Genomic DNA, 72,089 nt, shown 5'->3' with positions numbered 1-72,089 from the left:
GCGTAAACTCCACTCGCTCATTTCCGCATGAAGCGCCCATAGGTAGATGTGCCCCTATCTATACGTTAATACTCATGCACCTCCAGAAAATGGGAGACCCTAATCTAGCGTCGACGTAGCCACTGCAGCTAGGCCTTAGTTATGGACACCTTAGTACTCAGCGCGGGAAGCTGTGCAGATAAGCTGTCATATGTACACATACCACAATAACTACTCGCAAAAAAATGTTAGCTTTGAACACTAATCGAGACTGTCCTCGCTGGTGTCCATGAAATAGGTAAACTAATAAACATTTTCAGGGGTGCATAATTCAACCAACTTCACTTTTTCTTCAAGTGTAGAAAATTTGGAGGGAGAGAGAGAGGGGAAGGTTAAACATATATTAAGAGCATACATACTGGATGGGTTCAGTATGGGAACCCTTTGATCGCCATCATAATCCGGCTCCTCTCAACCGATTCCTGGTCGAGGGGACTGGCTATGAAGGGTTGCCTCCCAGCGCTCATACGCCCAATCGGGACTGCTGTCGAAGTGTAGATTTTCTTGACATTCCCAAACTGTGTGTACGAGTGTGTAAACTGCTCCACAGAAGGGTCAGGACGAATCGTACTTATGTGCCTGGATACCATTTACTCATAGAGTAGGGATTAGAAACTGAAATTGGTTGTTGGAGAAAGGAAATGGCGCAATATATGTCACAACTCGGCGGACACCTCAACCGCGCCGTAAAAGAAGAGATAAAGGAGAGACGGAGAGAAGAAAAGAACAAAGAGGTGTCGTAGCGGTGGGCTGCGGAATAATTTCGACCAACTGGGGGCCTTTAACGTGAACTGACATCGCACAGCACACGGGCGCGATTTGCGTTTCGCCTCCATCGAAACGCGGCCGCCGCGGTTCCACAAATAGGCACAAAAGGGCCACAAATGAGCTTCTACCGAACGAGGCGGATTTAGGGTTGCTTGGCAGCGGAACTTTTCTGTGATCTGTCAAGGCAACTGTAGTCAAGACCCTTTTCCGAAGCATCTCACCCCATGCAGAAGAGCCGAGCACCAGACCGGGAGAAATCTTGTACACATTAAAAAGCCGGTGGGTACCCGGCGGCACTGTGGATCGAACCCAGCACCTTTCGAATTCGAGGCGGATGCTCTATCACAAGGCCACGCTCCGGATCAGCATCCGAGTGTCCTAGCCACTCTACCACTGCAGCGGGTTACGTTAATAAATTCCAAATCAAATTTTAGAATTTCATAACCGTGAATACCCTCTCAGCTGTGGTTCAAGGAATTGTGACCTTCGAGCGGGCGTTTCAAACATCACGTCTGTTTGGCAGGCGCGCTGGTGCGCCCACCAGTTGACGTCGTTCGGTGGCACGCGTGTCACGTGACCTTCACTTCCCGTCGGCTCTGAGGAAGCGAGTCGCGGTGAGCAACACCGCGCTTTCGGAAGGCGAGCCAGATTTCAATCCAAAATATGTCTAAGCGCGAGTTAAAATTCATGGTTCACAAAAAAAAGTCACCCACGACTTTTTTTATGCCTGCATGAGGAATTAGCTTTTGGATAATACAGTATGCTATTACTACTTCAATCTCTTGCGCTTGTTGTGGTTGTTACCCTCACACATTGCACTTTGTGAGAACTCCGGTATTTTTTCTCTTCATATAGTGTTATCCAAGAGCCCGACGACTTGACAGTTGTGGTGCAGGCTGCTTCTGCGGCGGCAATTGGAACAACATTATTGCACCTCAACTTCGATGCACCACGGTCGCTAGACGCGGGTAGGAACTTGAAGACGAACATCATGATAATAGACATTTTTAGCTGTGCGTACGCAAGTGCTTGCGTACGCAAAGTGCTACGGCGCTGCGTGCGTTACGCTGTCCGCTCCGAAGTATAGCTTTAGCTGGCCATGCCGTAGCGTCCCACAAGCACACGCGTGAACAGTAGGGCCATCTAGTGACAAGACGTCAAAGTACATCAACGCTCGGTTGAAGAAAATTTAATCCGTGATTACTGATAACTAGGGTGAGTGCTTTGGGAGCCTTTTTTGTTCCAAGAAGAAAATCCACCCAAACCAAAGAAGATGTAAGAACTGACTTAAAGCTAGAAAACTGCTTCGCCGGGTGTTGTTGCTACGAGGAAAACATACTGCATTTAGTAAGGCCTAGGAGCTTAAAAATCGCCAAATTTCCTGGAAAACAGGGGCTAGTTATCGCTTATACCGCTACGTGTGGGCAACAGTAAGCGAAATGAAAGCGAACCGCTACCATTTGAGCGAGCTATTCTGTCGGAGAATCCAGCAGCGTCATGTATTTATCCCGAAGCGGGCGAGCAGGGCGCCGCCTTCTTGTCAAAGTTAGCGTACGCAAGCCACTTAAGCGCCGTAACGCAGTCCGCTGGCTAGCGTACGCACGCAAGACGCAGGGCTTGCGCTTGCGTTCTGCGCATGCGGACTACCGTCCCCGCAAACTCCTTGCGTACGCTAAGCCGTTGCGTACGCACAGCTAAAACTATCTAATGATCATGGTACAAATCTATTCCACCATTTGTAATAAATTCCTCATTGACAATTGAGTGTTACAAATCTACCCTACCTTGGGGGTTCCACTAACATTTGACCAACACAGCTCCTACTTGCCATTATTGATCAATTCTCCCTCGCCCTACCATAATCTTTCTGTAACTATTATGTCATTCGGTAGAGCGACTGTTCCGGTGAACCGGTGTTGCCGGGTTCGAATCCGGGACCAGGTCGAATTTTTCCGTAACTACGAAGTTTCTGAGAAAGCTACATAGCTTTCCTTTGTAACCGTATCGCTGCATTCGTGTGTATGTCAATGAGTAATTTCTCCCTTATTACAAATATACTCCAAATTGGCGTTTTCCCTAAAAATTTGACCAACATCTTCATGATTTGTCAACGAAGGTAATAAACCCGCAATGCCGCCTTGAGACCTGCTGCTACCATGGACTGAAGCGGAGAGAGAGATCACTAACACTTCTTTGGAAAAAAAAAGAATTGGTACAACAGTGCACGTTTGTAAGCTTTAGCGCTTACTTGTTACTGATGAGAGTTTCATGTCACATGCAACTCTATTACTCTAATCATGAACGGAGACATTAAAACACTCTCCTCTAGCAGTACTCTTCCGAGATGCTGTTAATCAGGAATAAAATATTTTAGCAAGTCGCTTATCGTCTCAGATTTAACTGCCACGTGCCAAGGCGGGCAGTTTGCTCACCATCCTGTTGGCAGGTTGGGATGACGCCGCGAGGTGACGTGACCCAGGTGGTCCACCTGCCTCCTATGTGGCTCTCTCGCCACCACCTGCCAGAAATATATTCATGATTTTTCGCTCACAACGCCGGCGACGGATTTTCTGGGTAACGGAGAATTTAACGCCATCGCGTTTCGGAGCACGGCTCATTTGTTAAAATTGTAGTGTGTTTAGGAGAAATTATTTCCATAATTACGAAAGTAGATAATTCATTCATTGCCAAGGAGCTAAAACCGCGCATGTACTTTTTATGTATTTCAAACGTGCTTGAATCGTGGTTTTAGGCAACGTATTTTCTGCATATTGAGACTATAGATTTCGTACACCAAGCAACAAATTTGACGACCCTATTTCGTGCCTATTTTGACAGCGCTCATTATTCAGAACATACTTCAAATGTAACATCAATATCCCGCCCTACGCTGCAAACGTAGCCGAAATTCAAGAGTACCGTGTACTGTGCGATGTCAGTGCACATAAAAGAACCCCAGGTGGCCGAAATTTACGGAGCCCTTCACTACGGCGTCCCTCATTGCCTGAGCTGCTTGGAACGTTAAAAAAAACAATAATAATAATAATTGGTTTTGGGGGAAAGGAAATGGCGCAGTATCGGTCTCATATATCGTTGGACACCTGAACCGCGCCGCAAGGGAAGGGATAAAGGAGGGACTTAAAGAAGAAAGAGGTGCCGTTGTGGGGAGCTCCGGAATAATTTCGAACACCTGGGTATCTTTAACGTGTACTGACATCGCATAGCACACGGGCGCCTTAGTGTTTTGCCTCCACAAAAACGCAGCCACAGCGGTCGGGTTCGAACCCGGACGTTAAACCCCCAAAAACCATCAAACGTATAATATTCGCTAAGAAAATAATACGTATTAATTTTCGCTAAAAAAAATTGGTATGTATAATATGTTAATTAATTAATCGAAAATTAATACACTTTAGATCGTTCCTTCAAAAATGAAGGGCCATATCTAATTGCGACAAAAATATTTCACTCGTTTCTAGCGCCCTTTCTGTATCTTTTAGATCCGCCGGCCCTCTCCGCGTATCGAACAAGGTTCAGAGTAACTATCAAGATTCAAGAATCTGGTCTAGACGTAGGTGACTGGCTAAGGAAGTGTCTGACATGGATGCTAGTCTCATGTTCTTGAATGATATAGACAAAAAAGTTCAGAGCAGTCAAGCGGATCTTTTGGCCGAAAACAAAGCGCTCAAAGTCGAGAAAGAAATGCTAAAATATGAAACCACCAATCAGGATCAATATTCCAGAATCAATAATGTTGAAATCGAATGTGTCCCTTGCAGACAGGGCGAGGACTGTGTTGCTATTGTGGCGTCGAGTGGAGAGAAAATAAGCTGCCCTATTGACACTGCCGTTCTTGACATTGTTCATCGGGTGCCCGCTGAGTCAGGGCAGAACATCATTGCTCGCTTCATTTCCCGCGCTAAAAGAAACATCTTCTTGGAAAAAGCTCGTAAGTCACGGCTTGACACCGGTACGTTAGGTTTCCCAGCTGAAGTAAAGGAGCCAGTTTATGTAAATGACCACCTTACTGTGAAAAACAAGAAACTTCTCAGTAAGGCACGAACACTTAAGAAAGAAAAGGGGTGGCTGTTTCTCTGGACGAAAAACTGCCAAATTTTGGTACGTAAGACAGAGAGCAGCCATGTTTTCCGCATTAAATCTGAATCCGACCTTTGCATTTTTACTTGAGAGTCTGCATTTTTCTTCCAATCTCTTCCATCAATATGGCCTCATACTTCACGCCTTCCAATCTAAAATCTCATCTTTCCCCTTCTTGCAGAAATTTTATTCATTTCAATGCGCGAAGTCTACGAAAACGTTCGGACGACTTTACTAACCTATTATAAGCCACTCAACACCAGTTCTCCGTAATCTGCGTGAGCGAAACTTTGCTGTCGGATGCCGACAAGAACCTGTACACGTTGCCTTCATATAGCGCAGAATACTGTCATCGTAGCGATAGCGCGCACAGTGGCACAGCGATCTTTATTTCCTCTTGCTATCACTATCGTCGCCGACTTGATCTATCGCTAAATGTGTGAAATGGTGAATCTGTATGGATCGAACCAGACGAACCTTTCTTTCTTTTCACGAGATAGAAAAAATATAGTCATTGGCTGCATATACCGGTCACCCTCGTCCCATGTCAAAGATTTTTGCTCAGCTCTGCACTCAGTCTTAGGGGCACTGTCAATGGAACGCAAAAATGTTATAATAATGGGTGACATCAATATTAACACACTAGATACCGACTGCTCCTCATATGTAGATTATATGGAAGTTTTAAACACTCATGGCTTCGAAAATCTTAACATTCCCACACGCATTTCCGCTACTGGTTCAAGCTCCCTCATAGATCACGCTTTATAAAACCTAATGTCCGCCCCTGATGCAGGTGTCATAGAAGCCGATATAACAGATCACTACCCTATTTTTATTCAGTTGGATAACTGTGTTAACAATGTTAGGCATACTCAGTTCATTAAAAAAACATTGAACTCTGCATTATTCCTTGAACGGGTTGCTATTATTGACTGGTCAGTGGTTAAAGGGGCTGCGAAACACCGCTTGAACAGATGCCGGTTACGCTTCAGATGGATTCTTTATGTCACACAGATGCTGACTCAAAAAGAATTACGAGAATCGATGCATAGGAACGGAATTACTTAATGAAGAAATTTCAAAATACAAGCAAACAAAATGCTGCCCTCAACTCAATTTTCGCGCAGCTTCCCATTCCCATTTCACTCTCCCAATTACGACACGCAGGGCGACCAACCAAAACAGCCTATCTTAGCACGTGGAGGAAGTTTGCATTCAATGGTTGCCTGTTCTCTGTAACTCGTTTATGCCAAGGCTGGCAGCGCCGTTTGCATGGTTACAACAACCATGTGAACGCCCAGCTAACCCAGCGATGCTTCACCGTCACGTCGACGGCGCAGAAGGGAACACTGATAAGTGACGTTCCCTTACTTATGGACCCGAACTCGAGCGCGAGATACTGCGACGGTGTGACAGCCTGCGCAGGATATCAGACACATTTAGCATAGCGCGTACCGCTACTGCTTACCACCAACCATCGCCCGTGGCTCCTAGCGCGCTAGTTGGTCACGGCGAGCAAGGAGCGCGCGCTGTTGACGGGAACGTGGCGCCACCTGGAGCTGCCTCCCGGTGATCCTCCACAAGCTGACGATGCGCACTGCCTGCTAAATGTGAAACGAACGGATCCTTCCTTGGGAGAGAAACGAACGCTTATAGAGTGCAATGGCTCGATTGGATCGATTCCGCAAAGCCGCACTCAGATACATAGAGAGTAGCCATCAGTGTTTACTGCTAGGTCGTAGGATGTTTACAGAGAGGTGCAAAGTCTTTCGATGCAAAAAGTAGCCAGTGCCTCTGGTGGCGTGTTTTTGTTTTACTTTATTTACAGTGCTTTTATCTAGGGCAAAGAAGCTGGTTTTTATGATGTAATATAAAACACAAAAACTTTACAAAGCGTATCTCTAGTTATTAACCCAATTTGCAGTATATTTACTCTTTGCACCATCATCACGCTCGCACAAATTGATGTCATATCCGCTGCTAAATAGTGCCACTGTATAGTGACACCGTCAGCGCCACGAATTTGTTTTTGCGAGCTAATTAAAATATTAAAAACCACAGTATACACGGTACGACCGATGCTAAGAGTATCACTATAACTCATTCTATGCAACGAATAGACAAAACAATGCACTAGAAATGTGTTTCGGGGCCCCTTTAAGGCTCTTGATGACGCCTATATTGCATTCAATCAGTTCTTCTTTATTATCTCTAATACTATCGATGAGTGTTGCACAATATATAATTGCAATAAGAAAGTTTCGACTCCGAATAATCCCTGGATTACATCTGGCCTTTTAAGCAGTTTCAGAAAGGAAGATAACCTCTATATAAAATGCAAAAAGCAACCATTCAACTTAAGCCTTTTAGCGCGTTATAAGAAATATTCTAATGTATTAGGCTTGCTATGAAAGAGAAATAAATCACGCCGGAAATAACGTTCATAAGCAAACGAAAGTTATTAACTCCTTCCTAAACAGAAATAACTCGAAAGCTCCCATATCAACAATTACTTCCGGTAAGGAAACATACACCAATCCCTCGGACATCGCTGTAGCCTTTAGTGATTCGTTTGCTATAGCCGCAGGAGTATTAAATGCTGCCGCTAATCAAACATTACAACGATCTCCCCGTAGCATTTTCCTTTTCCCTGTCTCTCCTGATGAAATCGGTAAAATAATACGCAATCTGAAAGACGCCAGTCCAGGTCTCGATAATATTCAATCATACCATATTAAGTTAATTGCGCATCTCATTTGAGATGTCCTCGCCCATATTGTCAATCTGGTGTTGAAATCAGCCACTTTCCCTACTGCATTGAAAAAGGCAAAGCTAATTCCAGTCTTCAAAAAGGGAGATAAATAAATCATTTCTAATTACCGCCCAATCGCCATTTTATCATTTTTCAGCAAAATTATTGAAAAAGCCACTGTTATCCGAATAAACAATCATTTAACAAAATTTGACATTCTCTCACCTAACCAGTTCGGTTTCAGAATGGAATTCTCCACCGAATTAGCTGTTATCGCTCTCACCGATAAAATTAAATCCTACATCGACGCAGGTAACTTTGCTGGTGCATTATTTATTGACCTTTCCAAAGCTTCTGATTCCCTCAACCATGCTATTTTATTCAATAAGCTTGACGCTGTCGGCATAACTGGGCCTGCACTTTCGCTAATCAGAAGCTATTTATTCAATAGAAAACAAGCCGTGTTCACCTCGGGAACATAATAAAAATTCACGACTACTAACGTTGGAGTTCTGCAAGGTTCCCTTTTTGGCCTTCTTCTAGTCTTATTATATATCAATGACCTCCCTAGGTGTATTTATAATTCCAACTGTTTTCTTTATGCTGACGACACAACAATCTTAACCTCAGATTCACATATAAATAAAGTGGTCGATAAACTTAACATTGATGCACAGAATGTATTCGATTGGTGCAGAAATAATTTGCTGTTCATTAATGCATCCAAATCTAGCTTTATAGTTTTTAGGTCACCTCATAAAATTCTTTGCGAAAACCCGTCTGTTAGCACAGGCTGAAACTCAATCCTTTCAGCTGATCACGTTTCCTTTCTAGGCGTAGTACTGGACAAACATCTTGAATTTCATACCCACATCACATTCATTTCCCGAAAAATGGCGTATGGTATTAGAGTATTAATTACAGTTCGCCCCTATTTCCATTTTCACATTCTCATTTCTCTCTATTACTCGCTCATCCACTCCCATATTCAGTATTGCATTTCATCCTGGGGAAACACGTGTCATTCGCATTTGTCTTCTCTGCAAACTATCCAAAATCAAGCAATTCTAATTATCACTTATAGTCACTACTCTGTTAATGCCCCTCGTCTGCTCCTATCATACAATATTTTATTGGTGCCCCAAATAATCGACTACAAATTATCTACCCTTATGTACAAATCTGTTAGAGATCTCCTTACTTTTTCATTAACTAGCAGTGACCAAAATCCGCGTCGCAACGACACGCGTTTTGCTAATCACAGTAACTTTTTACTCCCTAAATTTAACACTAATTATGGGAAGCAAACAGTTCGTTTCTCTGCCACCACATTATGGAACTCATAACCAGTTAGCATTAAGCACTCATCAAATATCTGTGCCTTTAAATCCGCTCTCTGTCAGTATTTACAATCCCCCTAATAGTATTTTACACGGTAAATGGTACTAGTTTTGTCATTTATATCATTCTATGATTTGTGTTTTGTATTGGTCTGTACACTATTAGGTGTGTAATCATTTTTCATTCAAATAAGGGTTTGCATTATTTCTCCTATTTCACTCACTGCTCCTTAAGGATGCCAACAACTTAATTTTTTTTGCATCTGCTGTCTGTAATTCTTCTTTACGATTGTTCTTACAGGAGGTCCCATCCGCAGTCTCTGAGTTTGGGACCTCCTTCTGTATTCCAGTGTTTTTCTAATCTTGTACCATAAACATGCAATAAACGAACCTTGAACCTTGAACGCGTAAACCCTTTTGCGTGCGAGCAGGCAGCCGCGCCGGCCGAGCATGGCTATCGTGTTGCTTTTGGCAAGCTTGTGCGCACAACGATGGTTTGTGCCACGACGTTTTTGCATTTCCTTGTGTGGGACATGGTGAAGCTCGTCGCGACAGCAAGGCGAAGGCGTTGAGCGCATCGTGTCAAGTATAATTGCTGCTGTCTTCAGGACTATCCTGTGGATGCACACCTGCACGGCCGATATCTCCCAGCGTCGCTTTTGCATCGAACCCTGAAGGTGAGATTTTAATAACCTCAAGACACGCATTGCATTGCGTAAAACTTTCCGTCCCTTGCCATCCGTGCGCGTTTCGTGTAGTGCGTTGCATGAACGCACCAAAGCTTAGTTGAATGCCCCCCAAGAAGTTGTTGGCGGATTCTGAGGTGAACGATACCTCTTTGCAGATATATTAAATGCTGAAGTCGCTTTAAATCTGTACCGTTTGATGTGATCGTTTGTATGTGTGCATACGGAACTATATTTAGCGGTTTGCCCGTTATGCACTTGTGGTCGCCGTTCCCGATTATACAATGAACGGTGCAGTAAAACACTCATATTCATAAGGATGTCATGGGCCTTAGTAAAGCTTGTCGGCATTTCAGCTTTCGCTCTTGGACAAGCACAGGTAAGCAGTGCCACTCAAGTGTTCGTGATTTCGCCTGCACTAGCGTCTTTCAGCGTCAAATGAAACGGGGAAAAAAGCAGTTCAATCGCGCACAGCGTGAAGTGATTTTAACCGAGGAAAAGTTAAAAAAGCGCAATTGATTTTCACTTCGATGTCGTAATAAGCGCTCCTTGTAAGCGGTAACACACCCTGTTTGATTTTTATATTCAGAGGCTAATACTTTTGTGTTTTCGCACTCGTGCTTCGGTTACCCGGATTTTGACCTCGATGGCACTATCGATAACAAATGAACTGCGAAGAAAGGAACGAGTGGCCGAAGGTCCATTTTACGCCGTCCGCCTGTGGCCATCTTAAATAGGCGCCCTCATCCGGTTTGCGATAGTGTTGCTTCTGTTTGCTTTGATCATTTTCTTGCTTTGCCACCCGAGCGACGTATTCGTACATTCCAGCGATGCCAACTTCCGCAGCGCGGTTTCGCTGGCGGCAGCGGCCAGCGTGGGTGAAGCGAGAGCTCTTAGCTCCCTGGCCAGCACCGCTTTCATTTTGCTTCCATCATCGGCGTGTTATCAGTTGTCATGCTAACAGCTAGAAATACCGGTAGGGTGGCGGTCGGTTTAATTCTATACTTTTTATACTATCGATTTTATTCTTCGCTGCATAGTGGCGGAAGTAGGGGATTGAGCATACGACTCTCTTTAGAACGAAGGCCTGAAGCAGACGACAAAGATCCAGTTCCTTGACGCCCCGTCTGCGCTTGGCTATTCGTCTGATGAGACTCGTCGTCATGCTGACAGCAGATTTTAGGTTGTCAATAGTTTGGGTATTTTTGCGCTTGGTTTGCATGTATAGCCAGCCCTAGGCTGCGTATGGTGGATACCTCCTTGACGGGAAAACCTCCTACGCATACGTAAAAGGTAGGCGGGAGAACGTAGTTTTTTAGGTGTATGCCTCTGGCCTAAAATTGGTTGAGCTTAAAGGTGTCCAAAGTGCAAATATCTCTAAGAAAAGCATGCGAAGACAATCTGAAACAGCATTTCAAAAGATCACGTAAACGCCGATTAAAATTCCGATGGTCTTCAAGCTCCCACCCCGCGTGTAGTGCCAAGCAGGGGGCGGAGATGGTTATGGGGTGCATGATGACGTCTTCTACGGTACCGGTCGGTACATTTTCAAGGCATAAATGCTTGCTCTGAAGGAATTAAAAATTCGGCACAGACACTTAACACTGCTTACGTGCGGGAATGCGAAAGCAATACTGTCCCAGGGTGCATTGACACCCACCCATGCGCACACCACCTATACACAACGCGCGTATGAAGCCACCCGGAACGCTGTACGACTAACCGTTGCATAACAGTCTTCAAATATACGAAAACTGGTGTTTGAGAAAATAAATGGCGCAGTAACTGTCTCACATTTCCATGGACGCCTCAAGCACGGGGTAGAATCTAGGAAGGCATACAATTGAACGTGCATATGTCGTCGCTTCGAATCGCTGTCGCATTCTAGCCTGCAACTTGACCAGCACATGAGCTATGTACAACTAGAAATTGTTTGAAACCACCCGGAACGCTGTACGACAAACGATCGCGTCACCATTTTGTACGAGTGCTGTCGGGAAAGTTGTCACCTCATTGAGGTCGGCCAGCTGGGAGTATATATAGACGACATGTATATGATCATCTGTTTGGCGGTGCTTGGCTTGCTGTGTGCATCATGCGGTCGCTTGATGACGCAACCCTGTTTTTCTGCACCATCTGCGAGTACGCACACACCACACACACACGCACGCACGCACACACGCGCGCCGGCTTTTCTCGTAATGAAACGTTTAATGCTGTTGCATTATCAGCGCCATCGAAGGGAAATCCCGTCAGGCGTCGTTTAGCAGCATCCAACGACGCACGGCAGTGTGTGGTTGACGGCAACGTAAATTTAATACCTTACAGCCCGTCACGTCACACTGAGCTTCTCTGCACTCCTCTGGTCCTATGAGGAGAAACAGAAGTTTTAATTGTCGATTACATGACCGTGTTGAATGACAGCGCGAAAACATGTGTCATGCTTTGCGTGCAGCCTACATAGCCTTGAATATCGCGGAATTCTCGCAATGTGGGGCAGCTGGCCTATATTAGCGCCGGAAGGAAGGCACGTACGCGAAGGGATACATCGTCCGTGGTGGAAGAAACCTCGAACCGCTTCTCCTCTACCGTCAAAACTTCCCCTCCCCGGCCCCGGCAAGAAATTTTGACACCCCCATAATTTCATTTCTTTGATAAACCCTTGATCATGATCTGTTTCTTGTCAATCGCGTTTCGTTTGCAGACGCTATACGCTCCGATCATTTTACTGTCATTATCGTCCGCGGTTGAAAGTTCCAGGGCAGGTGAATGGAGTGTGGTCTCAAACCTACGGCTCCAGATTTCTTTTCTCTTTGTATGTGCCGACGTATCTAAGTATGTGATCCCGAGTTTATAGACACGGCTTTCGATGCAAGTAAATGGTCATTGGTATCGCACGTTTGTGTCTTCAGTGAAATAACTCAAGCCATGTGCGGCACTTTCATAAGCCTGTAGCATTCGCTGTAAAAGGACACGGAACAACTTGGAAGTTGGCGTCTATCGATAGGACACTGCGTTCTTATCCGAAAGAGAACAGTTCCATCGAAGACGGAGACTCTTTACAATATATAAGTCAGTGTATTGTAACGTTCTAGTGGATTGTAATGATATAAAGATTACAGGATTGCACTTAAGGCTGCTCAAGAGCAGAAATGCGAAAGCCTTTCCCTTCACTCTCTCCCATTCTTCGTTTTTCATTTTTAATATTACTATTTTTATTTTTATTTAGCTGTGTACTTTGAACTTTTTACTTTTAATCTTTATATTTCTTTTTATTCCTTTATTCTCTGTTTCAATTTTTATATTTTGTTTTTCTGTCCCATTACATATATGTTGCTTAATCAACTTCTATATTTTATTTTAATTACCATACAGCTTATGAATGACAGCTCGCGCTGACAGCTTCTGCCTACAACTTCCGTCCACGCCACTGATGAGCCAAAAAGGCTTAAGCCCTAATGTATTCTAACCAACCAAGTGATCAAAGGCGCCTTTCTTTTTCTGAAATACGTAATGTGTGTGCGGGCATTCCTTAGCTTATAGAACCTCCCTTTTCGGTGAATCTCGCGAAAGAGTTAAAAAAATAGCAAAAGCAATGCTTCTTGGGATAAAATAATATATTAAAAATGCAAAAAATTTGTTTTGAAAATCCTATTATTATTCAATGAACACTAATGCATATGCGCTGTCAACAAAAGCTGTTCGGGCAGAAAAGTAAAATATTTGACGTTGTGTAGATTTTTTAATGAGGGCAATTTCTGCACTCATCTCTGAAATTCAAAGGGCGCTCGCATGGCCGGGAAATTTGCCTCCCCAAATTTATTAATGATAACGACTTGACACGGTTCAATAAATAACAAAAAATTGATGAGAATATCGGAGGGGATCGAGCGCAAACTCTGGCTCGTTTTGGCATGGAATGACCCGTTAGATAAGGTGCCGCAAAACAGAATAGGGAGGGGTGGAAGGAGTAGTGGTATGAAATGTCTGTAACATTCACATCATCGAGAACTTTATTAAAGAACTGACGAGCTTGCAGCAGGCTCCCAGGCCCACACGGGGCCGACTCCACTAGAGCGGTTGCGTTCCTTCGGTCCGTAACGCTGGCAGCCCGGTCTGTAGCGCTGGTCTGCACGACCGGGTCCTCGGAGCGCAGCAGGGTCTCCCACTCCTCCAAGGTCTTGAGGTGCTCTAGGCCGCTCGGGGAGGATCCACCCTGCCAATGAGAAATGAGATGGAGAGCAGAAGCGAAGGTTCGGGACAGAGTGTACAGGATGAAGAGAGGAAAAGGGGGTGGTAGTGAGAGGAGAGGGCAGAGGGAATTTGTGTGGTTTGCTGAGGGACTTATGCGGTGGGGGTATAGCTGACTCGAGGCTTTGGAGTCCCGCATCAGCTCGCTGAAAGAAAGTGTACGCGCTCCATCGTGAATCTGTGATGGGAGACCACCAGAGCCCGGTGTGATGACCCCCATAATGCGCAGGTCCACACGGGACGGAGAGGCAAAGAGACACCGTATGGCTCAGTTTAAACAAACAGGTATATTCAATAATTACACATGATTAAGGTTATACATCAGAGGCTAGGGCGTCCGAGCTTACGTGCCGACGACTTCATGGGGGCGATGGAGTGGCTCCGGAGTTGGGCTCGAGCGGTTGCTGGCATAGCGTCGGCTGTGGTACGGCGCGCTCTGGCCCGCTGACAGCTCCCTTGTCCTGGAATGTAACCGGAAATTGGGGAGGATAAAGCCTGTTTCCCCGGGGCGGCGGCGGGTCCGGTTTTTCTGGTCGTCACTCAAAGAGCATGGCTGGGTAATTGATGATGCCGCTGTCACGGGTCTCCGTCTACGCCGCGCCGTCGAACGTGGATCCTCGTAGCACACACGGAATGTCACACTCGCTCACCCTCCAGAAGAATGTTCTCCGAACATTTGAGTCCACGCAGCTCCCCTTGTCTTTCTGAATCGCCTCGCACAGTGCGTCCGACAAAACACTTTTCGCTGCACTCAACACCACTGCACAACACCATATGCCTCCGCTGTCAATACTGGCGTCTCCAGGGGCAGCACTGATCTTCTTTTACAGATAAACATGAAACTCAGCACCCAAGCCTCTCTTTTCTAGTCCAAACTGGACGAAATAAATTTACCACAGTTACAAAGGAGCTCCCACTTCTAGCACGATCACGGCACAGACAAAAATATAGATAACGAAAGGAAGTAGGGCAGGTTCTGCATGCGCTCCGCATGCTCTCCTGTGCAGGTGTTACTTAATGACAGAAAGGTTTAACTACCAACTCCGATAACTTAACACATAAGCACATAGCAATGTTATGAGCTGCGGCATTACACAATTCTAACCAGTTCAAAATTCCGCTCTGTTTACGCCATTAGTCCGACTTAGCTTTCCGATTTCGCAGCGGATATCGGCCTTCATGAGTCATACTAAGTAAGTCTGTGCCCCTTTGTCTGCTTTGGGACTCGCGAGGGCTCGTGGCAGGAGCCTCTCCTGGCGTTATCTGCGCGGCAACCTCGCGCGCTTCTTCTAGCAATGCATGAAGTAAATCCGGTGGCATTCTGGCCGTCACCTCTGGCGCCTGCCGAACAGATGCAGGAGAGGGCGTTTCTTGCGAACTATCTGCGCGCTCCGCTTCACTTCTGTCCCCATCAAAATCCGCGCTTTCCCTTTCCTCATTTCGTGAATACTGAACCGGTGCCGACTTGAGGCGATTTGCGTGTATCCTTATCAAGCGCCGGTTCACGTCTCGGACTCTGAAGTTTACCGGAGAAAGCTTCTCGACAACCTCGCACGGTCCTCTCCACTTCGTCTGGAACTTACGAGCTAGCCCAATCTGCCTTTGGCAGTTTTCAATGTACACGCTGTCCCCCACATTAAACGGCGCGTCTCTAGCACTGCGATCGTGCGCCTCCTTCCTGCGCTTCGCCGCTTTCTTTAAGGCCTCCTTTGCGATGTACCTCGCCACTTGCAAGCGCGATTCTAGCTCCACCTTATAGTCGTCCAGTGAAGCGTATGGGACACGACGGGGGCCCTCTGGCACTTCACTAGGCTGGTCCGGGTCTCGGCCGTAGAGAAGAAAGAATGGGGATTCGCCCGTGCTCTCGTGTGCTGCGGAATTGTAGGCAAACATTGCATACGGGAGCCACAAGTCCCAGTCCCGCTGGTCGCGCGAAACAAAATGCGACAGGAACCCGGCCACGGTTTGGTTCAGTCGCTCCACCGCGCCGTTGCAAGCCGGATGGTACGGTGTTGTCTGCTTCTTAGCGATCTTAAGCAGCTCGCAAACTCTCCTCATTAGCTGCGACACGAAGTTCGTTCCCCGATCTGTCAAGAGTTGCCTCGGGGGTCCATGTCGGAGCACGATCTGTTCGACAAATGCTCTTGCAACCGTGTCTGCCTTCTGATCTGGGAGTGCTACCGCTTCCGCGTATTTTGAAAGGTGATCGACAAATACTAAAATGTACTTGTTTCCGGAAGTGGTCGTGGGCAATGGGCCCATTATGTCCATACCTGTCCGCTCGAAGGGAGCCGAAACCTCAGGGAACGGCTGAATTGGAGCTGGTCTTCGTCCCTTGGGTGTTTTTCTTTCGAGACAGGAATGACACTTCGCACAGTAGTCTCTAACATCCTGTCGCATGCCACTCCAAAAGTACAAACGCTCCACACGCCTGCGTGTCTTCGCTACGCCAAAATGACCGGCGCATGGCGCATCGTGAAACGCGCGAAGAACCCTTTCTGTCCACGACCGAGGTATGACGACTCTCTCCCAAGCGGTTTTCTCTGGTCTCCCTTTCCTGGTTGGCCTCGTGCGCCGACACAGGGTGCCGTCTTTGCCAATGAAATAACCTAGCTGTTCGGGGTGAGACGGTGCGTCCTCTAAGCTTTCGATTATTCGCTTCAGGTCCGGATCTTTGCACTGCTCTGTGCGTAATTCGGCGGGGTCGACTATGGGGACAAACTCATCTATAGCTGCCACGGCAGCTGTGCGGCTGAGTGCATCAGCATTCAGATGCGTCTTTCCTGACTTGTGCTCAACTTCAAAGCAGTATTCCTGCAGGTGTAGATTCCATCTAGCGAGTCGCGAGCTAGGGTCCCTGACACTCATCACCCATTTCAGAGGATGGCAGTCTGTGACTAGCTTGAATTTGCGGCCGTAAAGGTAGCATCTGAAGTGCTTTACTGCCCAGACAACGGCGAGGCACTCCCTTTCCGTAGCTCCGTACTTTTGCTCTGTGGGGCTCAGCTGTCGGCTAGCAAAAGCAACGGGATGTTCTTTGCCCTCGATAACCTGAGATAGCACGGCACCCACTGCGAACTTTGACGCATCTGTGGCCATAACGAAGGGCAAATTAAAATCCTGGTGGCGCAACAGCGGTGCACTCATTAGCTTCCTTTTCAGGGCCCCAAAAGCATTCTCCGCGTTTTCGTCCCAGCGAAAGGCGAGATTTTTGGCTGTTAAGGCGGTGAGCGGCTTAGCGAGCTTGGCGAACTCCTCTATGTGCCTTCGGTAGTAACCGATCAGGCCGAGAAACTGCCGGACCTGGCGGACGCTAGTCGGGGATGGAAAATCCGAGACACACCTTAGTTTCTCAGGGTCCGGTCGCACGCCGTCAGCTGAAACAACGTGCCCGAGGTATTTCACCTCGTTTTTGAGGAATTGGCACTTAGAGGGCTTCAGCTTGAGACCCGCTCCTCTTAGTCGCACCAAAACCTGCTCAATATCGCGCAAATGGTTCTCAAAACTGTCACTGTATATGATAATGTCATCCATATACACGAAGCACAGCCTCCCCAGAAGACCTGCCAGGATAACATCAGCGGTTCTCTGCCAGACAGCAGGGCTGTTGGCCAGACCCATCGGCATTCTTTTTCATTCATAGTGCCCTGAGGGCGTGTTGAATGCCGTTTTCTCGGCATCTGCCGGATCCATTGCTATCTGCCAGAATCCCGCCGCCATGTCCACTACCGTGAAGTACCTGGCAGAGCCCAGCTGAGAAAGCGTCTCCTGTATATTGGGGATGGGGTATGGATCGATGCGAGTTACGGCATTTAGTTTGCGGTAGTCCACTACCAATCGATACGAGCCATCTGGCTTTTCCACCAATAGTGCTGGTGCTCCCCAGGGTGACTTTGAGTGTTCGACAATGCCGCGATCAATCAGGTCCTGCACCTGCCGCTCCATCTCCTCACGTTGGGAGTAAGGAATCCTGTACGCACGCTGGTAAACGGGCGATGAAGTGCCGGTTTCTATCCTGTGCTTTATAACGCCACAGCAGCCCAAATCCAGGTTGGACGCGGCGAATACCTCCGAGTAGTCGTTCAGCAAACCAGCCAGAGCCTCCCTCTCCCTGGAATTTACGTGAGAAAGATCGAACGACACCTTTGGAGCAGCCGAAGGACTAGCATGCTCTACAGTTGCGAGTACCGTATCGGTGGGCTCACGTTGCTCTATCGCAGAGGTGAAGAAAGCCAATGTTTTGTTCTTGGGAAGGCTCAGTGGCCGCTGGCTACAGTTAACCACCCGTAGGGGCACTCTGTGGGCGTCATTAACTGTCACGAGGCACGCGGCTGCCTTCAGGCTATTGCTGAGAGAGTCGACCGGCTCAAGCACTCCCACGGCGCCGCTCTCTACATCTGAAGGCACAAACGCGTACAAAATGTGCTCCGACCAAGGAAGGACGACCGCCTCCTCGACCAGCCGGACGGCAACCCGCGAATATACCTTCTCCAATGATCCCACTGTTTGACGGGTGTCAATATCGGTAATGCGAATCTCAGCCCCTCTCCTGTTCAAAAACGGAACTTTTGAGCCGCCCGCATTAACCTCTTCCTCAGAGAATGAGACTACTACCTTCCCTTTTCTCAAAAAATCCTGCCCTAATATACCTGACACTCCGTTTGGCAGAGACACCGTGTCCGGGCATACGTAGCAGGGGTGCTCCAATGCAATTCCGCCGAGAGAGAAGTGTAACCGGTAGAGTCCACTTATGCCAAGAGGATCCCCCGTTATGCCTACAAATTTGGTTGCCATACCACCAGACGCTTCCAACACCTCGCGGTCCCCCTTCCTTCGAAGCGTGTTAAAACTGCTCTCCTTAAGCAATGTCACCTTTGACCCCGTATCTATCAACAATTCCATACAACAACCATTTAACTTGCAACGCACAACAGGGCATGCCTCGTCGGCCACACAAACTACCACCACCTCATCATCTACTGCTCCCTCCCCACGCTCCTCAGGCTGGGGAGGACTAACTAGTTTTTTGACTCGGTATCTGGAGCCCCGCTGTAGGCTTGCTTAGGGCGTGTCTCGCCTGCTTCTCTTTGTGGCTCCCCACGGCGCACGTTTTGGCAGAACCTGGCGATGTGTCCGCGACCCTGGCAAGCGAAGCATACGATTTCTTCAAAATCTCGCATACCGCGCCTGTAGCTTTGTGGCGGTCTCCGGTTTCCAGCGAATGGGCGCTGTTGAGCGCGCGCTTCAACCTGGCGTTCTACCTGCTGAGTTAGCAGCTGTTCCAAGCGATCTAACCGCTCTGTCAAGAGAGCAACCTCAGGGTTGAGCACCGCTCTCTCTATGACGCGTACTCTCGCTGCGGCTGTCGTTAACGCCTCATTTCGTTCCTCATCCAATGCGGCCTCCACGGCTTGGTCGAAATTGCTCGGCTTGCGCGAGAGCACGAACCGGCGCACGGGGTCTTGCAGACCAGCCACGAACAAAGCGGTCATTTCCTCTTTAAGTATATCCTCCGCGTATTTCTTCCTTAGCTGGTCTCCTTCCTCCTCCCTGCTTAACGTATCGCGTGCTAGGCGCTGAAGCCGCGACGCAAATGTTCGCACGTCCTCCCCTACCATCTGTCCGGCGTCACGGAACCTCTGTACCCGCACGTGACGTGGTTCAGTGCCGAAATGCTCAAACGCGAGCTTCTTAAATTCCGCAAATGATTTTGTGTATTTTACTTTTTCGTCTCGCCAGGCAAAATCATGAGCAGCTCCTGCCATCTTACACCTCGCCATTCCCAGCATTTGAGCATCGGACCATCCCCCCATTTTCCCAATCTCTTCTAGCATGGAAAAGAAATCGCAGATTGGAACCCCTGTCTTATCTCCCGTAAACGTCGGAATGACGCTTCCTAATGCCAGCATGCTTGCTCCGAGCGACGGCTGTGGAGTGGGAGCTCCCTCAGATACAGTCATTTTTTTTTTCAAGCCCTCCAGTGCCTCAAGCCTCTCAAATGGGGTTAAAAGTCCCACAATCAGTCCCGTGATTCCCTTTTGATTACAATTTTGAAGTCATGAATGTCACAGCATTCAGAGGACATTTGCTTTTGAGACCCCACTTCTGACACCAGTGTGATGACCCCCATAATGCGCAGGTCCACACGGGACGGAGAGGCAAAGAGACACCGTATGGCTCAGTTTAAACAAACAGGTATATTCAATAATTACACATGATTAAGGTTATACATCAGAGGCTAGGGCGTCCGAGCTTACGTGCCGACGACGTCATGGGGGCGATGGAGTGGCTCCGGAGTTGGGCTCGAGCGGTTGCTGGCATAGCGTCGGCTGTGGTACGGCGCGCTCTGGCCCGCTGACAGCTCCCTTGTCCTGGAATGTAACCGGAAATTGGGGAGGATAAAGCCTGTTTCCCCGGGGCGGCGGCGGGTCCGGTTTTTCTGGTCGTCACTCAAAGAGCATGGCTGGGTAATTGATGATGCCGCTGTCACGGGTCTCCGTCTACGCCGCGCCGTCGAACGTGGATCCTCGTAGCACACACGGAATGTCACACCGGTTTAAAGAACCTCGGGCTAAGAGGTCAGCGGCTTCGTTTTCAAGATTCCCAGAGTGCGCGGGTACCCAAATCAGCTCCACATGATGGGGAGTGGATGCACCACGCGAGGCCGGTATGCAAAATGCATAGACTCGGCCTCTTGCGAAATTTCGGATCGCAATTTTCGAATCTGATAAAACATACAGGGATTTTGTGCTGACAGTGGCGAGGGCAATGACAGTTTCCTCTGCAGCATCAAGGGAGGTGTCTTTAGTGTGTTTACAACGATGGGGGAGACAGTGTGATCCACCACGGCAGCGACGGCCTCATTACCCGTGCATTCTGCGTCTACCCTTACGGCGTCAAGTTCTGAGCTGTAATATCGGTGTAGTGCTTTATCACGAGCTCTACGGCATTTATCGTGGAATTCTGGTTGCAAGTTACGGGGGGGGGGGGGGGGAGTGGTTTTAATGAGCAGTTTTAGTTCAGGGGTCTGCGTGTGGAGAGTAATAACAGATCACTGGCCGGTATCCGAGTTTTAAGGGAATGCAGGATACGCCGGCTAGTGGCGGTTTGTGTGAGTCGAAGGTAATGTGCTTGTCGGTGCATGTCCACAAGTTCCCCGATTGTGTTGTGAAGGCTTAGTCGCAAGAGTCTGCGGGAGGTGTATTAATCGGAAGCAAGGTGACCTTGTATGTATGACGAATGAGGGCATCCAAGGCGTCAGTGTCATGGCAAGGGAGCTGGAGATAAGGGGTGGAGTAGAGCACGCGGCTGAGAACGAAATATTTTAGAAGGCGACATAAGTCGCTCTCCTACATGCCTCTGTGGTGGCCAGGGACACGGCGTATGAGGTGCGAGAGCGCACCTGCTACTTTCTTGAGTCTCTGGAGGGTAGTGGTGTTCATCCCGCCGCTCTGGATATGCATGCCCAACATCCGGAGGGTTTGTACCTCTGGTACCAGTCCTCCATACATTTCGATAACGATGACATTCATAATAGGCGTCGGTTAATTCTCGATTCACTCAAGAAGCAGGAAATTTCTAAATATTTTGCACTTCGCCCTACCCACCACGGTGGCTCAATGGTTAGGTCCTTCGGCTACTGAGCCGTCGTACCCCGGTGCGAACCCGGCCGCAAATCGGTGGAGGCGAAACGCAATGGCGCCCAGGTTCGGTGCGGTGCGATCTCACTGCACGTTAAAGATCCCCAGTAGAAAAATTCAAAATTGGTTTTTGAGGAGGAGGAGGAGGAAAACATTTATTAAACACGTAAATATTAGTTGGCTGCAACAGGAAAACGAATTCGTCGCCATCATAATCTGGCCTCTCTCAAGCAACGATTTCTGGTCATGGGGACTGTGGCTGTGAAGGATTGCCTCCCAGCGCTCATATGTCGGATCGGGATTGCTGTCCAAGTCTAGGTTTCTCAATATTCCCAAACTATGTGACTGCGTGAGAAAGTGTGCCCTCTGCTCCACAGAAGGGGCAGGAAAAATAGAATGTGTCTGGATATCATTTACTCTTTAAAAGGGTTCACCAGTGACAGAGTCCATAGGAAATACATAGAAAATTTCAGAAGCTGTAGCGTGTTTAAAAATGGCTCGGCTTTCATGAAGCCTTTGGCATCGTTTTCTTCTTTGGTGAGTAGAGGAAATATTGTGGACAGATATTATTTTTTGAGTTTCATTTTTTTGCAAATCAGAGGTAAATATCTAGAAAAATTGCACATTTAGATATGTGGGTCTTTCATGTCATCTCGTGAAAAAACTAAGCCAGATATCAGAGTTTCGTCCACAACATTTCCTTCCTTTTTTTTCTTGATTTTTAAGGTGCAATTTTCATACATACTGAGCTTAGTGTTTGCGTTTTACAGGCTCTGAAAGTTGTGTATGTATTTTCTGCGGGGATTTGAAATTTTCGCCAAATTTAACTAGTGGGACGTGGCTCCATCTGGTGTCAGAATATTTTGTCGCTACTACACTCTACTACCAACCTCTTGGTTGTCTGTGTTTGTGCGCGCGGGTTTTTAGAACTTGGACGGACTTGAGCTCTTTCTTTCCTTTTTTTCTTGCTCGGGGTATTCAGAAAGGAATACTGCTTTTCCTTTTTGCTCGAGCTTGTGGTGCGAAAAGGAAGTGTGATGCAAGGCCACACCTAAAAGCGCCACCCCTCCCCCCCGCCTTTCCCCTCCACGCAGCCATGCAGTAAGGCATTGTTAGTGACAAAACACGGAATGGCGGCTGCCTATTCAGGACAGTGTGGAAGAGCAGCACTGTTCCTTCCCCAGGACAGGGACGCATTGACCAGGTGACGATGCAAGTCAAGAATGCAGCTGCAAATATTCCTCACAGAGCCCCTCAAGCCAATAGCGGCGCTTACACGAGCTCAACAAGGCCTCTTTCTTTAGTAATCGCTGCCAAAACCGGTACTGGGTTCATGTAAATCCCCTCTTCCTGTCCCCTCACCTCTTTCATTTCATTTCTCCCTTCTGCCTGCTTTCCTTTACTTCCGCTGCCCCAGCTCAGGTGCTTCAGTATCGACGGCAGAGGCCGGGGCTAGCAAAAATTTTTTCCTTCTTTTTTATTATTATTTAACAAAATCATTTACTACTACTACTTCATGTAAACGCGCGCCGAGTCGGGTCGGGTGCCGTCAACTCCGCCGCAAGGGGTAGGTTGACTCAACTCGAACCTGCAGGACCCGATGTGCTTGTAAGTTGTAAACGCTTTCGAGCCGAAAAGTAGGGTTAGTAGAAAGGGAGAGGATAAATGCGAACTTTCTTTTCACGTGCGCCGCCGCGCCTCCGATACAGCGATGGCGTGCCTCAATCTTGGAGGCTGCTACTGCTTGCTCACTCGACGCTTGGTGTCCCTGCAGTTGAGCCGGTCTCGACTCGATAAAACCGAGTTCATGTGAACACGCACTGGTCGAGTTGGATTGACCATGCTCAGCTACACCCCCGAATCGACCCGACGCTATCGGGTTCATGTAAACAGGGCTAATGGTGTATACTGATTGTGATGGCGTAGCGATTAACCCACTTTCACTGAGGCACTTGCCAACCACCTGCGATTTCACGCTGTACTCGCAGACATCTATCTATGGCAGTGCAACAGCCAACATCAAGGGGAGAAAGGGCCGTCTCCTTCCCTTTCCTGCACAGCCTCTGCTGCATTGCAACTGCGACGTCATATGAGAACCGGTCGAAGCCAGCGTTCGCCTTTGGCTCCAAGCCAGTGAAACCATAATGCCTCGGATCGGCATCGAAACATCGGTTCTCTGTTGAATCTTTGGTCGCGTGTCGCACTTTTCTCTGTAATTCTCCTCCCGAACAGGCATATCTCTGCCAAAATGTTCACGTTATCAGTGCAGGTGCTGTCCACTGCACGCAGGTAAGCGTGCGTGCACCATGTCTGCAGAAAGGAGCCCACGGGTTTCCCAGCCCCCTACTCCAGAATAGACATCTCCGTTGGTGTGAACGACGTGACGTCAAAGGTTCATGGCCGTGGTGGCATAATCATCCAGTTATGCTTCTGAACCGGTTTCGCATGTGTCAAGCATTCCCCAACCGTCTTTCCCCTCCCAGTTAGAGCCGTCTCGGTATGCGCGACACCTAGTCGCGCCTCCTTCACTACACTGCCAAAAGTCGCATATCTCAATCAGAAAAACGCTCTGAAGGTGGGCTGAATAAATACGTATATAAAATATATAACATATAAAATATATAAAAACATAGCGAAGCAGGGCGTATAATGAGGCTTTCCCGGAAGCCGAAGTATGTATGGAATTTTCGCTTTCAAACCCATGACGTCATGACAATGCAGGTGTGCTGCCGTTTTTATGTACAGAAAGAGCACGCCCGGTTGGCGTGGTCAGCGCCCAACCTTTCTTCTATTAAATTGCACTTTTTATTTTTATTCTTTTAAAATACACCGCTAATAGCAACATTGTCCAGAATAGTTGGAAGTCGCTTGTGCAATGAAGAAATTTTCGTTCGAAGTCACCACGAATAGCAACAGGACAACTCAGTGGTTTCGCAAAGCACACATCTCACCCTTTTAACCATGTTTGATTTGCTCCGTTGTGAAATTATTAGCAGTGAAGGAGACATGAAATGAGGTACTTCAGCAGTAATTTAGTTGAATAGTCAGGAGGTGGTGACAATGCCATGAAAAAACAGGCGAGCTCATTAACGTGGAACAAAGTCGTTACTGAAGTGACTCGGCTATAAATAAACTGAAGAATTCGGCGACGCCGATAGCAACAAACGTGCTCGGTGGTCATCGAATAGGAACCTTCGAGATAAGGCGCTAAAAGCAACTACAACAACCCAGAATAATGTCGAAATATTTGCGCCTGGCTGCAATCCTTCCAGGTAACGTTGATCGCATCCCGCATAACAAAGTGATATAGCCGCGCGCCAAAGGTCTTCTCCCTCAAAGAAACGTCTGCCGTATGCATTAAGGAAAATAAGGTCAACAAAAACAAAAACAATGCAAAATAAATACTGCAAGCGCAAATAATGACAGCGCAGAAAGCTTTTCACAGAGACCGCGTCGTCGAGTCGGCGCCCACGCTGATACGGGGTCACCAGGCTTATATTGCGCGTGGGGACGGCGGAATACGCGGAATACGGAATAGCCGCCGGAATACGCACCGGCCTCAAGCGAGAAAACGCGGTCCTTCGTCAAGATATGAAGTGTCGAAGGGGAGGTGTGCCCAGGGTATGTCAAACGCAGAGTCACTTATCTGATCTGGCTAAGCGCTGCCAGCACTGCTCCTGTATACGTCCTGTATACCCCACTTTACCATTGCAAAGGGATTTCGCAGAAAAGATGCAAGGGAGCTAAGGGACCCGAACCGGAAAACATACTTAGCCTGATGGCAGATAGAATGGTACGTTACTGGAAAAAGGTCCATTCTCTGATCCCCACCCCTTGAGAGGGGTGAACTCTTTTGTGCTTGTCTCCCAGCTTTGGTAGCATATACACAGAAAGTTCTTGGCCCTACTTTTTGTTCGCGGAAGAACTAGTACTTTCGTGCTATGGTCAAGGTGGTGTCGCGGTGAAATTTACACATCTGGAGAGAAAATAGAAGTTACCTCCTCTCTGTGGTACATAAGTGCTGCCATTTATCGACCGAAAAAGTTCAAATCTCAGTTGCCTTGTAGCTGGTGAGCCTTCTTAAGTAGGGACTGGGCAGAGTATTAGTTTGTAGTCACCTGATTATGTGGCCTTCGAATTTTCTAAGTGTTTTGTAAGGAAGAGGATATTTCCTTCTTATGATATTATAGTACTCCGTAATTTCTTCATACTGCTTAGTAAGGGTGAGGGGTTGTTCATTGTGTCAGAAAGAGGCTGTGTTCCAAATGCTTGGAGGAGGAGAGCTCGAGGAGCTGTGTTTGCCGCCTTATTGCCCGTTGTTGAGAGGTGCCCTAGCGTGGAGAATATGGAAGTTCGGGGAATTGGACGTTTTCAAAACTTCCCAAAACGGAGCGCCCTCGCGACACCTTAGGTAATTGCTTACCGCTGCTTGTGAGTCGGACATAACCATTGTCTCGCTGTTGTTTGATATCGCTAGTGTGATGCCTGATTCTTCAGCCGATGCTTATTCAGCGATCCACCGCTTGGATAAGGCTGCTTGCAATTACATCCCCCCGGGGTGAAACTGCCCCCCCCCCCCCGGTTAACGGCTATCGGGCGGCTGAACCCCGTTAACCGGTTCAGCCGCATCGTCGTATATTGTGTCCGTTATTCCATCCCTAGTCTGCTAGTCTGCGTCCTCTGTTGTGTTCCTCATTCTTGCGAAAGGAAATGGCGCACTATCTGTCTCACGTCTTGGTGGACACCTGAACCGCGCCGAATTGTAAGGAATAAAGGGGGGAGTGAGAGAAGCAAGGGAGAAAGTAGCTGGGGACTCCGCAATAATTTCGACATCATGGGGATGTTTAACGTGCACTGGCATCGCACAGAACACGGGCGCCTTTTAAAGCGAAAGCTTTACTACGCCAGCCAGCGAGCCATTTCGGCTCGTCGCGCACATCTGCCGTATGCCGTGGCCGACGAACGACCTTCAGCCGCCGTTGCCTAGCAACGCCGCAGCCGTGCTCCAACACATGGCGCCGCCGTCGACGCCGCTGCCGTCGCCGCTCGCTCCACCAGATGTACTCCGCGGGGGTGTAGGGAGAGGGGGTGTCGCCTCCCGTGGGGTATATATATATATATGTATATGCGCTTCGCCTCAGTGTATTGTAGTCGTTGTGTAGAGCGCGAAAGAGACACAACAACGACAGAACGAAGCGAGGTTTGGACAACGCGCTCAAGAGACGCCAGAATAACGCGTCGTAACGAAGATGCGGCTAGAAGTCATGCCACTTCCCGGGGTGACTCTTCAACTGCGGTAGAGACCGGTTTGAGCTCTCCAGAGCGTCGGAATGAGACGCTGCGTAGACGACGTGCCGAGGAAACGAAGCTTTCGCAATTCAACTAGGGTTAACAAGAGCTCAACCACAGCCAATTTTTGCGTTTCGCCTCTATTGAAACGCAGCCTTCGCGGCCAGGTTCGAATCCAGGAACTCCCGCTTAGTAGGCGAGCGGCCTATAACTGAGCTACCGCGACGATCGAGTCTCCCCACGTGGTCGAAATATATTCGCCGCGGTTGCTCAGTGGTTAGGGCGCTCGGCTACCGAATCGGAGTTCCAGGTTTGTACCCAGCTGCAGCGACCGCATTTCGATGGAGGCGAAACTGAAAGACGCCCGTGTGGTGATGGGGAAAAGATTTTAATGAAATTGTTAAGGAGGTTGTAGCGGCGGTGGGAGCTCTCAGTCCGGAACCCCATTGGCGTAGGCTGCTGTCCGGGGTCTTTCGATGACCTCTTTTTGACTCGTTTCGTCCGAGCTGGTCAGAGCTGCCGCCCACCATTCCTGTGTTGGCTAGTTATTAATCCATTCCTCTTTCACTTCCTCCTTTAATCCTTCCCTCACGGCGCGATTCGAGTGTCGACCGCGATATGCATTTTTTACTGGTTTCCTTTCCTCAAAACCAATTTTCATTTGTATTTCGATGCCCTCCACTACAGCACCTCTTTCTTTCTTTCCTTCCTTCCTTCTTCTTTCACTCCCTTCTTTATCCCTTCCTTTACTGCGCGGTTCAGGTGTCCGCCGAGATGTGAGACAGATGCTTCACCATTTCCTATCCCCAAAAACAAATTAAAAATTTAATTTAGTTTTCATTTTCGCCTTCCTGAATGCGGCTTTGTGGCGCACTTTCATGTTATAAAACATTGGCAGTGGCTTAGCTCCGCTATGCCAGGATATACGTAGCGGGAGGTATATTTCCCTGGCTGAGCTTGTTAGCGCCGTATGCTTAGCAATGAGAGACATGTCCGCTTAAAATGTCCAGGTCGCAGATGCACTTTTGGAAACTCGAATGGTGTGATCAGTCACACGACGGGCCTCCACATGCTCTTCGGTTGGTTCCCGTTGAATGACGCCTTCCATGGGCTCCATCTCGGCTGCTATGCGGCGTCTATTACGCTCGGCAGTCTGGCGTCTCCGTTTGGCAAGGCGTCCCTCTCTCTGTTCGGGCGTCTCCGCTGCTCTTCGCCTTACAACACTCATTCTCTCTTTGTTGAGTAGCCAACTGCCAGGCGACAACCTCAGGATCGGAATATTTAATGTTCTCTTGTCTATACCGCCGTTTAGCAGCGCTGGGCTCTCCTTCTGTGCATCCATATCAAGCGTTGCGATACAGCCGCCAATTACACCTTCGCTTTTTATACGCAATGCTGCACATTCGACGACGCGCGGTTCGGGTGATGAACGCGGTGACGTCATACCATGCGGCGGCGGCGGCGAGCCGCGCGGTGTGACGTCATTCCAGATGGCACCGCGAGCGCGCAAAGCACAGTAACCGTCTCACATATCTCGGTGAACACCCGAACCGCGCCGTAAAGGAAAGGATAAAGGAGGGAGAGAAACGACGAAGCGCACGGTGCACCCACTCCTCCTCCCCGGTTGTCATGGTAACGGCGCATGCGCACAACTGGTCTACCGCATGTACCATGCTCACATATCTCGGTGGACACCCGAACCGCGCCGTAAAGGAAAGGATAAAGGAGGGAGGGAAACGACAATGCGCGCGGCGCACCCACTCATCCTCCCCGGTTGCCATGGGAACGGCGCATGCGCACAACAGGCGTCTCGCCTGTACCGCGAAATGCTCGACTGGTTGCCTAGTGTAGCCCCCGCTACAATACTGAATAGAAACATTTCTCTCTTTAATCGAAGTTGAACACTGAAAATGGTTTTGAAAGAAATGACACAGCAACTGTCTCACATTTCTCGGTAGAAACATGAACCGTGCTTCAAGGGAAAGGGAAACAAAGGGAGTGAAAGAAGAAACGAAAAAGTGGTGGCGTAGTGGAGGTCTGCGGCATAATTTCGGCCACCTGGGGATCTTTAACGTAGTGGTAGTAAGTGGTTTTATTAAAATAATTATAAAAGGAAGGAAAAGATTTTTGCTAGCCCCGGCATCTGCCATCGATAATGAAGCACCTGAGCTGGGGCAGTGTAAATAAAGGATAGCAGGCAGAATGCAGAAATGAATTGAAAGAGGTGAGGCGACAGGAAGAGAGGATAGGGGGAGAGGCATATGCACAATATTTACACAATAAGAAATGTGTCCAGGCTGCGCGCGTGATTAGTTCATGATGGAGCAATATAGGCCGCAAGCATATCGCGACGAGCATCGGCGTACACGGCACAATGAAGGAGCAGTGCTCTTTAACGGGCACTGAGATCGCACAGCACACGGGCACTTTCGCGGTTGGCCCTTATCGAAACGAGGCCGCAGCATTCGGGTTCGAACCCGGATACTCAGGCTCTGTAGACGTGCGCCTTCACCACTGATTTAAAATGTGAATAAACTCAGTGCGGCTCTTCGGGCGAAGCGTCGTTGATGATGCATAAACGCTTTGCACTGAGAAGTTGCAACTCTTTTAGCCAGACACGGCTACTTCAGCTATGCATGCGTCTGGCGTAAATTACCACAGCATGCGGCTGCTCAAAGTTCGCGGCCTGACTCCATCAGCAGCAATTTTCTGGGTGTTGATATTGTGTACTGTGCACTGTTCATACCCTTCCCGTTCTCTTCACTGTTCGCCTTTCGTATGTTAATGTCTAATAAACTTTTGTAGCAAGAGCTACACTGGGCTACCAGTCGAGCATTTCGCGGTGGTCGGGAGAGGAAAGTTGTGCGCATGCGCCGTTACCATGGCAACCGGAAAGGAGCAGCAGGTGCGGCGTGCGCTTCGCCGCGGCCGCGCGCCCGCTCCACCGTTGGAGCCGCGCGTGACATCACGCGGATGAGCAGTTGTGCGCAAGCGCCAATACCATGGTAATCAGAAAGACCCACAGGTGCGCTGCGCGCTTCGTCACCTCCTCGCCCCGCGCACCTATCACCCGAACTGCGCGTCGCTTGCGCATCATTGCGTATAAAAGGCGGAGATGTAATGGGCGGCTGTATCACAACGTTTGACATGGATGCAGAGGAGAGTCCAGCCGCTGCTCAACGGCGGTATAGACAAGAGAAGATTAACTCTTCCAAAATTGTGACAGCTGCATGCTACTTCACCGTTCATTGGGATCTCTTCGTCTCCGTCAAGCAAAATGAATAAAAGATGTGTATGCCCAATAGCTCTCATTGCTAAACATACAGTGACCACAAGAAGATGAGTCAGGGAAACGTACATTTCGCTACGTATATCCTGGCATTGCCGAGCTAAGCCATGGTCTGCCAATTTTTTCTCTTATCACAGGATGTCGGTTCAGAGCAACTAATATAATAAAAATTAAAGTTCCACCTCAGTGTTCGTACGTGCGGAAATGCTAAAGCATTCTGAGTTCCGTTACTTCCTCTGTTACTTAGTAATGTAATTAATCATTATGGGTTCATGAGAGAGAGAGAGGACTTATTGACGGGAAAGGCAGAGAGGTTGGCTGAAAATATATCTGAGCTGCTACTCTGCACTGGGGAACGGGAAGAGAAGAAAAAAGAGGGCCACGATGGGGGATGATGATGATGATTGGAGGAGCCAGATTAAAAAAGAAAAAAAGACAAGGAACACTTTATGACATCGCAAACGCGAATAGAGGCCCGTGTCGCTTTAAAAGCGTGTGAGCGCTCGCGTTGCCTGTACAGTTTTCGAACTATCTGGCCTAGCGTCGAGGATGAAATCCTCCGAGAGGCCTAGTGTCAAAAGACTTCAAAGCAGATGCTAGCATGAGTTTTTTTTTTTGTTCATATGCTGGGCACGCCACTAAAATATGCTCTAGAGTCTCTGGCACGCCACATGTGGTACAGTCCGGGGAGTCCCCTTGTCCAATTAAGTGGAAGTACTTGCACGTGAAGGCGACATTTAAACGTATCTTATGTATTATGCATACAATAGGGCATGGAATTTCGGGTTTGAACGCCGCCGCGGTGGCATAGTGGTTATGGCGCGGCCCGAAAGATGCGGGTTATTTGACGGGCTGAGAGATTGGTTTCTTTCCTTTTGAAAAGTTCCGACTATTCCTAAAACATAACGGAAGCGATGACTACAGAGAAACCCATGTGTTAACATTCGGTTATTTTCCACTGCACATATCACTGTCGCAGCTGTCACGTGTGTTTTGCGGTGCTAAGTGAACTTCTTTGTGCTGAATTTAGTGATATATTGTTACAATCCGTGACAATATATATTTCCTAAGTATACGGCGGAATTTCATTCGTTTTAATCTAGGCTCTAAACAGGCAGCATGGATCGATGACTTACGTAAGCGCGTTTAGCTTCCTACAGTGATTCGAATAAGCGGGTTTCATTTTTCAGTCGACCTGTATCGTTCGAAGCATTTAAACGCAAGCCAGATCACGACTTCGCATATACCAAAAGGCAATGGCAAACCATTGTGCTTCGTCTTAATTTCGCCTTCCACATTAATCTGACAAATCTGTCGTTTGCAAACTACAGACTGCCACCGCCCTCAACTGCGAACGTAACAGCAGCCAGGACCACTAATTTGGAAATTAAACGCACCCTACAAAAGTGTCATGTTCATTCAAACCACGACTGACACTTGAATGATGTATTTTAAGCCCAATGCGTGCAGGTGGTCCCAACAGACTGGCGAGGTGTGATACAAGCAATGACACTACAATCAAGCTAGGTTTCTCTTGACCAGGAAAACGTTTCTTTTTTTAGAGAAAGCTTTGCCACGTTTGTGATGAGTCCTCTGTTTACCATATTACTTCGGCCAATATCCTGAAACAGAACATCCGTCCGACTTCAACCACAAATCACCACTTAAGGTTTGAAGTAATGAACCTCCACGCTTGCCTTGCGAAGCACAAATCACTGCCAAAAACTGTCAGTGACAGTCACCAGGACAATTTAACTTTAATGACGCACTCAGTCCACGGGGTGTCTTTGGGACCTGTCACTCATTCTCTGGAGACTTGACCAGCAGGCCATCGGTCGCGACGTGAGCCCACTGACGTTGCACAAAATGTCCTTTATAGCCCTCAACACTTTAGAGTAGATGTGTTCCCCAATCATTCCCGGCGTACATGCCTCCGCAGCTCGTGATCATGATGCTGGGCAAACCGGAGGCGCTGGGCGTCGTCGCGTCGTCCAGAGACGTGGTGCACGTGACGCCGCACGAGGACCGCACGTCTTTGGCGACGATGCTGAGGCGCGACCTGCGCAGCTACGAGCTGTGGCTTACTTCTAGAGTCCGGGAGGCCGGCCCGCTGGGTGTGCTTGTGGCCACCAGCATGGACGTGACGCAGCTCCCTGGCTCACCACGTAGCTCTCGCTGCCCAGAGGAAGGCTGCGTGAAAGGAAAGAGTTGTTTGGTTACGAACGTGGCCCACAATAACGCGGTAAACAGGGAGAAAAATAGCCTCTTCTGTGTTTATGTGACAGTAGGAGGTACGACAGTACGAGGTACAGGAATGGCACTTTAGTTATTCTTTTGTGGTTTATAGGGGTTTAACGTTCCAAAGCAACTCAGGCTATGAGGGACGCCGCAGAGAAGGCCTCCGGAGATTTCGACCACCTGGGGTTCTTTAGCGTGCACTGACGTTGCACTGCGCACGGGCCTCCAGAATTCCGCCTCCATCGAAATTCGACCGCCGCGGCCGGGATCGAGCCCGCGTCTTTCGGGCCAGGAGTCGAGCGCCATAACCACTGAGCCACCGCGGCGACTTATTCCTTCTTTTCTTGCTACCCTCCTAGCGCATGTGTTTACTGAGAATATGGTTACACTCAGTTGCACTGGCCTGGGCTCTTCACTTTACAATCTTCTCAGCAGCGGCGGGAGTGTTTGGGCTAGTTGATTGTGCATTATAGGATCAAAAAAGCGCTAGAAACAGAAGACAAAGGCGGACACAAAACGCAAGGTGTGTCCGTTTTTCTCCTAGTCTCTTCAGCGCTTTGATGGTCCTAAAAGCGTTTATGTCCCCCTATACTATTTGTGTTCATGGATTATAAACATTGCAGGCCTGCAGTGTTCATAAGGCAATGCAAGGTACAGACTAGAATAGTTGATTAACTTCCACAATGTCAATGCAAACACACCCTTCGAGCTAGCAGTGGACATGTGAGTAGAATGTGGTTTTTACTTTCTTCTGTCCTGTAAACTTCATCCGCCTAGTTATTTCTATTTCTGCGCGTATGCAAATGCAAAAGATAGTCCTCCACCATGACATTCCGCCCACACATGTATGGTGATGTGATGTATATCTGATGTGAGATTTGCTAAATGTAGGGAAATATACAGCGGCCCTTCAGCAAACAAAGCTAGTCAGGCCAGCGCGTGCAAACCACCGATGCTGCAAAACATAGAGCAGAGAAAAGGAAAGGCACGTCAGGCTTTCTCGGGTTAAATGTGACGGCGAGATTTGTATCACAGGCAAAACTCTTCAGGACTCTTCATTCAGCACTGTTGAAGCCACTGTGGCCACTACGTTTTTTTCTGATAGAGTTGTTCTCGAGCATAATTAAGATGAATGTGAGCGCTCTTAGCATTGTGGTCTGGTGCAAACAGAGCGAAACTAAAAAGTAACTGCTGGCCAGGGTTTGCAAGTATGGTGCTTGTTATTGTGTAGTTCATGTGTCTCTCTCCAGCTGGCTCCTGGAGCAGAATAATTAGCTAATGATCCAGGGCTGCAGTCAGCTTTTCAACGCCCTTTTCAATGCTCGAACATACACGGCTGGCTTCCTGGGGATGTTGGAAACATGAAATGTCAAATTACACAACACGTCGTGATGGCTCAGTGGTTATGGCGCTCGGCTACTGAGCCGGAGTATCCGGGTTCGAATCCGACCGACCACGGCGGTGCAGCTTCGATCGAGGCGAAAAGCAATAGGCGCCCGTGTGCTGTTTGGTGTCAGTGCCTGTTAAAATATCCCCAGGTGGTTGAAATCAGTCCGGAGCCCTCCACTACGAAGCCTCTTTCTTCCTTTCTTTTTTCACTCCCACCTTGCTCTCTTGCCTTACGGCGCGGTTCCGGTGTCCACCGACATATGTGAGACAATTACTGCATCATTTCCTTTCCTCAAAAACCTATTTTCATTTACATTTTCATTATACATGATTCAGGCTTATTTGCACCAGATGGTATGGCGGCACGTTGCTTTCTGACATTATTAATACGATTAGGAGGTTTCCTTCTAATCGCTGTTGATCTTGTCGTGCTTTGAACAAGCAAAGAAGGTAACTGCAGTGATAAGAGCAAAGGCTGTTCATTAATTTACTTCCTTGAAGCGTGAAAGTAACTGAAAGTTCCTTGAAGCGTGCAAGTAACTGAAAGTTTAGGCGGCCCATAAAAGCATGTGCGAGCATATTCGTGAACAAAACAGCAATAACAGCCACCCACCGAACCCGCGATTTGTATGACGTATAAGCGCAAAAGACAGACCACTCCAAAACTCACTGAACAAACACATGCCTTGCACATGAACCATTCTGCCTGAAGTGTTAGCGTGTAGGTTTAGCTGTAAGACTTTTTCCCAAAATGAACTGAAATAAAACAGACAGGGGCTTGAAGGAAAGCAGGAACAAAAGGACTAACAGCGTTAATTGGTACAACGAGGTGCAAGATGTATAAAACGTATAGGCACGCAAGGCCTCAGCGTCGGCTATACGTCCCTCAAGTGAGATTAACCTGCGCAGAGCCGTCTTTCGCGGCCGGGCGTGTGAATTTCATACTCTGATACGACCACCGCGCTGTAGGTGCCTTGGAGATGTAGTGGCGCAGGAGCCTTCTTGACCTTTCTGATGAGCTAGGCTCTTTGGACCATGACAAAAAATGACTGCTGTGCAAAAGATAACCACAATAAGGACGAAAGATGTAGCAGAGACATGAACAAGCGTTTACCTTCCGACTTCAGTGTAAGCGTTTTGCTTCGGACAGGATAGTTTGTCCGATTAGAAGGAATCATATGGGCATGCTCAAAATTCTGCTCTTTATCAGATGAAACAATAAAAGCCCTGATGACACAATCCTCCCCAAACCCAGCTATCTGCTCGAATACGTGACACTCTCTTTGCTTGTATCAATGAGAACAGTAATTTGAAGGTCCGGCCAGGTTCCTTGCCTCAGGGCAGGTCAAATAGTGACTAGCAAAAAAACTGTCATAGTCTTTTCATTCACGTACCTTATTTAGAGCGAAGAACGGGCCACGCGAGAAATTCTCGAGTTTGTGGGATCACTCGACTTATTGCGTCAGCACGGCTCCTACTGCGCTAGAGACAGCCTTTTTGCGCACTTGTACATTTCTTAACCTCTGAAGGTACTTACCCATAAATATCAGTGAACCGCTAATAATAAAGCTGTCGGAAGTTCAGCTCATGCGCTTGTCTCTGCTCTGTCATTCGTCCTGATTTTGCTCTTTTTTGCACTTGAGTCATTTTCTGTTAGCGGTAATCTTGCCCTTCTAGGTGGCGTTGTGAAAAGCCTCACCTGGGCCTTTGAATCTGCAGTTCCTCCTTGTTGTTGCCAGTGTAAGAGGACCACGTGAACGTGCGTGTCCGCAGGGTCTGCTGCGCCTTCTTGCGACCCACTCTTGGATGGCCGTCGACAGGCTCGGAACGCGACCCAGAAGCAGAGCGATGGCGCCGTCCGAGTTCTGCGCGGGAGATAAATCCCTGGCTCAAAACTGAATAGTTAAAAGGCTTCAACATATTCAAAGCATTCTGACTGCTAGTCTCTAGCAAAACCACCCTCTGGTGAGAAAAGACGGTGACAAAACATTCATACTAGGGAATCTTTGGCAATAGTCATTTCGTTGTGCAGGGAGTGGTGCGAAGTTGATAGGTTTAATATGAACGTTATAGTCTTGTAATTAAGGACAACAACTCTGCTCAGAGCTCCTCATTGTACTCGTTCCTGAAAAAAAAATGTACCTTATGAGGGACAGAAAGCACCGCAGAAAACCTGGGACAAGCTTTACTAACGACGAAAGAAAGGCTAGTTGGGGCATTTTTTTCTCTCAAGCTACGAATCTTGTCGGAGGTCGTCGAAACTACCGAAAAAAGAAGCGACTCTTCGTGTTGCGGTACATGCACGGAATTTAAATTATGCAAATTTGTGTCTCTCGTTTTCTACACGCCGAATTCTAACGTCCGTGTTAAAAGTCTATTCTTCCCAGCGCGTCTTCGATGTTGATACCCGATGCTAACTATAACAGAAAGCAGCTTTCCTCTAGTTAAAAGGCAGTCACGCAGCTTACCAAAAGCCGACGTCCGGCTTCCTTTTTGAAAGATTTTTTCTCTAAAGCTCTGGGACAACTTTGTTTTAAGCCAAGCTGTGTTCTGAAGTTTCCCCCATGCGCACTTTGCATTTTCCAATCATAGTCCCCTGTGTGACTTCCGGGTACCATTCATTCCCCGTTCTCCTCGCCGTGAAGTTTGCAGGCGCTTCGTGGCGACCCCACGGCCGGCCACATAGGAGTCGAGAAAACGTATGACCGTCTCAAGCGCCGTTTCTTTTGGCCTGGCCTCTACACCTCTGTCGTCAAATATCTTACATCCCTTTCCAACGCCACAAATGATCCACGTCTCCTCCTGCGGGCCTTCTACAACCTCTTCCCTGTCCTTTCTCGCCCTTCGAAGTCGTTGGGATTGGCCTCTACGGTCCCTTAGCACTAACGCCATCGGGTAACCATTGGATCGTCACAGGCATCGACCACTTAGCTAGGTACGCTGAAACGGCCCCCGTTCTGTCCCGACCAGCCTCCTAGATTGCCCATTTCTTCCTCAACGCCATACTTCTGCTCCATGGAGCCCAACGTGTTTTTATCAGTGACCGCGGCAATTCCTTCCTCTCCAGCGTCCTTGGCGAAGTTCTTCACGCATCCAACCTTCTATAAAACAACTTCATCCTATCACCCCTATACCAATGGGCTCATCGGACGGTTTCACCGCAGCCTGTCAGATATGCTGTCCACGTATATCCACCCAAACCACACCAACCGGGACGCCATGCTCCCGTTTGTCACCCTGGCCTACAATACTGCCGTGCAACGAACAACCAGCTTCTCCCCGTTTTTTCTTGTGTTTGGTCGCCCACCTATCTTCACTTTCGAAGCACCTTTCTTCTCTGCCCCATTTACTGGGAGCCATTCACTGGGGAGCGATCTGTGACTACGGTCCGGCTACCTTCCAGATCTAACCAGCGACCCATCTTTTGTCCAGATTGTCCTGCTTTACGCTACGCATCTTGCGCGTCGTCAACTGAGTTCGTGACTGCTGACACGCGCGCATTGAAGGCACGTCCATTCGGACTGCTAGCGTCAGCACACGCAAGTCCCCCGCTGCCGCGGAGCGCCACCTTTAGCACTGTCTGGCTGCTATATAATATGGCTGCCATCGACGCCGCGGGTCATTCACTGGGGAGCGATCTGTGACTATGGTCCGGCTACCTTCCCGAGCTAACCAGCAATCCATCTTTTGTCCACGTAAATGCACATCTTTGTACCCACTTTTCTACAAATACTGATTTTGGGCCTCTAGTCTCAGATCGCTCATTGGGTTATGGCTCCCACTGTTGCTGTGGTCGCTAAGGAACTCGAGGAACTTAAATTATCCTTCGATGCAAAACTGAAAAGTCTCACTGATGTACTTGACACTGTGAAAAGTTTCGTTGCCTTGCGCAGTGATGATACTCTCAAGGAACTTCAAAAAACTTCAAAATGAGGTTGATGAGCTGAAAAAATCTCGAGTTCATGAGCAACGAGTTTGAAACCATAAATAATCGGACAATAGTCTTGCTGCCGAGAACAAGAAATTGCAGGATAGCAATGAGGCCCTCGTGCGCAGGGTTGCCCACCTGGAACAATATTCGCGTCTGAACAATCTTGAAATCAGAGGTGTCCCTGTGACTCAGGGCGAAGATTGCACCAAGGTCCTTGGGGATCTCGGCAGCGAGATTGACTGCCCCGTAAATTCTGAAGACAGGGTTCCAGCTCGCAACAAGAATGAAAAAAAAATAATTGTTTGTTTCCTCTCACGAAACACGAAGGCAAAATTCCTTGCAAAAGCTAGGAAAACTCTTTCTACAACGACATGCATGGGTTTCCCTCAAACGTAGGAGGCTCCTTTTTATGTCAATGAGCATCTTTCACCTGATAACAAAGACCTTTTTTCGAAGGCGCAAAAGCTAAAGGAGGAAAACAAATGGGCCTTCTTGTGGACCTTCCTCGGATAAATAATGTAGACGACCTTGACATTTTCCGTGAATAGACATACTGGTGCTGGCGTTCGACATATTTCTAACCACCATCATGGCATCATTTTCCCCGGAAGGTGCTCGTTCGATCTTATCCGAATCTAAACGTCTGTCTGCCATCCACATCAATGCTCGTAGACTACGGAAGAATTACGATAGCATAACCGCTTTGCTTACTTCCCTTCAGCACGAATTTTCCACCATCTCATTTTCTGAAACCTGGCTATCATCCCTTGATAAATATTTGTATGCTTTTCGTGGCTATTCATGCCAATACGCACACCGTGTTGATAACCCCTATGGCGGTTCGGCTATCTACATTTCAAAGCACATTGCCTACAAAAGACGCCTTGATTTGTGTTTGAATGTGAATTAATGCGAATGGGTTTGGATAGAAATTGATTGCCGGTCTACTGGTGACGCACAGAAGGTTATATGCGGCGCTATATATAGGTCCCCTTCAAATGATGCGTCTGAATTCTGCCGGGCTTTTGAACTAGCACTCCATAAACTATCACTCCAAGATAAAAATGTCTACATTAAGGGCGATTTTAATATCAATATGCTTGACGTGACTAATCCGATCTGCGTCGACTACACGACCTGTTTCTACAGCTATGGTTATGCAAACTTAATTAGCACCCCTACGCGTTGTACTGACCATGGTTCGCATTCATTACTTGATCATATTCTCTCCAATTTTCCCACTGCTCCTCCGGTTGGTGTGATAGAGTGTGATGTCAGTGATCATTTTTCGGTATTTCTTTACGCACTATCATCCCGTTGCAGTAACTACAAGTCTACTAAAAAGTCAGCTTTTGATAGCAGAAAATATATTTAAACCATGTCTAATACTGATCTTTAATACATTTTGGGTCTCTTGGACCCAGAAGTGGCTGTTCATGAGCTGTCGAAAATAATTACATCAGCAATCAATGAATGCACTTCGCTCCAATCTTCCACGAGAAAATATAATACCCCCATTTCCCCGTGGATAACTACTGCTCTGTTAAACTCTCTGAGGAAAAAAGAAGGCATGTATAAGAAAACTAAACGCCAGCCGTTCAATCTTCGTTTTAACTTGAGATATAAAAGGTATTCCATAATAACAGAAAAAAGCAGCACTCGCCAAAAAAGAAAAAAGGAAAAAAACAAAGACGTTTAGGGGCTCGTATGAGATCCTTCTTCACAATGGCAGCAGATGGGCGAAAGTGGTGACTTATGTACGGTGCAAGTGGCGTAATGAGCATGCGTAAATCTCAGGAAGATTGCCCCTCGTTCGTTTCAAAATATATGGTGCCGTTTGGATTTAAAGTGATTCTTGAAGTAAGCGGGACGATAAATACTTCTCCGTCGCGATGACTGAGGCGTTGTTCCAATCGATGGCATGTGATGCAGCTAGATAGTCTTCAGCCAAGACATTTTCTTTTGTGCCGCCTTTGGCGACGTCATTTTGATGTTGTTTTAAGCGCCGAATAAAATTGCCTGATTCGCCGATGTATGCAGCTTTGCAGTCCTTGCAGGGAATCTTGTACACCACTCCGGGGAATCCGTTTCTTTCAACCCGGTCTTTAACTCTGACATGTTTTTGCTTCAGCTTACTTGGCGGCACGTGGGCGATGTGGACATTATAGTCCTTGAAGACCCTGGCTAAGGCCTCGCTGACTCCTGGAGTGTAGGGGATGCTTGCCCGCTTGCTTCTTTCTTCGGTGGCCGTTGTTACCACGTTTCGACGTGAACAGAGGCTTTCTGCAGTCATTATCATATTTTTCGGGTACCCGTTGTTGGCAAGATCCTTCCTCGCGATTTTTAGTTCGGATCTGAGTGTCCTCGGGCTTGAACAAAAGCGGAAAGCGCGGCCGAAAAGTGCGGATGCAACGGAGCGTTTATGCGCGGCAGGGTGCGCCGAATGGAAACTCAGGTACCGACCAGTGTGAGTGGGCTTGCGGAACACGCACTTTGCGAACCCATTGCTTGTTGTTTGCACAAGTACGTCTAGGAAAGGAATGGCGCCATTCTGTTCTTCTTCTTTGGTTAATTGTATTTTCGGCTGAAAGGAGTTCAGGTGCTCGAAGAAATGGCTTGCATCCTGTCGGCGAATCACACAGAAACAATCATCGACGTACCGGAGAAACAGTTTAGGGGCTGGATGAAATGAACCAAGTGCCTCTGCTTCAATGCGTTCTGGAGCAATGTTTGCTCTCACGACGGAGACGGAAGCACCCATGGCTGTACCAAACAGTTGTTTGTAGTGATGCTTCCTGAAGACAAAATACAAAAAGGTATTCCAGTATACTAACATAGCTTCTAAAGAAAGCTAAACGATGTTATTATGAAAACCAGTTATCCAGGCATACTAACTAGTCCAAACGAAAATGGCAGCTGCCTGACGAATTTCTGAACATTCCTAAGTCACTTAATGTCGTTAAATCTATTTTTCACGGTGGTGTTACTTTCTCTGATCCCAAGGAAATAGCGAATGCATTTAGCAACTATTTTATCAATTCATCTAATTATCCTTTCTTTTCGTTGTGCGCAGCTTCTCTTGAGCGCTGCCCTCATTCCTTCTTTCTTACCCCCACGTGTCCAGACGAAGTTCTATCCGTAATTGCTAATTTAAAGACGACCGGCCCCGGCGTCGACAATATCCATGGAAAGCATGTGAAAAGTACCCTATCATTGCTTGCAGCAGTCCTCAGCCACATCTGAAACCTCGTTTTTAAATGTGGCAGTTATCCCAAGCAGCTCAACATAGCGAAAATAATACCGGTCTTCAAAAAAGGTGATCCAGCTCTGGCAAATAATTATCGCCCAATTGCAATTCTTCCCTTTTTGAACAAAATTTTAGAAAAAAAATTGAAATAAGGTTGTCAAGTTATACTGAACAATTTCGCATATTGACAGATAGTAACCACGGCTTTTGCCGCGGACTATCTGCAGATACTGCGATAGTGTCTCTCATGGATTACGTTAAGCTGGCTATAGATAAAAGAATGTTCTGAGGAGCAGTATACATAGATTTTAGTAAAGCATTTGATTCCATCAATCACTCCATCTTGTTTCACAAACTAGAATCATACGGTATCACTGGACCTCCCCTAATGCTCCTGAAGAGCTTTCTCTGTGACCGAGAGGACATAGTCTCTGTTAATGATCACGCACCTAACATAGCTTTAATTAACAAGGGTCTTCCACAAGGTTCTATTCTAGGCCCTGCATTGTTTTTGCTCGGCATTAATGATTTACCGCCCTGTTTAAAGAATTGCAATAGTATACTATACGCAGATGACTCTACCATAATATTTATTTATTTTATTTATTTTATTTATTGATACTGTCAGCCGTAGGCCGTTACAGGGTGAAAACAGATACATATGTAAGTTATGTCACACAGCCACAAGTATGAACAGTGCACAATTCAAAATAGTCAAATTGAAAACGACAGTCATCGCAACACAGCTGTCCTGCACTGCAGATACAGACCTAAAGCACAAACGCTAGCGGGTAAATATTTTAGCTTACAACCATAAAATAGCAGTAGGGAAACAAAACGTATGAAAAGAAAAACAAAATTACAAGGATGTCTATTCAGGTAAGTGACGGTACAAGCAATTTTCAAATTGGGGGAGATTGTCTATTTGCAGAAAGGTCTGAGGCAGGGAATTCCACTCTGTTATTGTTCTGGGGAAAAAGGAGTATTTAAAACAGTTAATACGGGCCATCATGGGTGTAATCTGGTAACTGTGGGAGCTTCTTACAGGGCGACACGAACGCTGTTGCAAATAGCAGCTTGTGTTTAAGTTGAAGTGATTATTGCGCAAAAGATAAAGAAATTTTAGCCTGGCGATCTTCCTTCGTTTCGACAGTGAAGGAAGTTGTAATTCTTGCAGCATGTCAGTCACGGAATCAGTATATCTATATTTTGACAGAATGAACCTGGCGGCCCTTCTTTGAACTTTTTCAATCTTATACGTTTGATTTGACTGATACGGATCCCATATGACGCTTGCATATTCCAGTGTCGGACGTACCAGCGCGAGATAGGCAGTTAGTTTTGCTTTTGTGGATGCAAGTTTCAGTTTTCTTCTAAGGTACCACAACTTAGTTTCAGCTTTTGAACATATGTTGTCAATATGTAAATTCCAACTTAGATTAGATGATATAGTGACACCTAAATACTTAAAGGAGTTGACACATGTTATATTCCGCCCATCTATTTCATAACCAAATGAAAAAATATTTTTGGTTTTGTTTGTCAGTGTAATATATGATGTTTTCGTATAATTAATTTTCATTCTAGAAGCTGCTCACCATTGATTAATGGAGTTCAACGCCAAATTTAATGTGAGCTGGTCTTCTGGCTTTGATATGATTGAGTATATTAAACAGTCATCCGCAAATAGCCGGACTGTTATTTGAGGAGGAAGTGAGACTGCGATGTTGTTAACATAGCATAAAAATAATATGGGCCCCAGCACAGACCCCTGAGGGACACCTGAGGGTACACCCAGGACGTCAGATTTCGCACCGTCTACCTCCACATACTGGGTTCTATTAGTAAGGTAAGCTTTAATCCAGTACACAATATCTGTGTTTATGCCTAAGTCAATGAGCCTGTTAAGAAGTTCATCATGGGGTACACGGTCGAATGCTTTAGACATGTCTAGGCAAACTGCATCCACTTGGTCTCTGTTGTTTAAGGCTTTTGAAAAATCATGCAGTGTTTCAACAAGTTGGGTAACAGTAGAGAGCTTCCGCCTGAAACCATGTTGATTGGGATTTAGTTTGTTCGTGTCCTCAAGATATTTGGATAAGCAGTTTGCCACGACGTGCTCAAGCATCTTGCAACAGGAGCAGGTGATAGAAATAGGTCTGTAATTGTCGGGAACGTGCTTGCTTCCAGATTTGTGTACTGGAACTATCCTAGCCTGCAGCCAGTCATTTGGCAAGGAATGTTGCTTCAGTGATGCATTGAATATGATAATTAAATATTTTGCGATCCATTCCGCGTATCTTCTTAGGAACTCATTAGGAATAGAATCAGGACCGGAAGACTTTTTTGTATCTAAATTAAGGAGGAGGGAAAATATTCCTTCATGGGACAATGTAATAGCGGGTGTGTCAGACGGTTTGGAGCATAATCCGCTTATTGAATTCTGGGGCATAGAGTTAGAAGGGCTAAATACAGAATGAAAATAGGCATTACATCTGTTAGCGATTTCTGATTTATCAGTAACAACACAACCATCCACTGTAAGAAACTCCATTTTTTCCCTCGAGGGTGAAAGGTGACGCCAAAAACGCCGTGGGGAGGTTTTCATAAATTGGGTGAGCTTTTCGGAAAAATACCTATCTTTTGCTGTCAATAACTTCTCTTTAAGTATCGAAGATAGGTGCGAAATTTCATTTTGATTCCTTACTCTGTTGCGTTTTCTCCGCTTTATCCTTCGCTTTAGCTGGATTATCTCACGATTTATCCAAGGGTTACGTTTCTTTATCGTTTTTTGGCGTTGCGGAACAAACTTTTGCAGGCAGTACCTGATTATATTTTTAAACCTCTCCCACAAAGTGTTGACGTCATCCTCCCCGTGGTAAGAATCCAAGGTCATTTCCAAGTAGTCTATGATGCTGACATCATCAGCATTCGAAAAATCGTTAACAGAAATAGTTAGCCTTTTCGTTTTTTCCGGTGGTCTAAGCCGTTTGAAAGAAACTAAAACAAGGTTATGGTCAGAAAGCCCTTCCTTAACGGACACATCATATTCAGTTATTTTGCTGTTTACAAAAACCAAGTCCAGTATTGATTCCGTACTTGCTCCAATCCTTGTTGTGCGTTTGACAATTTGCGTGAGATCATTATTAAAAGCAATGTCTAACATGACCTCACAGTGTTTAGCATCAGTTGTGCCTGCATCAAGTGACTCCCAAGATATACTAGGCAAATTGAAATCACCGGCAATGATCACACTTGCGTTTCTAGGTACATTATTTGAAACGTATTCTTGTAACGATTCAAGAAATGTAATAGGGGCACTGGGGGGTCGATATACTGCGGCAATAACACAAGAAGAAACACCAACTTTTATCCGGCACCAGATGCTCTCCGTGTTAGGGCAATCCTTCATAAGAACAAATTCGATTCCTTCTTTAAAAATAAGCGCCACACCACCACCGCGCGTGTCACGATCCTTACGTATCATTCGATACGTAGGTGGTACTATCTCACTATCAGTTATTTCAGGACGCAACCATGTTTCTGTTACTGCAATGACATCTGGCTGGTAAAGCATGATAATGTGTTCTAGCTCAGTAGTTTTATTCAGGAGACTGCGTGCATTCAAATTTATCAATGTAAAATTTCTTTCTTTTGTCCCAAACTGTCATTCGTTTTTATGAACAGTAGCAAGCGTGCGTTCTACCCTCACGCGGCAGTGGTTGTCGTCATCCCAGACAAATTCCTCTTTATCAATAAAAAGCCTGTCATGCTCGAGCCGAATCTTTGCGCCATTGTCTTTCTCATGCTGTGCACTTGCCCACAGTTTCTTACGCTTATGTAAAGTCGCCTGGGAATAATCATGTGATAAAGAAGTATTGCTGCCCTTTAGTTTCTTGCAGTTCCTAAATAAATCATAAATAATATCATCGCACCAGGATATTAATCAGCTAATACATAACCTACAGCATGACCTTAATCCTCTTGAGCGCTGGTGCCCCATTAACCGCCTTTCCGTGAACGTCACTAAGACTTGTTTTCAGATTTTTCATCCCCCCCTCAGAGGCCATTGCCCATTAAACTACTATACCTCAATTCTGCCGCTATTTCGTCACAAGATCAAGTTTCATTTCTGGGTGTTTTCATTGACCCTCACTTAAAATTCTATCATCATGTAGCTGAAACGTGCAAGAAAATTTCGTATGAGTTACGCGCACTAATTAAAGCCTGAAGCTAATTCCCAATCCAAACTTTATTATCCCTTTACTACGCATTCATCCACAGCCACTTAAACTACGGTATCTCATCATGGGGTAACACCTATCATATTCATCTCTGGCCTTTAATAAAACTGCAAAGGTATCCATGCGCATCATAACCTATACCCCTCGAATGTCACCCTCACGTATTTTGTTCATAGATTTAAACGTTCTACCTATCTCGGCCCTTTATTTTTACAACTCTGGTATCCTATTCTTTAAAATTCTTCATCATCAATTCCCGCTAAGCATATTTTCTCCTTGCACGCTAATAAGCAACATCGTCGCACGGTTTGCGCTGCGTAACAACTTTTTGCTACCTTAGGTCAGAACTAACTACGGGAAACAATGCCTTAGTTTTTCATCCATATCATTTTGGAATTCTTTGAACTTAGACATCAAACTAATACGCTTTCTTTGTTCAAGGTCAAATCAAAGCTTTTCCTTCTTAATGTGTAATTTTTCTTCTTTTTTTCTTATTGATCCTATGTATCGCGGCATCTGTGAGTGTTTTATTGTACATTCTGCTGCATTATATCGTTTATATTTTAATATTTCGGTAACTCATATTTCACTACGTATTCATTCTCTGCGTAGCTAATTAATGAGTTCTGTATTTCCTTATCTTGTTGCTTATTGAAATTTATTGTCAAGGGAGGTTCCACCCGCGGTCTTGTGACATGGGACCTTTCGCTGTATACGTTTGTAACTTTGTTGGAATTTATTAATAAACTTTCAACTTTCACAACCTCTCCCGGACTCTCCTATGACGAATTTACTTCCCGTCTTGCCTACTGTCGCACCATTGCCCGTCTGAACACTGACTCTTGCCAAGACTCCCGGAAAAGCACCGATGGCTTCAAACACCGTGCAGTGTGTTTTTTTCCTGGTGATGAAGTGTTACAATGGACTCCAGTGCGCACCCCGGCTTCTGCGAAAAATTCCTCAGCCGCTTTATTGGTCCGTACACTGTACTCGAACAAACGTCCCCAGTGAACTATTGCGTTGACCCTGCCCATCCTGCCAATGACCGACGTTGTCGTAGTGTAGAGATTGTTCATGTGTCGCACTTAAAGCCTTTCGCCCATCGCACATCGCCCTACTTCGCTCTAACGTGCGCCCGGGCCGGTCGCTTTCGTCCGTAGGGGGAGCAAGTGTAAGCACAGTGCGCGACCTTCGTCTTCATCTGTAAATATTCACCATCATCACGCATCTTCGTCTTCGGAGGTGTGGCCGCCATACTTGCAAGTGGCAATAAAAGCTCGCTCTGTCTACAGTCGCAGAGCACTATTTTTTAACGGATTTCAGCCCTAATTATAGTAAATCTGGTTAAGCTGAAAGGCATGCTGAGATCATTTGACGTTTTAAGTTTCTGTGCACCTTTCTACTCAAAGGTTGGTCTATTGTACTTTTTTTTACTATGCAGTTTTTATTGTTTACTAATCCGTTATCCATTTCTTATCTACCGTTCAGCGCCTCTTTATTTCTTTTCGTTCTTGTCTATTATGTGTTTTGTAACCATAAAGCATTTGAGAGCTGTGCATTTTGATCCTGTGAGCTGTTTGCCTAAAATCTCTTCAGTATTGTCCTCTTTTGTCGTTTTAGCTCTGTTTCTGCACTAACCACCTATCATTTAATTTCCCTTTCTGTGGTGTTTGAGGTGATGAAATAAATGAACAAATTTGTAAGTCATCGCGGTGCGCGTCATCAATGGCTTCTTCACCTACTACCGGACGCGTGGGTGAATCACATGGTTGCAAGCCTGCGCGAAATTCATTCCCAGTTTCATATAGATGCCTTATAATGTCCACCACTCAACTAGGACTTCCCTTTCTGCCCACCTTTACATCCCAGGGAAGCGCAGTCTCCTACACGTACGCGCACCACTAAGTGCAGTTCGTAACACAGAACCAGGTTCAAATTAAGTAGCGATGATTGAAACGAATATCCTAATGCAAGACAGCTCCGCTTTAAAAGGAGAAAGTGCTCTCCAATGACTGCTGTACGATTTTTTGACCAAGTGTTCGTAAAAGCGATAGGTTACCGGAAATACCAACGAATAAGATAATTCGTTTAATCAATTTTGTTTTTCTTTTAGTAACCCTGATGGTGGTGAGCGAGCTCGCATATAATTATACGGATCGTATATAGTATATTCGTTCCAAAACATGTCGGCAATCAGCGGCAGAGATACAACACCACGTATACACTATGCGAATGATAGAAATAGTATTCTTCCTTGTTTGTTATTTTTCTGCTTTGTATGATTTTTTTCCTCCTGTTCAGGTTGAGTTAGGCGTAGTCCCTTGTAGCTGAAACACCTTAACTACTCCTGCAGTTCAATTCTTCACCACCTGTGTATAGTCGACAAAAGTCCAGGGAGTCTTCATAATTAGTGGTCGACAACATCTTCAAGTCTGAAAATTGTAAACTACTGGTTTGCCGCTTGGAGAACTTAGTCATCATAAGCCGTCCGAGTCTAGGCCGATGCACCGCAGAGCGAATATGCCAGTTCTATGTGACATTAACCTCAACAACCACTGAGAGGTGGATATCTTAATACGAGCTGAAGTTTGAGTTAAGCAGAACATACATAAACGGACGAGAAATGAGATTAGTGCAATGGATTAGGAGAAAACAAGTTCAGTTACGGGAGGCAGAGATTCGCTGTACAGGTAGCACGGCGCTAGCTCCGACTTCTGGTCTGAGAATAATCCGCCACACATTGTCCTGAAGTCTCGCTGGGCATCGGTGTTTTCAATCTCTCGGGAAGTAATCACTCCCCATCTGCTGGAACGGCGGGAAGATCTGCGGGAATGGCGGCAAGCGCTCGCTTTTCCGGAAGTGGTTATTAAGCCCAACTTTGAGCTAGGAAACCTCCCAGAACTTTTTTTCGCGTTCTGCATAGTTTTGCTGCACGTTTTGTTTTCCGGTGAGGGCATTGATTTCTGTTTTAAGTCGCCGCGTATCGTCTTACGACGCGGTTCTTAGCACTGCGGGGTCTTGCTGAACGACGGTGCTCGAGCCGCAACCAGACAGTGCAAGCTCTTTTTAAAAAAGTGCACGCGACCGAGGATAGGAACGTTGCAAACTTTGTGCACGAAACACGGCAAAGCAAAGGGCCGTTGCATGTCATTCTCGTTATATCACCCGTATTTAGTTATGATGCAATGGACGACGCAGCGCTGCATGACGTTCCAAGCGTCATAGGCTACTCTATCACATAAACTTGTAGGCTGTTCTTGTGTGCGCCTTAGGCTGCTGTATCACGCATGTCTATACGTGGTGGTGAAACACAACAATGCAACAGGCCGGTGCGTCATACCCGTCATATCTATCGTCATTACCTGTGATTCAATGTGCGACGCAGCAGTGTATGGCGGTGAAAACGCCGTAGGCTGCTGCATCACAGGCTTTTGTACGAGCCGTAGGCTGATGTGTCACAGGCTGTTGTATCATGCACGCCCATCGTGACGTGGTTTCACAAAAGGGCGCGCAATGGCTATGCAGAGACATATAAGCACGTTTCTTCGAGTATTTAGCGATGAGATTTGCCTGCTTGATTCAGTATAGTACAGAATGACTCTACTCGTGGAACTTTCTTATCCAATAGGTGGCCTTTTTTTAGAGGCTGTTGCTGCATTCTTGTGATCTATCTGAAGCTGACCAAGCAAACCGGAGCACTGCCGACCATAGAGAACTGGTATCATCAAAACAATTCCAGCTTTTATTTTTTCATTTATTTTATACTGCACATCATATTACAGATCCCAGCAGAATGAATACAGGAATAAATAATACAGATCCAAGATTAACAAGTAAAATGTCTGTCTGCCTCTGAGACTGTCATTGCAGCTTGTAAATATAAAGACTTCACAAAGAAATGCGTCTCGATCTAAAATACGCCTACAAATGCTGTGCAATGCACCAAACTAAGACTTTTTTTGTACTTTGTGATGCACGTTTGAAATACTTACAGTAGCGCACTGTGCTCGTTGTGCAATGAAAACAAATATATTTGTAATAAGAGAGTAATTACTGACATCCGCACAAACGCAGCCATAGGTTGCAAAGGAAAGCTATACAGCTTCCCCAGAAACCTCGTAATTGTAGAATAATCCATCCTGGTGTGAGGTTTGAACCCGGGACCACCGCCTCACCAGAGAAGTTACTCTGGTTTGGTTTAGTTTACAGGGGTTTAACGCCCAAAGCGACTCAGGCTATGAGGGACGCCGTAGTGAAGGGCTCCGGAAATTTCGACCCCTTGGGGTTCTTTAACGTGCACTGACATCGCACAGTACACAGGCCTCTAGAATTTCTCTTCCGTCAAAATTCTACCGCCGCGGCCGGGATCAAACCCAGAAGTTACTCTACCAGCTGAGCTAACCAAGAACGCTAGCATATAGTAGGGTGTTGATAGTAATCGAGCTGAGTGATTGAGCAAAGACGGATCAAGTTGACTAACCATTATTCATCTCACTGCAGCAGCGTTTGGACAATGCCAGCACATTGAGAAGTTCTCAGGCTCGATTAAATCAAACAAATGTTTAGCATATGTGCCAAGGGAAACTAAAATATGTTCATCAACCTACCTTCAGAGTGGTTTCCGTAAGCATGCAATGCATTGTCATTAAAGCACAATTTTATACTTTGGTAATGGTAGCATCTAAAACTAAATAATAAACCAGGCAATACTTCGCTCTATGCTGCAACTAATCCTCTCGTAGGTTAAGCATGACGTTTTTCGAGCAGTACTCTTCTATGGGTGCACTAGGTGGCCCCATTGCTTGTAGGCAGGATGGAGACCTTGAGCCTTGCGGCGCCTTGTGGTGAGCGGTCTGCAAGGGTGTTAGTGCAGCTGCAAGGCATTGACCAGATATCTGTTGTCTGAACTTCAATATTTGATTTGGGCTGCACCTGCTAGTACAGAACTCTGGCTTCAGCTCATGTAAGCCAAGTTAGGATCCTACCCCAAGGGTCATCATGACACGAAGGAATCTCAAGAATTTTGCACTGGACTGATATCACTTGGGAACAGCTGGTTTTACCTGCGCAGCCTGCCAAAGCGAAGGCAACAATGGTATGGTTAGTTTTGATTTCTTCTTTGCACCTTGAATCCTAAGAAGTATGCAGACTTGGCTTAAAGCAAATAAGTAGCACCAAAATTTCTGAACGAAACTTGCTGTGAACATACAAATGCAGGAAGGAAAACTGATTACCTTGTTTTATTCAATTACCTTTTTTATTCAAAAACAGTGCCGATAAACTCAACAAAAAAGGGAGGTGATGGGGGCTCAAGGCCTTGCAATAAAGCAACAGGATAAAGTAACATAATTAGACTTACTAAAAAAATTCCTTGGGAAGCAATCCATGCATGGCGAGCGTCGTACAGACGAAAAAAAAAACTGCCCTCGTGGGTCGGTCCAACCGAGTGATTTATGTACCGTAACTCATCAATGAGACATGTGCTTCACCTATGGTCCATTTTGAGTAGCGTAATCTGTCAAATACAGGGGTTTATAATGACTGCATCTGAGGGCCTTTTTGGCATAGATTCTTTTGAAACGTCATTGATGAGGTGAGGAGCCGTCACCGATTTCTAAGCTGTTACCCCACGATTACTCATTTGACCATTTTCTAATGTCATGTTTGAAGCACTATTGGTAGCGAGTGCTTTCGTGCAGATAAAATATTACGCAAACTCACGGCAAGTCATAAAAGTACTTCATTTAAATTTGCGTGTTACAGACTGCCAGTTAAAGAAGTAACCAGCCAAAACAGACGAACACACAAGGAGAGACACAAGGAGTAGACGAACACACAATGAGGCTCGTCTTTTTTGGCTGGTTACTTCTTCTTTAACATGCCATACCAACAGGCCCACCATTCTGCCCTGCTACAGACTGCAAGCCCTAATCTGAGCATTCTATATCACTGCAGGTGTTTTACAGAAGATTAAACACGCATTCCATACGTTGCCTGAAGTCGGTGAGGTAGAACATACTATGATAATAACAAAACCTAAACTGCGGTCTGTTTTTAAGATATATCAATGTCGGGCAGAGCAGTAGTGGACTCGTTTAAATGTGGAGTGCACAAAACTGTAGTGTTGTTCAGTCCTGTTTTTACTTTTTTGCTTTTGGTTTCTTTCTTCCCATTCTGGGCGCTACCGCGCCAAGAAGATGCCAAGTTGTGAAGGGCATACCTGTCATCACTGTCGGGTGTGTGCCGCACAAACAACACATTTGGTAGTAGCGCGCCTCTGCATAGAGCTGCGGAGGAACGAGGTGCGATTTCCTATTAGCAGCAGCTGCCGCTCCCAATCGCATCTCGTTTTTCTGCGCCTGCCGTACACTGCTGCTCGCCCTCGGCCCTCCGCCTCCCAGGAATGCTCTGCTGTGCGACTCCCGCGCCGCCCTCAGCCGCCTGCAATCCAACGGCCGCGGTACCCCACTAGTGCGCGACATTCGCTCGCGCGTCGAGCGCCTCGCGCAGAGAGGGTGTGCGTGCGTGCACAGTTGGTGCCCGGTCACTGCGGCATCGCCGGCAACGAAGAAGCTGACGACATCGCGACCGCCCCACATCAACTACCTCCTAGCGATCTGCCCCTTGCGCTGGAGGACGTGCGTGCGGCCATCCACGACCATCTCCGAAAGCAGCACCCCGACCCACGCATCGCGGGAAGTAAGCGCATCGACAGTGCCACCGGCTGTCGCGCAATTACGCGGTCGCAACGTACAATGATCCTCCACGCGCGCACTGGCTGCATGTGGCCCGGGGAACGACGGGAGCGTCACGGAACCGCGACGAGTGATGTGTGTGACGAATACGGTGCAGTGGAAACACTAGAACACCTGCTCCTTCACTGTGCCGCGTTCACCGATGCTCGTCGCGATATGCTTGCGGCCTATAGGGCGCTGGGCATACTACCACACTCCCTCAAGACGCTATTGTGGCCGCAGGGCAGTGCGCTCACCCGTGAGCGAACCTTGGTGAGCCTCTGTGCGTTCCTCGAACACACGGGCTTGACGTCCCGTCTGTTCTCCGCAAGGTAGTTACACGCAGTCACCGAACGCTAAGCGAGTGCTACCTTGGCAGATTAACAACTAGACGCCCCACTCCATTTGTAGCCAACATAGTGTTGTGCGCGTGTGTTTTTATTACTTCATCATGAAGTAATCACGCGCACAACCTGGACACATTTATTACCGTGTAATTAGTTTGTGTATATTACCTCTCCCCCTATCCTCTCTCCCCTTACCTCAATCACTTCATTTCTCCACTCTGCATGCCTGCTATCCTTTATTTCCGCTGGCCCGGCTCAGGTGCTTCAGTATCGATGGCAGATGCCGGGCTAGCAAAAATCTTTTCCTCCCTTTTTATTATTATTTTAATAAAAACCACTTACTGACTTACTCACTCACTCACTCACTCACTCACTCACTCACTTACTAACCTACTTACTTACTTACGTACACTGTGCGGCCGAACGTATGCAGCTACACTATGATCGCGCCCCTTTTCCTTGATGTGCGTAGCTAAAGGCACTCGTCAAGGCGCACTGGAAATAACACGCAGAACTTGTGTATTGAATGGAACTCCACTTACTGTTTTTGCCGGCCGAGCTTGCGAAGTAAAATGAGCGTGTGCAAGGAAGGAAGCAACTGAGCGGTGCGCATCGGCTCGAGGCAGAACGCCGCCATTCGCAAGCAGACGCCCGCGGTGGCGTCCCACTTGTCAAGACAACGAGGGCTTGTTCCAACATCTGCTGCTTAGGAGATATTTTTCTCTTATAAGAAACATAAACAGAGGGGGACTGTGGAGTTCGCTGACCTTTCCGCGAACTCGTTGGCCTTGTGTTCGCAAGGAAGGCCGCTCCAGCGGGGTCGGAAGTCCCCAACAAAGGGGCCCGTCCTGTCCCTGCCTCCCCTTTGTGCGGCCGACGTCCTCGTTTACGCCGCGCCGTCACGGGCATAGCCCGTCTTAAGAGGCCTGAAGCCGACGAGGTTTCGGGGGCGCACGAGATACGGCTGAGTATTAGCCGGGTGACCGGAAACCCACTATTCCTGTAACGACTGTCTACTTCCCTTAACGGCTGTCTTCTCTTTGTTGTTGTCAACAACCTGAGTCATCGCCTCGTCGGCACATGTTTCTAGCGTCTGTGGTGCCGTGGGTGGCGTGGGGAACGGAAGTCGCATTTGTGTTGTTTGTGTAGTTATTTGAAACCTCCTTCCCAAATGTTTTAATCAGAACTCTTTCCCCAATCGGTGATTTGTTGGCGGAAACCTTATTTTTCTTTCCCTGACCACTGATTGGTGAGGGGTGTCGTTTGTTATCTTATTGGTTGCTGTCCCCGCTAAGGGCGGAGACAGAGGGTTTAAAACCAAGCGCTCTGGGTTGAGCGGAGGCTGAATTCGTCTGATCCACGATTTAGTCATGTAAATAGTTTTCTCCTTGCTTTGTTTCTTCTCGTTTTTTTTACCTATGTTGTAAATAAATAGTTAGCCTTCTCCTGTCCTTGAGTAATGTGAATGTTTGCGAGTAGAACCACCGGGTCATCAAGAAACCCCGATTTCATCATCAAGTAGTTTCCTCTCATCGCTACCTGAAGGGGGAAACTCAACTGGCACAGTCGACACAGGATCGCAACTGGCGCAGTCGACACAGGATCTCAACTGGCGCAGTCGACACAGGATCGCAACTTCTTTCTACTCAAGGCATTGGACGGAAGGTGAGAAGAACAAGTCGGTGGACAAGCTGTTTGTCCTAAAGGAGAAAACGTGAAGCTGCGTCGCAAGACTGACGTCGAAAGCTTCAGGATCACGGGTCGAGTTCGAGAGGACGTCGGAGGCTCAAGTCAGCTAGGAGCTGAAGGAGCCGGGCAACAACAAGCCATCGAGGGTTCGAGTCAGCGAGCTGCTGAAAAGAACCAGGCGTCCACATCGAACGGGTTCGAGTCAGCGAGCTGCTGAAAAGTAACCAGGCGACCAAGTTAAGCCAGTCAAACGAGGCAGAAGTCAGCGAGCTGCTGAGTGATCCAGAGCTCAAATCGTCCGCATCGAGGAGCCTGTCGTCATCACGGAGGACGACGAGATCACCGGGGCAGAGAGCAACCAGTAAGGTAGGAGACCTTTCTGATTTCTCGGAATTCACCATGTCGGTGTAGTGTTTATGTGCTAGAAACGATAGCACGGAAAACGGAGATGGCTGCCGTACGGTATGATCAGGAGGGCAGGATGCGACGTGTTGAGCAGGAGGAGGCTGAACAGCTGAGTGAAATTGAAAATTTGAAACTCCAAATTGAACTAGAAAAGAAAAAACTTGCACAGATGCAATTGAAGTTAAGGCAGGGGACGAAAGTTGATAGCGAAGTCTTATTCGCAGCAGTTCAATGTTATACCTGCATGAAATTTGGACACTCGATGATTGACTGCCCGAATTCAAAGCAAAAACAAGATGTTCCCGCGGTGAGGACAGATGTGTGCAAACTAGTAGCTCAGGTAGAGATACTGGCGCCTGATAAGCTACATTCCCAGTCGGAGAGGACTGTTAATAAGGTCAGTCAACCAGATGGGACAGAGTATCTCTGGCATGCGGAGACTTGGGATCCGAAGGTCAAAATTCTGAAGCCTGTGTGGATTCAGGGACCGAAATTACAAAATGGCAGTGTGCGGTTCTCCAAAGAGCACAAGCTGATCTAACGTTGTGTGCCGTGCCAGAACAGATCGCTGAAGGCATAGAGGCGTTTGTCACACCTGTGAAGCACGCGCTGTCAGAGCGAGCAGATATAGAGCACAACCAGGAGGCGCAGGAGTGTACTTCTCGCAAACAAGCGTTCAGCATTGTGCAAGATCTGGTCGGAGCTAACTCTGAAGCAGCGGGAACGCGCGAGGAAGAAGTAAATCAGGATATGATAGCGGGCACACACCTTGCAGGTGATGGTAAGCTAGCTGCCACAGATGAGTTGGTTATCCAGCTGGAGCTTACACTGTGCGCAGCGACAGCAGATGTAGCTGTAGGTGTAGGGAAGTTGATAACACTTAAGACTTCCGCGCTGCTAGAGCAGGCAGAAAGGGTGCAGCTGCAGGAAGTAAATGAGGAAGCTAATGTCGAAGAGCATTTCAGAATCTCACACGAATCTGTTCGAGACAGACTCGAGGCTTCAGTGGAACTTCAGGCAAATACGGAAGCTACAAATGTTTCTGCATCAGATTGGGAGCTGACAGGGGTAGCTGCAAAGAGTTTCGCAGCACATAGGAAACTGGTGGATGCGGGCAATGCCTCCATTCCTGTAGGTTTCCACATGGAGCAACCTGCCCCATTAGCAGAAGTGTGGAAGCAAGGCGGCGAAGGTGATCGTAAAACGATAACGAACGAGCGCATGCTTTTCTTTGAGGAGAACGCCGGCTGTCAACGCTGGAAACAGCTAGCACTGCCGGAAACTGCATGTCAAAGTGTAGGTCAAGTTGCCGATGACAGGCCCAACCCTATTCTAAAATTCAAAGTAAGGGCGAATGCAGACGCAATACCAGCAGCAGCCTTCGTGGCCCGTGGGGAGTCTGTAAGCTCTATTAATTTTGAGAAAAGCGACAAGGGAGATCCGATAGCGGCGGTAGCCTTCACAACCGGCGCCGTGCCGGATAAATTGGAATTTTGGTCCAATCTTAGGGACAAAGCTAAAAGGAAACATCTTTTTCGAGATGTAGGTGGCTAGAACTCATTCTGCCAATTTGGTGCACCGATCTGACATGGTGGTTCTGGAACGTGCAGATTGTTGTCCTAACCTTGTGTGCACGGAACGAAATGAGGCTATGTATGTGTGTGCGCAGTGCTGCTTGGAACCTTGTGGCCGGACTTTAATGTCACACTGACAGCAAGTGTCCGCGTGACATTCTTGGTTGGGAGGTGTGGAGTTCGCTGACCTTTCCGCGAACTCGTTGGCCTTGTGTTCGCAAGGAAGGCCGCTCCAGCGGGGTCGGAAGTCCCCAACAAAGGGCCCGTCCTGTCCCTGCCTCCCCTTTGTGCGGCCGACGTCCTCGTTTACGCCGCGCCGTCACGGGCATAGCCCGTCTTAAGAGGCCTGAAGCCGACGAGGTTTCGGGGGCGCACGAGATACGGCTGAGTATTAGCCGGGTGACCGGAAACCCACTATTCCTGTAACGACTGTCTACTTACCTTAACGACTGTCTTCTCTTTGTTGCTGTCAACAACCTGAGTCATCGCCTCGTCGGCACATGTTTCTAGCGTCTGTGGTGCCGTGGGTGGCGTGGGGAACGGAAGTCGCATTTGTGTTGTTTGTGTAGTTATTTGACACCTCCTTCCCAAATGTTTTAATCAGAACTCTTTCCCCAATCTGTGATTAGTTGGCGGAAACCTTATTTTCCTTTCCCTGACCACTGATTGATGAGGGGTGTCGTTTGTTATCTTATTGGTTGCTGTCCCCGCTAAGGGCGGAGACAGAGGGTTTAAAACCAAGCGCTCTGGGTTGAGCGGAGGCTGAATTCGTCTGATCCACGATTTAGTCATGTAAATAGTTTTCTCCTTGCTTTGTTTCTTCTCGTTTTTTTACCTATGTTGTAAATAAATAGTTAGCCTTCTCCTGTCCTTGAGTAATGTGAATGTTGGCGAGTAGAACCACCGGGTCATCAAGAAACCCCGATTTCATCATCAAGTAGTTTCCTCTCATCGCCACCGGAAGGGGAGACTCAACTGGGACTTAACTTACTTAACTGCCCCCAGTCACAACCTTTAGCAAGGTTGCTCGCGAAGAGCAACCCGGGTCTGACAAGCCCCTGCTTCACTGCGGATTTTTCTCTCACGCCGCCGACGGCGCTGAACGGCACCCTTAAAGGACAATAGCAACAACTCTAGTTGCGTGTTTCAATGTTGCAAATGATGCTGTAGCGGCACTATCATCATCAGCAGTGCTGCGCCGCCTCGGCTCGTGACATGCGCTCGCGCTGGCTACGTGGGGCCATGTGCGGCGTAGAATAAATGTAGTTTATTCCTGGTTCCCGGCCGGTTCGCTTCGTCCGCGTCGCGCTCGTTTATTTGTAGTGGACTAAGTCTCTGTCCCTCTACAGCTTGGTGACCGCCTACAGTTTGGTGGCACGTGCCGAAGTGGCACAGCACTGCTGATGATGATAGTGCCGCTGCAATGCGTAAGACTTTAAAATATATAGATCACCACGTGTCACTCGCTTAAGACCTGTAAATAATTTATATTTGAATTTTGTCCCTCGTGCACTGTCGGTTTCATCAACCGAACGATGGCTGTGACGTGTAGCCGCACTTTAGGTGACATTTGGCATGGAAAACCTGCAATATGAAAAGCGATACGTAATTTTATTTAGCATGACCGGCAAAAAGGACGCTGCAATTGGCCTGGCCTCGACATTTTAGCCATGACATTTCTGGATTAAAAAATGTAGGGCAGATTACACTCTCGTGTAAGACTGATGACACAGCGATGCTGTTTGAGTTTGGTTCGACTAAGTTAACCGTGATTATACTCGTCATTTCTATCTGTTGCCGTCTATAGTACCCCCCCCCCCCCCCCCGCAATACCAACGAACACTCAGTCATCAGTACGTACAATTGTTTATTTCTGTACCACCATTCATTCGTCATCCTGGTCGTCTACAGTAGCGAATTTTTCCTCCAGTGCGCCTTCCCCTCTGTAGACCTCCACCTCAACTTCATCTGTCCATGGTGAATGCTGCGCATTGTCAAGGAGTACCTCGGTTGACGTGTGCCCGGATCGTTTTGTCGACGCGTCTGGTCGTGCACCACGACATTGCTCTTTAACGTGAGCTCATAACTCGGGATCTGACTGAAGTCGTCGTATCCGTTCTGGAGTAGCGGCGAGCCGGCTTTCGCGCCGGGCTTCCTCTTGTTTGGGAGCTGACGGGCCTGGATCGTTTGTCGACGCATCTGGTTGCACGCACGCTCCGCTCGGTAACACGGCTCGGAACTCGAATCTTCTCCAACTCGCTGACATCCCGATGTTGACACACCTGGTTGCGCACACGCTTCGCTGGGTAACGCGGACTCGGAACTCGAATCCCTTGTTGGAACCCGCTGACATCTTGACGCATGCTCAGCAGCACGATATTCGGAATTGGACCGAAGTCGTCGCATCCGTTCTCGAGCAGCGGCACGTCGGCTTTCGCGCCGCGCTTCCCCTTCTTCGGGAGAGAGATTCTTTTTCCGCGGCCCCCTCTATCTTCGTCGGAGACACGGTCGCTCTGTCGTCGGGCGCCGGAGCGCAGCTCCTTTTTTATACCACGTGGTTACGCAACGCCCCCAAGGGCGTTTGCGTTTTTGTAGCGAGAGCTACACTACGCTACCCAGTCGAGAATTTCGCCGTGAGCCTGGGAGACCGATAGTGCGCGTGCGCGAAACAAGAGAGAAGCAGCAGGTGCGCGGCGCATGATGCCAAAGTTCGCCGCCGCCGCGCGAGGAGCCATGCCGGCGCGACTACGCCCGCCGGCGCCGCGCGTGAATGCGCATGATCGGCAACCGGAGAATGGCAGCTGAAGAAGAAGAAGAGGAACTTATTTTCCACCGATGTACGAGGGCCCTTTCTTCCCGCCCCTGGCACGCAGGCTCAAGGGGCGGGGGCCGGGGCCTCCGCGCTTAGACAGACGAAGTTACAGGCATTCTTCGCGGCTTCCGTCACCGGGCGGGTGACTTGTTGCTGTTCGGCGGGAGACTCGCTTCGCAGCCAGGCCTCCCTGGCATCTCTAGTTTCAATGTTCTTCCTGCCGCCTGGAAAGTCAGGACATTGCCAAATTATGTGATCAAGAGTGCCATTTTCTCCGCAGATTTGACTTTTATCATCAGGTCTAGAGAAGGGCAGCTGGTGCGTGGCGCATGACGTCATAGCTCGGCCGCCGCGGCCGCGTGTGGCGTCGTATGGATAATCTGCGTAGGTGCGGCTGTGTGTATAAAAGCTGAGGTGATACGACTCGGTGCGGTTATTTCAATAGGGAACAAGACTATCTTAGCCGATGCATGAAAGAGAAGTTTGATCTTAATTTAGCTAGGGATCCTCGCATTAAGGCTACACAGTGCATGTGGAGCTACCACTGCCCTTGTGCATGTGAGAGAAACCAACCAGTCTAAATACTGTGTAGGCAGCATTGAAAAAACTGCGTGTTACTTTACCGATCATCAGACAGTGTTTTTCTCTCACAAAACAATTGAATAAATAAACCTGTTTTAATGATTAACATTATAGTCACAACAACAAGCTCGACAATGTACGTAACCAATGAGGAACTGCAGCTCTCGCTATTAAATATAAAGGTATAACTGAGCTAAGCCAGTGCCAATTTTTTGCATTAGTTTTCGTCCGCTCCGACAGGGGGCGTCAGGCATCCGTGGGTGACCTCATTACTGCGAACATAGCCAACGCTGCGCACGACGGGCATGCTGCTGCGCATGACTAACGGAACATCCTCCGGCTTAAAAAGCATCGCTGTTAAAAGTGGACGAACGTTTCATTCGATCTTGACATATATTAGCAGTCATTCAAAGTTTCGCTGTCAAGAAAAGGATAGAACCACCGACCTCACCAGTCCAAGCGTTCGGAACCCATCACATAAATATGGCTGGCATCTGTGTTACTGCCGAGCACTTGTGTTTTGTCTGCTGTGCTGTGCTGTGTTCAGTAATGTTAGCCTGACATTAGGCTGCCTAATTCTTCAATATTCAATACAGTATCTCCTCAGCGAGACCTGTTTCGGTAATGAATGTCGAGAATTTATATTACAATAAATTTAGCATATCTAGTTTTATTATAAGCGTAGTTATCTGCCATTGTTAAGCAAGACTAAAATCTAACAGGCACTTGTTCTGCTGAAGACAGGAATCCTCTATGATCAGCACACTCACCATCCACTTAAGGGACTAGAGAGGATGTAACACCTTCCTTGTGAAGTTCTTTGTTCAAGTTGCGAGACTTCTCAAAAGACTTGGCATTGTGAATTGAGCAACTACCAAAAATGCTCTTGAACGCTTTCAAGAGGCAGCCCTAAAAGAGATGGCTTCGATGCAAAGTGCGGGTTCCGTAAGGGCTGTCAACTTGTGCAGTGCGCAATTCTGCTGCTGTAATCCATGCAAACTCTGGGGCTTGAGCCAAACCTAAGGAACGTCTCCAATCGAAAGGCGTAGTTCTCTGTATTGATTTTTGAGGTCTACAAGCAATTTATCTCATAAAAGAAGGCGCGAAGCTATCCCCGCGAGCTGACACGAAGACAGGTGTGCATTTACAAAACAAAGCGCACATGTACGAAAGCAGCTCAGGTCACTGAAACTAAGCCACTCAAAAACTTGCCTGTGGGATGCGACACCCCACTTGAAAATGTGATTTCATTGCAAGCACAAGAGATGTTTAAATGAGCGTTTACTGTGACTACACAATTTCATGTTGGTGAGTTCAGAGTACGATTTCCTACTGATATATAAAGTTGTGGTGCATGTTTATTCCACACCTGTCAACGAAGTTGGGTCTTTGAAATAAATATGAAGTATTGTGCCAGAAGAAGTAAGAGCGATGAAGTGCATAGATGACTAGCCCCCGCAAACACATTTCGCCAGAAGCCTCAGGGAGGCGGAGCGCTGGTATGCCTCGGTCAGGACGAGCGGTTCAGCACTCTGCCGGCGGAGTCTCCTCCTCGGCTCCTTTAAGAGACGGGACGACGCCAAGGGCAGTCCACGCAGGTCCTGGCTTGCCTCCAGCCACGGTGAAGGCCACGGCGACCGCGATAAACACTAGTCCCACTAGGGCGGGACGCCGTAGTCTCCCCGCGAGGAGTTAGTCCAGAGCCGAAGACGTGCGCGACCGGCGCCAAGGGCCGGGTTGCGCATCCACATCACTTGGAAGCTGATGACGCTCCACAGAGTGTGCTGCACCACCAGGATGTTCGTCGTCAAGGATGAGAGGAGACGTCCTTTACAAATATGTCTTTAGACAGACTATAGACTTTCCACGATATTTTATCTATAAAGTCAATAGAGATTCCGTAGACAAACTATAGAATTATGATCATACACTTTTAGTAGACCTTCTTGTATTGATCGTCTGTAGACTATAAATAGACAAAAGGAAATATTTATATGAAAGCAATGTAGTATATAAGAAGTCTATAGGCAGTCTATAGACCATTTTTATAAGGGGTGTCAAAACAAAGTGCGCTGTTACTTCGCAGGTTAGATATATAGGGTGAAAGCAAGTGAGCACTGAATCTCGCTCTTAAAGCATTATAGGTTTTTGTTCGCATGTTGTTCAGCTCGTAAGAGCAGATACAGCAGCTGAAGTCTTACTCCTCTCGAGCTACACGTTCACGAGCGAGCGTATGGAAGAAATGTATGCCGCTCTCGTAGCCGCGTGATATTTCAACAGCGCATGCTAGACACCCACAGAGGACGATAAAACAAAAAACACGCGAGCGCTGAACTGCAACTTTATTTGAGAAGGACGCTAACCAGTACATATACTATACCCTCAAGCAACCGCCCACCAGGACAACCGCAATCAGAGCACGTGTCAAGCAACAAGCGAGATAAAAAAGCGAAAAAATTTCTCAACTGTTCAACATAGAGTAGTGTGGTTGCTTTAGGGTATATACAGGGCGTCCAGGCTAACTTGAGCCAAGGGTTAAAAAATACGATATTTGAAGTAGGCCAGGGAGACCATTTACATACATATACCAACCGGCTTGCGCATCATAGGCATTTTTTTTGCGATTATTTAATTAGCAATTAAGATAATTTTTCAAAATGCGTAAATATTGACTTTAGACAGCAAATGTGAATAGCAAAGTTCGAGAGCACCTTCAGAAACCACCATTCCATTTATTTGCGATAAAGAAAGAATCACGTGTATTTTTTTCGAGCTCCAAAGAAAGCCCGCGAAATACAAAAAAAAAGTCACGTGACTAGCGCATTCGCGCGCCACGATTGTGCTGCTCTCAATCCTGACTTGAGTGAACGAAATCAGCTACCGGCATGGCGCGACGACCCCATTGCTTTGGCAGGCTGATATGTCGGCAGCGGTTGCACCGTCACGCTTGCACACTGACTCGCGCGGGCGTCGCAACCACCGTCGAGATATCGGCCTGTCGGAGCAATGGGGTCATCGTGCCTTGCCAGCAGCTGATTTCGTTCACTCAAGCCAGGATTGAGAGCAGCACAATCGTGGCGCGCGAATGCACTGGCTCGCGCGGGCGTCGCAACCACCATCGAGATATCGGCCTGCCGGAGCAATGGGGTCATCGTGCCTTGCCAGCAGCTGATTTCGTTCACTCAAGCCAGGATTGAGAGCAGCCCAATCGTGGCGCGCGAATGCAGTGGCTCGCGCGTGCGTCGCAACCACCATCGAGATATCGGCCTGTCGGAGCAATGGGGTCATCGTGCCTTGCCAGCAGCTGATTTCGTTCACTCAAGCCAGGATTGAGAGCAGCACAATCGTGGCGTGCGAATGCACTGGCTCGCGCGGGCGTCGCAACCACCATCGAGATATCGGCCTGTCGGAGCAATGGGGTCATCGTGCCTTGCCAGCAGCTGATTTCGTTCACTCAAGCCAGGATTGAGAGCAGCACAATCGTGGCGTGCGAATGCACTGGCTCGCGCGGGCGTCGCAACCACCATCGAGATATCGGCCTGCCGGAGCAATGGGGTCATCGTGCCTTGCCAGCAGCTGATTTCGTTCACTCAAGCCAGGATTGAGAGCAGCACAATCGTGGCGCGCGAATGCACTGGCTCGCGCGGGCGTCGCAACCACCATCGAGATATCGGCCTGCCGGAGCAATGGGGTCATCGTGCCTTGCCAGCAGCTGATTTCGTTCACTCAAGCCAGGATTGAGAGCAGCACAATCGTGGCGCGCGAATGCACTGGCTCGCGCGGGCGTCGCAACCACCGTCGAGATATCGGCCTGCTGGAGCAATGGGGTCATCGTGCCTTGCCAGCAGCTGATTTCGTTCACTCAAGCCAGGATTGAGAGCAGCGCAATCGTGGGGCGCGAATGCGCTAGTCACGTGACTTTTTTTTTGTATTTCGAGGACTTTCTTTGGAGCTCGGAAAAAATGCACGTGAGTCTTTCTTTATGGCAAATAAATGGAATGGGGTTTCTGAAGGTGCTCTCGAACTTTGCTCCTCACATTTGCAGTCTAAAGTCAATTTTTACGCATTTAGAAAAATATCTTAATTGGTAATTAATTAATTGCAAAACAAAAATTGCCTATGATGCGCAAGCCGGCTGGTAGGTGTGTATATAAGTGGTTTCCCTGGCCTAACTGAAATATCTTATTTTTTAACCCTTGGCTAAAGTTAGCCTGGACACCCAGCTGTATGTAATGGTTGGCGTCCTTCTCACATACAGTTGCAGTTCAACGCTCATGTGTTTTTGTTTTCTCGTCCTGTGTATGTGTCTAGCATGCGCGGTTGAAATAGGCAAAACCAACTATAGCCCGTCAACTTATCCTGTTCGTAGATGGAGTCTTCGCCAAAAGTAGTGCAGCATTACTTGTATGTCTTTACAGCTCACCTTGAAAACTGCGGGCACGCCACGCACCTGTCGGTTATGTCAAGCGTGGTAGCCAGAACGTGCCCCTGTGGCGACTAATGGCCCGTAGTACGTACGATGTCGAAACGCGAAAAACAAGAGAAAAAAACTCCTGCTCAAGCGGGGCCATGGCGTAGACACCTCACGTACTCCGCACCTCCCTCTAAAAACGCAGCGTAAAGATCAATTTCGCTTGCGAAGGATTGCCAACCTGACTGGTGAGCGAAGCCGACTCGAAGCAGGCAGGGCTGAGAGAAGTGCGACGGAACCGCTTGATTGAAGCGGTTGGAACTGCTATTAATGGGTCTTGAAGAAAAAAAATTGAAACGGCGTGTTCTAGAGACGATGCCTGGTAACTACCGGATTGTATAGAAATTTTCCACCAGAGGGTTGTCAAGGCTCCTTTAAAACCATTCAGAACTAACCCCCGCCCCTCCCGCAATTGAACCAAACCTGTTGAGCAGCTAATTATTGGAAATTTAGTCTACTTCGTTAATACTATCTACATACCGGACTCGAATGCTAACGGCCTTGCGTGTTCTGAACGTGAACTACTGCGCGCGTGTCGCTTTTTCATTTAATATGTACAAAACAAAAGCATATTGAATTGCAGAGCGTGCTTATTACAGAACAGGAGAAGACATTCAGTCCACTGGACAGGCGACCACATAAGCATCAAAGCCCTTGGAAGGCATCAACCATCTTCGTAAAATTGGAATGGTTAACAAGTGTTGCATGATTGCAGTGCACGGATGCAGGATATCGTTCACCGGAGCATGTGTTTTACAAACGGCTTTGATGTTAGTGACGAGATGGTTCAGCTGAAACATATTCTTCTCCTTGTTTTTATTGCCTTCCTTCTATTGTAATCTTGTCTTCATAATTTCTTACATACTTTGCCACTATTTCTTTGTCAAAGATTATTTGGTCGACTTAGGTGTGCTCTTTGCTGAGTCATTTGTAGTCACTATTATAATTATACAATTTACAAAGTCATTTTCGGGGAGTTTTTCTCATGACCGCATGCATCGCATGTACCCCGAGACCTACCCGACCGATACGTGTAGAGTATGCCGGAGGGAGACGGCAGATCACACGCACATCTTGTGGGACTGCATCAACAATCTAAAGGAAGCAAGATCAAGAACAATCCCGCCGTGGCTGGAGGCAGCCGCGAAGAGCAACGACCAAGACCAACAGCTATGGGCCGTCCAGCAGGTCCTCGGGGCGCTCGAAAGGCAGGGACCCAGCGAGTGATGTGTGCCGCGTATGCCAGCGGGAGAGGGCCACCCTGACGCACATCCTAAGGGATTGCACAAAGTTCCCCGACGAAGCTTCGACAATTACGATTCCGCCGCGACTCGCGGCTGCGGCGGTACGCTATTACCTTGAAATCCAAACCTGGCCGTCCAGCAGGTCTCGGCGGCTCTTGAAAGACAAAGGCCGAGCGAAACCGACGGAACGCTGCCCCTCAGGGCGACTAACCGCGGGATTAGCACGCGCTGGAGTTGAGTAGAGACCACCCGCTGAGAAGACATCAGGGCACCCGTCGCGGCGCCATTTAGTCATGGTGTCGTTCTGCAGGGGACTAAATAAAGTTGTTTTCTCCTCCTCCTCCTCCTCCTCCTCCTCCTCCTCCTCCTCCTCCTCCTCTCATGACATTCAGCTGTGTATCAAGCGTGGCAGGTGACAAGTATACACAGCACTATGCCACCGGACGACGCCAGGCGCTTTTTTTTTCGCAGTGGGGCTCCAATGGTGACGCGTTAAAAACAAAAAATTACAGCCGCTTACCTTCAGGGAAAGACAAATTATAAGCTCTACCTGGTTCGCGAAATAATTAGTACAGTGACTACTACCGTTGCCATTGAACTGCCACTGAACTAATACAGATGACTGCACTAGCTGTCAAAATGATTGGACCGAAAAGTGGCTCAACTTAAGATCTCAATCCTTCTTTTTTTATTTTTTTTATATTACGACTGCTTTACGATCAATATGATATACGATTTCCATGCTGTTGGGTACTTTTCCACTTGGAGTAGCCTCCAATTTTCAGCCTGGCGTGTTTTGCTGACGGCGACAACACGAAAATTTGCTTGGACGGTAGAGGTATAGAGCTTCGCTGTAAAATGAGCCAGACAACTCGCTGGAGGTGAATATACCGATCTGAAGAACTTTAGAGCTTAATTTTTCAAAAAACTCTATTTTCCTATTTTTCCCCAATCAATGCAAGGTGTGCACAGGGTGACGGGAAGTGCAGGACCATCAGAGCGTGTTACCTGTCAGGGATCACCTGCAGCCCAGGCGTTGCACCCATCTCTGGAGCTTCGGCCAGGACGTTGAGGAGCGCACAGGCACCGCTGGCCACGCCGACGGCCAGGCCCGAGGCGTACGCCAGCCCGGCCCTACTGCGCGCTAGCTGGGCAGTCCCCTGTTGAGCGGCCAGACTGAGCGCCTTGTCCACCCGGCGCAGCGCCCTGGGCGCCATGTGTATCGTCCTCGAGCGGGACGACGAGAATGGACAGCCAGGGTGTCCAGAGAACAAAGAACGTACTTCTTTATTCAGTGCTGATATTTATAGCCGAAGGTGGAAAGGGGTTAGTGCAAACAGAGGGCGAAAGATAAGCACGTGGTAAGGGAGCGTATTGAGATAGCTTGCGTGCTTTCGTCTGATATGATACAGCATGAGACGCGCGGCCTCTTGAAAGAAGACGGACATCGCTGCGCAGAGCCAGGGGCGCTCCCAGTGGAGACAGGGCAAACCAGGAGAGCGACGACAGCAGCAGCGACAGGAGCCAGCCGAAGGAAGACACGAGCAGAACCACGACACGGCTCGGGTGTTATGCGATGGTGAGCGCGAACATCGACAGTCCTAGGCCGAAGCCCTTAAGGCGGTACTTAGCCCAACCATTCGTAAAAGGTCATGGGCACAGTTTTTGGCTCGCCTTGTTGCAGTATGCGGTTTGCCGTAATCTCTGGCCCTGGGACCGAGGAAGCGATGCCTGTGCTGATCTTTTACTGCGCAGGGTGCGGTTCTTTTGTAGTGGCGTAATGGTGGTGATGACCATGGTGATTCGTTCTCTTGAAATTCCTCTTTTATGATCGTTGGAGTTTCTTCATCGGGAATAACTGTGCGCGTAGCTCTTGCTCTAAAAAATGAAAATTGGCTTTGAGGATATGAAAGGTTGTGTGTCTCTCTTCTCGGTGGACACGTCATATTAAACGTGAGAAAAAAATGAAAAGTATTAATGAGGAAATTAAAGGAGCAGTGAAGAGAGGAAGAAAGGAGTGCGAGAAGTAAGAGTAAACAATAAGAGAGCGACGCCAATGCAAAATGCGTGCGGGTGCAGTTTGAGCAACGAGCGATGACGGCTAAAAGGTTTCTGGTTTATGAGGGTTTAACGTCCCAAAACGACTCAGGCTATCGCGGACGCCGTAGCGAAAACGAGATTGGAAACCGGAACAGAACCCGCTGCGGTGGCTCAGTGGTTAGAGCGCTCGGCTACTGATCCGGAGTTCCCGGTTTCGAACCCGACCGCGGCGGCTGCGTTTTTATGGAGGAAAAACGCTAAGGCGCCCGTGTGCTGTGCGATGTCAGTGCACGTTAAAGATCCCCAGGTGGCCGAAATTATTCCGGAGCCCCCCACTACGGCACCTCTTTCTTCCTTTCTTCTTTCACTCCCTCCTTTATCCCTTCCCTTACGGCGTGGTTCGGGTGTCCGCCGATATATGAGACAGATACTGCGCAATTTCCTTTCCCTCAAAACCAATTATTATTATTATTATTAAAAACCGGATCAGTAGGCGAGCGCTCTAACCACTGAGCCACCGCGGCGGGTACATTTTCAAAAGGCACTCGTGTGCTGTGCGATGTCAGTGCACGTTAAAGATCCCCAGGTGGTTAAAGTTATTCCGGAGCCCTCCACTACGGCACCTCTTTCTTCTTTAAGGCGCGGATCGGGTGTCCATACGTGAGACAGTTACTGCGCAATTTCCTTTCCTCAAAACCAATTTTCATTTTTCAGTTGGTGGTGGTAGTGGTTTTATTAAAAATAATAGTAAAAAGGAAGGAAAAGATTTTTGCTAGCCCCGGCATCTGCCATCGATACTGAAGCACCTGAGCTGGGGCAGCGGAAATAAAGGACAGCAGGCAGAATGGAGAAATGAAATGAAAGAGGTGAGGGGACAGGAATAGAGGACAGGGGGAGAAGTAATATGTACAAACTATTTACACAATAAGTAATGTGTCCAGGTTGTGCACGTGATTAGTTCATTTTAGAGGAATTAAATCACACACGCGCACAGCACTGTGTAGGTTACAACTGGAGTGGGGCGTCCAGTTATTAATCGTTCAAGGTAGAACTCGCGGAGCGTTCTGTCACTGCGTGTAACTACCTGACGGAGAACAGACGGGACGTCAAGCCCGTGTGTTCGAGGAATGCACAGAGGCTCACCAAAGTTCGCTCACGAGTGCGCGCACTGCCCTGCGGCCACAATAGCGTCTTGATGGAGTCTGGTAGTATGCCCTGCGCCCTATAGGCCGCGAGCATATCGCGACGAGCATCGGCGAACGCGGAGCAGCGAAGGAGCAGATGTTCTAGTGTTTCCACTGCACCGCATCCGTCACACACATCACTCGTCCCGATTCCGTGACGCACCCGTCGTTCCCCGGGCCACACGCAGCCAATGCGCGCGCGGAGGATCATTGCACGTTGCGACCGTGTAAGTGCGCGACAGCCGGTGACACTGTCGATGCGCTCACCTCCCGCGATACGTGGGTCGGGGTGCTGCTTTTGGAGATGGTCGTGAATGGCCGCACGCACGTCCTCCAGCGCAAGGGGCAGATCGCTGGCAGGTAGTTGGTGTGCAGCGGTCGCGAGGTCGTCAGCTTCTTCGTTGCCGGCGATGCCGCAGTGACCGGGCACCCACTGTGCACGCACGGCACAACCTCTCTGCGCGAGGCGCTCGATGCGCGAGCGAATTTCCCGCACTAGTGGGGTACCGCGGCCGTTAGATTGCAGGCGGCTGAGGGCGGCGCGGGAGTCGCACAGCAGAGCACTCCTGGGCGGCGGAGGGCCGAGGGTGAGCAGCAGGTCCAGCCCGAGCCGGATCCCCATCAACTCCGCCGTGGTGGAGGAGCCCAGGAAGGTTGCGTGTTGCTGGCTGTGCAGTCGCAGGGCGGGGATGGTGGCCGCCGCAGCAAGGGAGCAGCTGTCGCGGGCCACTGAGCCGTCGGTGTACACGAGGAGATGGTCCTGGAGCTCCTCGTGTATGACGGCTCTGGCCAGCTGCTGCACAGCGCAGAGGGGTGTGCTCCGCTTTCCCGCGATGCCGACGATCTCTCGCTGTACCTCCGAGGCAGCAGGCCAGGGCGCGCAGGAGCCGTAGGGGGGTGGGCCTTGGGTCAATTGCTCATACTCGAGCAGCGCCGCGCCCATTCGTGAGCGCGGGTGCGAGAACGTTTTCTTCCCATGGGGCGCGAGTGCAAGTAGCCGACAGGCAGCGGCTGTCGAGCCAACATGAGGCTGCAAGAACGGCCAGCGTACAGTGCCTAGAATATAATCTAGGAGCTGTAGCCAGCGGGTAGCTTATGCCAGTGAGCGTTCCTGTCTTTTGGTTTATACTACGTAGTTGTTGCGACTGCATGCAGGAGAAATGAAAAGGCAAGTGCATGGGCCTGCCCACTGGCTCAAGCTGAGCCACAATCGCTGCCACGTGCAGACAGTAGGAAAGTTAGAGATGTGAGAGGAAAGACTGAAGGACAAAAATGCGCGTCGCAACAACCGCGTCATCCGAAACGACGACGACGGTTTAGCGACTGATACACTCGGTGACAAGGAGCCATCGCCTCAATGATACCTCGCTGCGATGATACCTGATACCTGATTTAATATCGGCTGCGGGTCCTTGCACCCAAGATATTAAAATTATTTTTGGAATATGGCGGAGTTCTCAGCTTGAAGCACTCTGGCACGGGCCGGCACGGTATTGCACTGCCTCCGAGATCGGCCCGGGGCGTAATAGCGCGCGCCTTTTCTTTCTATCTTTGCTCTCATATCCTTTAACTCTCCTACTTTCAGCACGCGGCAGCGAGCGTGGCTCGGCTTGAGCCAGTAGGCAGGCCCGTGCACTTTCCCAGCAGCACCTCGCTTAAATGGTGAGAGCTCCTAGATCCCAGCCCCGTAGGGCCAGGAAACCACCCTCCCCATCCCCTACCGGTTTATATTACGGGAGCAATTCCTCATGGTTTAGTGCTCGGAGTAAGATTTACCACGGCCGGTCTCGAGCGCCCACGCGTGCGCTGAAGACCAGCCACAGGAACGCCAACTGTCGCGCCACAATGCAATCGGCATGTGCGATTTTGCTACCGATACAGACTGCGTGATTCGGGTAGCCCGGGTGTCTGATAGATGTGGGACAGTTATTATTCCTTTCCTCAAAGCCAGTTTCCCTTAAAGAAGGGAAGCAAGGATGTGGAAATGAAGACTGACGCAAGAGAGAGCATGAGACGTAGTAAAAGAAGCAAGGGAATCACGTGATCGCGCGGTGATTCGCTGACGTGGCCTTCCTTCCCACAATACAACTTGTGCGACAGCCGCTGAACCAGACGCGTCTGCAATGTCAAACCTGGAGGAGGCCAGCGCGCATTGTCCGGGGCCCGATGCCAGCCTTCATTGAAAAAGGCGCTTAGGGGATTCCCGGAAGCTACCACAGACACTGAATGTGGAGGATACCTGGGGCTAAAGATGAGACCGGCAGCTGCTTTCCACAGAAGCAGTTAGTGCTGTGGATCGACACGAAATCGCAAAAGGTGAGGACTCCAGGGTCCACTAGTAATGGGAAATGATATCATCAACAAGGTGGGCCCGCAACGAAAGGAGGTTACTCCGGGGAAGTATGGTTTGGGCGTCTGGGAACCATTCAGCAGCCTGCATTTTCGCCTGCTGCGTTTCAGAGTTTGGTGTGCTTCTCTGCTACTTTAGCCGATGAACTTTCTGCGTCTGTCTTTGTCTATGGCCGGTAAGAAAATGTAGCCTGCATTTGCGTGTGCGACTTGATTCTGGAATGCGTGCTTCAGCTGCGAGCTATTTTAACGGGGGTTCGAGGCTTTCGTTAAGCCTAACGGCTTAAAGCGGTGAGAGATGGTGGCGATTCACTTTCCCGCATGGTCGGGTAGACTATTGGCCTCTATAGGCCTAGCGTCGAGAACCGCCGCGTTCATATGAGACGCCAGAAACGCTGCCCGTCGGTGTGCGTCTGTAGAACTTCGTGTTTAAACATAGCAATGGGATGAAATATATGTGTTTCGGACGCTGCAGCCTCTGGCCAGGCCTTTTCCTGGACGCTGGGTTGCCCCGCCGCTCCGTGGGCCGAGTGGTTCAGATTGTGCGAGATTTTTACGACTGCATCCTGCTCTTCTATAGTTCGCTCCTTAAATACAGACGACCTTCATTATATGCACTGTCAGGGAGAAGAGTGTAAGTGCATTTAATATGAAATAACGGCTGAAACGCCCGTCGTCCGGTTGGGAAGACGGCGACGCCGATGCATGGAAGGCGTACGACGCTGTTGCCACGGCCGTTGCATGAGTCGTTTCCATCACCGTGGTTTGTGAACAGCGGCGGCTGTTCCAACGAGGCCATTAAGTAGTTCAGTGCACTGCTGTGCCCGTGTAGACGACTAATACGTCTCAGGCGTTTCATAGCAGCGTGCCGGGGAGTGACTGGTGCTGGATGGATCCCGTTCTCCGCGGCCGTTCCCATTACACTGCAAAGTGAGCAGACGGCTAAATTCGCGGGCGTCTCGATATGATCTGTTCCCTGTATTGGTTGTCTCGCCGTCGCCGCAAGTGATGGGGACGCATGTCCAACATTCTTGCGCAGAAATTTTTAATACAGGAAAATTTAAGGTACTGATATAGACATATTGGGGGCATTCGTCCATTCTTCCTATATGTATCAAAATCATTATGTTTCCGTCGCTCACATCGAGCACATATAACTGCCATAAAAAACCGATGGGGGAACGTTTTTGACGACAGCAAAAACGTTTAATAGCTAACAAATCGTCCAGTCGTCGTGTGTGTGCGTCTTTTCGCTGTGTTCGTCTTTTTACTGTTTTTTGTTCGTGAACGTGTACCAACTGACCCAGATTTCAACTCTACTAAAATTTAAGCTTGTCAATGCGAGTTCTGCGGATGTATTGATGGTTATATAGTTAAATCTTACAATGTACGTAAATATTGCTACCACCGAAACGCTGCCGCCGCGGTTGGGTTCGAAGCCGGGTACTCCGGAT

At 48.1% G+C, this 72,089-nt stretch overlaps 1 protein-coding gene across 1 annotated transcript; it reads right to left on the bottom strand.

Annotated features, from left to right (window-relative positions):
• Positions 1-31,971: 31,971 nt before the first annotated feature.
• LOC144100628 (uncharacterized) lies at positions 31,972-66,314 on the bottom strand. Its single transcript, XM_077633515.1, has 3 exons — positions 66,071-66,314; positions 35,482-35,647; positions 31,972-32,345 (listed from the first exon to the last, which is right to left on the bottom strand). The coding sequence occupies exons 1-3, from the start codon at positions 66,277-66,279 to the stop codon at positions 32,223-32,225; spliced, it is 498 nt and encodes a 165-aa protein (XP_077489641.1). The 5' UTR covers positions 66,280-66,314; the 3' UTR covers positions 31,972-32,222.
• Positions 66,315-72,089: the final 5,775 nt, after the last annotated feature.

This window comes from Amblyomma americanum, chromosome 8 (assembly GCF_052857255.1).
Source record: "Amblyomma americanum isolate KBUSLIRL-KWMA chromosome 8, ASM5285725v1, whole genome shotgun sequence".
NCBI lineage: Eukaryota > Metazoa > Arthropoda > Arachnida > Ixodida > Ixodidae > Amblyomma > Amblyomma americanum.
Note: the sequence above shows the minus strand (reverse complement) of the source record. Positions and strands in the feature narration are given on the sequence as shown.

What these genes read in the sequence shown, in the direction of transcription:
- LOC144100628 (XM_077633515.1), bottom strand. Translation starts at nt 66,279, where the DNA reads ATGGCGCCCAGGGCGCTGCGCCGGGTGGACAAGGCGCTCAGTCTGGCC. An exon ending in CTGCAGGTGATCCCTGACAG is followed by an intron (nt 35,648 to 66,070) that starts GTAACACGCTCT and finishes TCTCCCGCGCAG; the next exon opens with AACTCGGACGGCGCCATCGC. An exon ending in CTGCAGATTCAAAGGCCCAG is followed by an intron (nt 32,346 to 35,481) that starts GTGAGGCTTTTC and finishes CCTTTCACGCAG; the next exon opens with CCTTCCTCTGGGCAGCGAGA.